This window comes from Amblyraja radiata, unplaced genomic scaffold (assembly GCF_010909765.2).
Source record: "Amblyraja radiata isolate CabotCenter1 unplaced genomic scaffold, sAmbRad1.1.pri S89, whole genome shotgun sequence".
In the NCBI taxonomy this organism is placed as follows: Eukaryota; Metazoa; Chordata; class Chondrichthyes; order Rajiformes; family Rajidae; genus Amblyraja; species Amblyraja radiata.
Window position 1 is genome coordinate 8193563 of NW_022630172.1, and position 72089 is coordinate 8265651.

The 72089-nt window shown below is 45.3% G+C and overlaps 3 protein-coding genes and 1 long non-coding RNA gene across 4 annotated transcripts in view; 2 read left to right on the forward strand and 2 right to left on the reverse strand.

Moving 5' to 3' along the window:
- Window positions 1–29730: 29730 nt before the first annotated feature.
- Window positions 29731–35387, forward strand: LOC116969628. Its single transcript, XR_004410866.1, has 3 exons — window positions 29731–29855; window positions 34408–34507; window positions 35351–35387. It is a non-coding gene; the product is annotated as an uncharacterized LOC116969628 (long non-coding RNA).
- Window positions 35388–35496: 109 nt separating this feature from the next.
- Window positions 35497–43120, forward strand: LOC116969606. The gene is made up of 4 exons (XM_033016436.1): window positions 35497–35680; window positions 37372–37641; window positions 42433–42624; window positions 42703–43120. The coding sequence occupies exons 1-4, from the start codon at window positions 35497–35499 to the stop codon at window positions 42969–42971; spliced, it is 915 nt and encodes a 304-aa protein (XP_032872327.1). The 3' UTR covers window positions 42972–43120.
- Window positions 43121–61994: 18874 nt separating this feature from the next.
- LOC116969623 (scavenger receptor cysteine-rich type 1 protein M130-like) lies at window positions 61995–64079 on the reverse strand. Its single transcript, XM_033016449.1, has 2 exons — window positions 63772–64079; window positions 61995–62454 (listed from the first exon to the last, which is right to left on the reverse strand). The coding sequence occupies exons 1-2, from the start codon at window positions 63884–63886 to the stop codon at window positions 62114–62116; spliced, it is 456 nt and encodes a 151-aa protein (XP_032872340.1). The 5' UTR covers window positions 63887–64079; the 3' UTR covers window positions 61995–62113.
- A 1278-nt stretch (window positions 64080–65357) lies between these two features.
- Window positions 65358–72089, reverse strand: part of LOC116969596 (galectin-3-binding protein A-like) — an 11682-nt gene continuing 4950 nt past the window's right edge. The window contains exons 2-3 of the mRNA XM_033016425.1: window positions 70196–70231; window positions 65358–65791 (exon numbers count right to left, since the gene is read on the reverse strand). Of these exons, the coding sequence (XP_032872316.1) occupies window positions 65451–65791; window positions 70196–70231 (377 nt within the window). The 3' untranslated portion in view covers window positions 65358–65450. The remainder of the gene's footprint in view (window positions 65792–70195; window positions 70232–72089) is intronic.

Below are 72089 nucleotides of genomic sequence, written 5' to 3' on the forward strand. Positions count from 1 at the left end.
GAGTTGGATGATCAGCCATGATCATATTGAATGGCGGTGCGGCTCGAAGGGCCGAATGGCCTACTCCTGCACCTAATTTCTATGTTTCTATGTTTCTATGTTTCTATGTTTCTATGTTTCTATGTACTCGCTAGAATTTCGAAGATTGAGGGGGGGTCTTATAGAAACTTACAAAATTCTTAAGGGGTTGGACAGGCTAGATGCAGGAAGATTGTTCCCGATGTTGGGGAAGTCCAGAACAAGGGGTCACATTTTAAGGATAAGGGGGAAATCATTTAGGACCGAGATGAGGAAAACTTTTTCACACAGAGAGTGGTGAATCTGTGGAATTATCTGCCGCAGAAGGTAGTTGAGGCCAGTTCATTGGCTATATTTAAGAGGGAGTTAGGTGTGGCCCTTGTGGCTAAAGCGATCAGGGGGTATGGAGAGAAGGCAGGTACAGGATACTGAGTTGGATGATCAGCCATGACAGGCAGCGACAGCGGCCGGGCCTCTGGCATAAAGACCGGTCCTGTTGCTCAGAAGGGTAAGGCAAAGAAGAGGAGGGCAATTGTAATAGGGGACTCTATAGTCAGGGGGTCGGATAGGCGATTCGGTGGACGCAGACAAGAGACCCGGATGGTAGTTTGCCTCCCTGGTGCCAGGGTCAGGGATGTGTCTGAACGGATCCAAGAAATCCTGAAATGGGAGGGAGAGGAGCCTGAAGTTGTGGTACATATAGGTACCAACGACATAGGTAAAAAAGAGAAGAGGTCCTGAAAGAAGAATTTAGGGAGTTAGGTAGAGAGTTAAGGAGGACTGCAAAGGTAATAATCTCAGGATTACTGCCTGTGCCACGCGACAATGAGAGTAGGAATGGAGCGAGGTGGAGAATAAATGAGTGGATGAGGGACTGGTGCAGTGGGTATGGATTCAAGTTTCTGGATCATTGGGACCTCTTTTGGGGAAGGTGCGACCTGTACCGAAAGGACGGGTTGCACTTGAACTCGAGGGGGACCAATATCCTGGCGGGGAGATTTGCAAAGTCTACTGGGGAGACTTTAAACTAGTATGGTTGGAGGGAGGCACTCAAATTGGGAAAGCTAGCAGTCAGTGTGTGAGGCAGGAGGCAGAGAATGGTAGCACTCTGACCCAAAATGTAGGGGAGAGAGAAGAAAAAGACAATAAACAGAGAATATGAGAGGGTGGGTTTCTTAAATGTGCATATTTTAATGCTAGGAGCATTGTAAGAAAGGTGGATGAACTTAGTGCCTGGATTGACACCTGGAAGTATGATGTTGTGGCGATCAGTGAAACATGGTTGCAGGAGGGCTGTGATTGGAAACTAAATATTCCAGGATTTCGTTGCTTCAGGTGTGATAGAATTGGAGGGGCAAGAGGTGGAGGTGTTGCATTGCTTATCAGGGAAGGTATTACAGCAGTGCTTTGGCAGGATAGATTAGAGGGCTCGTCTAGGGAGGCTATTTGGGTGGAACTGAGAAATGGGAAAGGGGTAGCAACACTTATAGGGGTGTATTATAGACCGCCAAATGGGGAGCGAGAATTGGAAGAGCAAATATGTAAGGAGATTGCAGATATTAGTAGTAAGCACAAAGTAGTGATTGTGGGAGATTTCAATTTTCCACACATAGACTGGGAAACACATTCTGTAAATGGGCTGGATGGGTTGGAGTTTGTAAAATGTGTGCAGGATAGTTTTTTGCAGCAATACATAGAAGCACCTACTAGAGAAGGGGCGGTGCTGGACCTCCTGTTGGGAAATGAGACGGGTCAGGTGGCAGAGGTATGCGTTGGGGAACAGTTCGGGACCAGTGATCACAATACCATTAGTTTCAATATCATTATGGAGAGGGTCAGAACTGGACCTAGGGTTGAGATTTTTGATTGGACAAAGGCTAACTTTGAGGAGATGCGAAATGATTTAAAAGGAGTTAATTGGGACATTTTGTTTTATAGGAAAGATGTGGAAAAGAAATGGAGTATAATTAAAGGTGAAATTTTAAGAGTACAGAATCTTTATGTCCCTGTTCGGTTAAATACTAAAAATCGGAAAGAGCCATGGTTTTCAAGGGAAATTGGACACGGTTCGGAAAAAGGGGGAGATCTACAATAATTATAGGCAGCATGGAGTAAATGAGGTGCTTGAGGAGTATAAATAATGTAAAAAGAATCGTAAGAAAGAAATTAGAAAAGCTAAAAGAAGATATGAGGTTGCTTTGGCAAGTAAGGTGAAAGTAAACCCAAAGGGTTTCTACAGCTATATTAATAGCAAAAGGAAAACGAGGGATAAAATTGGTCCATTAGAGAGTCAGAGTGGACAGCTATCTGCAGAGCCAAAAGAGATGGGGGAGATATTGAACAATTTCTTTTCTTCGGCATTCACCAAGGAGAAGGATATTGAATTATGTGAGGTAAGGGAAACAAGTAGAGTAGCTATGGAAACTATGAGATTCAAAGAAGAGGAAGTACTGACACTTTTGAGAAATATAAAAGTGGATAAGTCTCCAGGTCCGGACAGGATATTCCCTAGGGCATTGAGGGAAGTTAGTGTAGAAATAGCAGGGGCTATGACAGAAATATTTCAAATGTCATTAGAAACGGGAATAGTGCCGGAGGATTGGCGTACTGCGCATGTTGTTCCATTGTTCAAAAAGGGGTCAAAGAGTAAACCTAGCAATTATAGACCTGTTAGTTTGACGTCAGTGGTGGGCAAATTAATGGAAAGGATACTTAGAGATAATATATATAAGCATCTGGATAAACAGTGTCTGATTAGGAACAGTCAACATGGATTTGTGCCTGGAAGGTCATGTTTGACTAATCTTCTTGATTTTTTTGAAGAGGTTACTCGGGAAATTGTTGAGGGTAAAGCAGTGGATGTTGTATATATGGACTTCAGTAAGGCCTTTGACAAGGTTCCTCATGGAAGGTTGGTTAAGAAGGTTCAATGGTTGGGTATTAATGGTGGAGTAGCTAGATGGATTCAACAGTGGCTGAATGGGAGATGCCAGAGAGTAATGGTGGATGGTTGTTTGTCAGGTTGAAGGCCAGTGTCTAGTGGGTTGCCACAGGGATCTGTGTTGGGTCCACTGTTGTTTGTCATGTGCATCAATGATCTGGATGATGGTGTGGTAAATTGGATTAGTAAGTATGCAGATGACACTAAGATAGGTGGGGTTGTGGATAATGAAGTAGATTTTCAAAGTCTACAGAGAGATTTATGCCAGTTGGAAGAGTGGTCTGAAAGATGGCAGATGGAGTTTAATGCTGATAAGTGTGAGCTGCTACATCTTGGCAGGACAAATCAAAATAGGACGTACATGGTAAATGGTAGGGAATTGAAGAATGCAGGTGAACAGAGGGATCTGGGAATAACTGTGCACAGTTCCCTGAAAGTGGAATCTCATGTAGATAGGGTGGTAAAGAAAGCTTTTAGTGTGCTGGCCTTTATAAATCAGAGCATTGAGTATAGAAGTTGGGATGTAATGTTAAAATTGTACAAGGCATTGGTGAGGCCAATTCTGGAGTATGGGGTACAATTTTGGTCGCCTAATTATAGGAAGGATGTCAACAAAATAGAGAGAGTACAGAGGAGATTTACTAGAATGTTGCCTGGGTTTCAGCAACTAAGTTACAGAGAGAGGTTGAACAAGTTAGGGCTTTATTCTTTGGAGCGCAGAAGGTTCAGGGGGGACTTGATAGAGGTCTTTAAAATGATGAGAGGGATAGACAAAGTTGACGTGGATAAGCTTTTCCCACTGAGAGTAGGGAAGATTCAAACAAGGGGACATGCCTTGAGAATTAAGGGACAGAAGTTTAGGGGTAACATGAGGGGGAACTTCTTTACTCAGAGAGTGGTGGCTGTGTGGAATGAGCTTCCAGTGAAGGTGGTGGAGGCAGGTTCGTTTGTATCATTTAAAAATAAATTGGATAGTTATATGGACGGGAAAGGAATGGAGGGTTATGGTCTGAGCGCAGGTATATGGGACTAGGGGAGAATACGTGTTCGGCACGGACTAGAACGGTCGAGATGGCCTGTTTCCGTGCTGTAATTGTTATATTGTTATATGATCATATTGAATGGCGGTGCAGGTTTGAAGGGCCGAATGGCCTACTCCTGCACCTATTTTCAATGTTTCTATGACCTGCAGGTTTTCAAGGTTAATTGGCTTCGGAAAATTTGTAAATTGTCCCTAGTGCGTAGGGTAGTGCTAGCGTACGGGGTGATCACTGGTCGGTGTGGTCTCGGTGGGCCGAAGGGCCTGTTTCCGCTCTATATCGCTAAAGTTTAAATCAGCTTGTCTTAACTCAACTCATTCCCTTCCTCACCAAACCCTTTGTTAAAGATAAAGATTGATAACCTGAGGCATAAAACATATAACAGTACAACACAGGAACCGCCCCTTCGGCCCACAATGCCTGTGCTAAACGTGACACCACTGCCAACTCTTATCTGTCTGCACATTATCATTATCCCTCCATTCCTTGCCTATCCAAAAACCTGTTAAATGCCACTGTTGTATCTGCCTCAACCACCCCTGGCAACACACTCAAGGTGCACTCTAACCTCTTATAACTTGCTCCACACATCTTTAAACTTTGCCCCTCTCTCGTTAAAGCTATGCCCTCTAGTATTCCATCTCTGTCCTGGGGAAAAGGGGCGGGCGCGGTGGCGCAGCGGTAGAATTCCTGGCTTAACTGCTTGATCCTGAATACGGGTGCTGTCAGTACAGATTTGTACATTTTCTCCTTGACCCGCATGGGTTTTTTCCGAGATCTTCAGTTTTCTCCCACAATCCAAAGACATGTAGGTTTCAGATTCAGAATCAATCTTTATTGTCATTGTGCAGTGTACAGTACAGAGACAGCGAAATACAATTAGCATCTCACCCAGAAGAGCGAACATAGAATAATGGAACAGCAAGATATATATATACGTACATACAATTTTTGCGTAGTGCAATTTTTCTGGGGGAAGGAGTGTCCGGGATGGGTGACTGGCAATCAGCAAGGTGCAGGTTTAAGTTGAGTGACAGCCGCAGGGAAGAAGTTGTTCCTGAACCTGCTGATCCGGCAACGGAGAGACCTGCAGCGCCTCCCGGATGGGAGGAGGGTAAACAGTCTGTGGTTGGGGTGAGAGCAGTCCTTGACGATGCTGCGCGCCCTTCGCAGACATTGCTTGCTTTGGACATACTCAATGGAGGGGAGTGAGGAACCGGTGAAGCGTTGGGCGGTTTTCACCACCCTCCGCAGTGCTTTCCGGTCGGTGACAGTTGCCATACCATACTGTGATACAGTTGGTAAGGATGCTCTCGATGGTGCAGCGGTAGAGGTTTACCAGAATCTGAGGAGACAGATGGACCTTCTTTAGTCTCCTCAGGAAGAAGAGACGCTGGTGAGCCTTCTTAACCAGAGTTGAGATATTGTGGGTCCAAGAGAGGTCATCAGAGATGTTGACCCCCAGAAACCTGAAGCTGGGAACACGTTCCACCTCCGTCCCGTTGATGTGGATGGGGGTGTACGTGCCACCCCTAGACCTTCTGTAGTCCACAATGAGCTCCTTGGTCTTCTTGTAATTACAGGCCAGGTTGTTGTCAGCGCACCATGCTGCAAGGAGCTGGACCTCCTCCCTATAGGCCGACTCATCGTTGTCGCTGATGAGGCCAATCACCGTTGTATCATCTGCATACTTGATGATGGTGTTAGTACCATGTACAGGTTTGCAGTCGTAGGTGAAGAGGGAGTAGAGGAGAGGGCTCAGCACACAGCCCTGTGGAACGCCGGTGTTCAGGGTGAGGGTTGAAGAGGTATGGTTGTCTGACCTAACAGACTGGGGTCTGTTGGTTAGAAAGTCCAGTATCCAGTTGCAGAGGGAGGCGTCGATGCCCAGGTCGCTGAGTTTGGTGATCAGTTTTGAGGGGATAATGGTGTTAAATGCTGAGGTGAACAGCAATCTCACGTAGGTGTCTCTGTTGTCGAGGTGGGAGAGGGCGGATTGAAGTGCCGTTGAGATGGCATCCTCCGTACTCCTGTTCTTGCGGCAAACTAATAGGGGTCCAGTGTGGGAGGTAGGCAGCCTTTGAGGTGTGCCAGGACCAGCCTCTCGAAGCACTTGGTGATGATGGGAGTAAGTGCAACTTGGCGGAAGTCGTTGAGGCTTGCCGCAGTGGAGTGTTTTGGCACCGGCACGATGGAGGTGCTTTTAAGGCACGTGGGGACAACTGCTTGGGCATGTGACAGGTTGAAGATGTCAGTCTAGAGAGTAGGTTAATTTGGTATGAATGTAAATTGTTCCTAGGGTGCGCGGGGTAGTTTAATGCACCGGTATCGCTGGTTGACGTGGACGCGGTGGGCTGAAGGGCCTTATTCTGTGCTGTATCTCTAAACTAAACTTAAAAAGGTTCTGACTGTCTGGTTAAAGATATGAACACATGGGTTCACTGGTCTGTGGGCTATAGAAAGAATCTTGCGCTTTGCTGACTTTCACAAGGAATGTTAAACTGAGACCAACGAGGTAACGGCAATAGTTTGTTTTAGAGAGATGGCGTGAAAACTGGCCTTTCCGCCTACCGAGTCCACGCCAAACAACGATCACCTGTACACTAGTCCTATATCCTTCACACTAGGGGCAATTTACAGATGTCAATTAACCTACCCACCAGCACATCTCTAGAATGTGGGAGGAAACCAGAACACCCGAAGGAAACCCACGTGGGACACAGGGAGAACGTACAAACTACAAGCACATGTAGTCAGGATCGAACCCGGGTCTCTGGCACTGTAAGGCATCAACTCTTAGTCTATCGCTGCGCCACCATGCTGATCAATTCACTTGATGCTAAGGAAGTTGTATGTCAGCCCTCTGCAGACGTTAAAACCCAATGAGATGTTCCTTCTCCATTTGGCACATTAAGTCCTCTCCGTCATTCAATCATATCTGGATTGGCATTGCTTAGAATATCAGAACATCCCTCTGCCACAGCCACTGATTTCTCAGGGACTACATAGGGAAAATGTACTCCAGTAATCCCTCTGTGTGCTTTATATCTGTCTGTTAAGGTGTTCAGATTTGTCAAATAATGAATTGCATTCCAACAATGGAGTCTTTAGGTTTATAGAATTAAGCGTGAAACTGATAAAGCAGAAGTATTTTCGTGCCAGGAAAAAACTACACACACTTTGACTATAGACAACTCTCATTTGGCAAATGTCAAAATTATTCTGCTGCTTTTAAGTATTTTTCCCCAGTGTGGCTCAGCAGTAGAGTTGCTGCCTCACAGCGCCGGAGACCCAGGTGCTGTCTGCACAGAGTTTGTATGTTCTCCTCGTGACCCGCGTGGGGTTTCTACGGGTGCTCCGGTTTCCTCCCACACTCAAAAGACGTGCAGGTTTGTAGGTTAATTGGCTTTGGTAAAAAGACCCCAGTGTGTAGGATAGTGCGGGTGTAGAGGTGAATACTGGTCGGCGTGGGCTCGGTGGGCCAAAGGGCCTGTTGCCACACTGTATCTCAAAATGAAAACACTTGAGATTTAATATTTTTTGTGCTGGAGTAACTCAGCCGGTTGAGCAGCATCTCTGGAGAACATGAGTGGGTGACGTTTTGGTTCAGGACCCGTTTTCAGGACCAGACGTCAACGAGTGCTGGACTCACCATGACGTAGAAACATAGAAAATAGGTGCAGGAGTAGGCCATTCGGCCCTTTGAGCCAGCACGCCTTTCAGTAGGATTTTGGCTAATCATCCAAAAGTAGCACAGCCAGCGGCGTTATCTTTGATCCAATAGTTCCTCATTCTTCTAAAAGTCGACAATTTTCCGATTTCCTTCCCTGAGTGTGGTTTCCATTCCCAGACAACAACAGCGCCTTTCTCAGCATTGTCCGGTTCGTTTAACACAATGTCATCTCCATTATCCAAGAAATACATTCAATTTCTGTTTTCTGTTGCGAATACTAACAATGAAGAATTAACATTTAAAACACATTTTCCCCACCCACCCCATATCCGTAATCATTAATTTTGATCCGAATTTAATTCCAGACAGTTGTGATCTTCCTTGGAAACCCCAGCGAGGAAGTCACGGTTTGTGAAGAGATGTATGTGTGGAATAACCTGGCCTGATTGATGCAGGGATATTTCATCACATGAGAGAAGTGAGAGAGTGGGTGGGAGAGAGGTAGGAAGACGGAGGTGGGGATAGGGGGTTGTGTTGGGGTTAGTGGAGGAACTACACCTGATTTTGAAGGGACTTTGTGGGAGCGTGAAGTGAAGACATTGCGTCTGGTTCTCGGGCTGCGACTGGATCGATAAGTCGAGGGCGGTTCCACACACATGGACTGTGGTGAGGAGATGTTGGGGAGGATAGTGTGGACAATCGTGTCAAAGGCTGCGGAGGCTGAGCGGGATGAGGAGGGAGAGTTTAATTCTGGAACAAGTTCACAGGAGGCCATTTCAGACTTTGATAAGGACCGTGTCGGTGCAGGAGAAGGAGAGAGAGTTGATGGGATGGGCTCATAAATGGAGGCCCAGCAAGGATGGTGTGGATTTGTGAGGCGGCAACACATTCAGGGATGTGGAATGGAGGTCGAGCAAGGATGGTGTGGATTTGTGAAGCAGCAACACATTCAGGGATGTCCAGCAAGGATGGCGTGTGTTTGTGAAGCAGCAACACATTCAGGGATGTGGAATGGAGGTCCAGCAAGGATGGCGTGGGTTTGTGAAGCAGCAACACATACAGGGATGTGGAGAGGAAAGAGAGATTGGCAATTGAGTGCGGGTTTACACGGACAATGATAATTAATGCAAGGCGATTGTGACCGGTGAAGAGGAAGTACTTACGCTGCGTGGAAACTGGTCGAAGCAGGAAAACAAAGAAACCCAACATCAAACCAGCTGGCAAACTGTTGCAGAGAAACCTCGGCCTCATTTTGTACATTTTCTGTTTGGAAACAAGGTGCAGTATTAGACTAAGGATCAGTAAATTGGTAGTTGGCAAATGTTGTATTGAGTACAGCCAGTTTCAAACTCCTGACCCTGGGGCATTTTAGAATTGGCCGCACACAATTACACGGGGAAAATACATTCACTTGGTGGACTCTACAGATGGAATACTGTCACTTCAATAATCTGGGATTTCACCACCATATTCAACCGCTATTGTCCCAAATCATTCATCTGTACTCCGCCTCTTTAATGTTTGACTCAATTACCTCCGACCACTGGTAAAATGTTGTCAACTAAATCAGACCTCGCTAGTGAGTTAATGAACAGAGAAGACAACACAATGGCAAGGGACATTCAATATTCTCAAACGGTCCCAGGACGTTGCCGGCGAAACGGGAACAAAAGTGTTCAATTTAGATTGACTAGGAAACGGAGACGAGGAAACACTTTTTCTCACAGAGAGTTGTGAGTGTGGAATTCTCTGCCTCAGAGGGCGGTGGAGGCAGGTTATCTGGATGCTTTCAAGAGAGAGCTGGATAGGGCTCTTAAAGATAGCGGAGTCAGGGGATATGGGGAGAAGGCAGGTACGGGAAACAGATTGGGGATGATCAGCCATGATCACATTGAATGGCGGCGCTGGCTGGAAGGGCCGAATGGCTTCGACTCCAGAACCTGTTGTCTATTGTCTATTGACACCAGTAGGAAAATGGCATATGCTGGTAATTTAGCTGTGGGAAATAAAGGAGACAAAACGAAATTAATAAAGTTTGTATGCCCTTGTCAAATCTAAAGTGGAACAAACTGATTGAATGAGTGATAAATCAAAGTTTACAGGACATCCAACATTGTTCAGTTTGTGGATACCTGTTAAACTACTCTTTGACATGAAATGAGACTGCAGTTAAGTCACCTACCTTGTGTCTCACACAGTTTCTTTGGAAGGGCAAACACCCTTCCTCTTTCTATCCAGCTCAGGATTCACACACCATTTGTGTTGATAATGTTTGCGTCAGATTAAAAATCATCTTTTTTGGAGGTCCAGAACCTGGCAGCCTGGTGTACCAACAATAACCTCGTCCTCAACTCCAAGCAGACGAAGGAAATCATCGTTGACTTCAGGAAGACCAGAGGTGGCAGACATATCCCCATCCACATAAACGGGACTGAGGTGGAGCGCGTATCCAACTACAAATTCATCGGGGTACACCACTCAGAGTATCTGTCCTGGTCCCTCAATACCACCAAATTGATCAAAAATGCGCAACAGCGCTTTTACTTTCTGAGGAGCCTTAAGAAAGTGCACCTGTCCCCCCAGATCCTGTCCAATTTTTACCGCTGTACCATCGAAAGCATCCTGCCCATCTGCTTCACGGTATGGTACAGCAGTTGCACCACAGCTGACAGGAAGGCACTGCAACGGGTGGTGAAAACCGCTCAGCACATCATCGGTGCCCCGCTCCCTGCCATGGATGCCCTCCACCGAAAATGGTGTCTGAGACGGGCCGGGAAAATCATGAAGGACCCCTCTCACCCTAACCTTGGACAATTTGCCCTCCTCCCATCAGAGAGGCGGTACATGAGCCTCAGGTCTCGCACAAGCAGGCGGAGGAACAGCTTTTTCAATAACACCATTACACTGCTGAACTCAGAGTCCCGTCGCTAGCTATCTTTAGACTCTCCCATTTGTATACAGTTATTTGCCTATGTATCAGTTTTAATTCATCCACAATCCACACATTGTTAACCAGTATTTTTATTTATTTTTATTGTATGCTTATTTTGTATTTTTATTTTTACTTCTACTATCTTGCACTTTGACCAGACGCTAAACTGCATTTCGTTGTAACTATACTCGTATTTGTGCAATGACAATAAAGGTGAATTGAATTGAATCTTGTAAAAGCTAATTTGGGCAAAACAAATCGGGAATTTCCCGAGGTCACAAATACATTGGATAAGTTTAGACGTGGAACCTCCTTATATTAAATGCTATTAGTGGGTGGCAAATGTCTAAGATAATGGCAAACGAGGGAATCTGCTGTTTTGTAACAATTATAGACCTGTTAGTTTGACGTCAGTGGTGGGCAAATTAATGGAAAGGATACTTAGAGATAATATATATAAGCATCTGGATAAACAGGACCTGATTAGGAACAGTCAACATGGATTTGTGCCTGGAAGGTCATGTTTGACTAATCTTCTTGAATTTTTTGAAGAGGTTACTCGAGAAATTGATGAGGGTAAAGCAGTGGATGTTGTATATATGGACTTCAGTAAGGCCTTTGACAAGGTTCCTCACGGAAGGTTGGTTAAGAAGGTTCAATGGTTGGGTATTAATGGTGGAGTAGCAAGATGGATTCAACAGTGGCTGAATGGGAGATGCCAGAGAGTAATGGTGGATGGTTGTTTGTCAGGTTGGAGGCCAGTGGCTGTGTGGAATGAGCTTCCAGTGAAGGTGGTGGAGGCAGGTTCGTTTTTATTATTTAAAAATAAATTGGATAGTGATATGGACGGGAAAGGAATGGAGGGTTATGGTCTGAGCGCAGGTATATGGGACTAGGGGAGAATACGTGTTCGGCACGGACTAGAAGGGTCGAGATGGCCTGTTTCCGTGCTGTAATTGTTATATAGTTAAATGGTTATATGGGAACATGGTCAATATTCACGCCTTGCAGCTATGTTAGAGCTTTAGCTCAAGTTCAAGTTCAAGTGAGTTTATTGTCATGTGTCCCTGATAGGACAATGCAATTCTTCCTTTGCTTCAGCACAACAGAATATAGGCATTGGCTACAAAACAGATCAGTGTGTCCATATACCATTATATGTCCGAATACCATTATAGCAGTTTAAATCTATATCCAAATGTATCAGATCACGGTGGGTTTAGGGGGTTACAAATGAGGTGCATTTGAGAATCAGGATCATACATTATTTTCAAACTTAGTACAATATTGAATGCAAATTTCTCCCGAGCTTTTAATTTCACTCAAGGAGGAACATGCAGCCAATATTTTCATTTGCATCCAAATAGTTCCTGCATCTTGCAGTTTTCTCCAAGTTCAACATCACAGAGTGCGCCAAGACCTTCACAGCCTCCGAGAACAACCCACATAACCATCCTGCATTTCTGCAAAAACAAACGTCACCATTTGAAGTGGTGACGAGTGGGCAACAGAATGGCGAGGACGTTGAACACCCTCAATCAGTCCCAGAGGATTGCCGGAGAAATGGGAAAAATAAAATCCACATGAGCATGGATACATTAGATTGACCAGAAAGCCCAAATGGGTAAAATGGCAGATGCTGATAATTTAATTTCATTAAGTGGAAACATTGGAGACAGAAATACATTGATAAAGTTTCATGTTGGAAGGAACTGTAGATGCTGCTTTACACCGAATATAGACACAAAGGTAACTGGGCGGGAGTAACTGGGCGGGGCAGGCAGCATCTCTGGAGAGAAGGAATGGGTGACATTTCGGGTCAAAGAAGTCTGGGTCTGAAGAAGGGTCTCGACCCGAAACATCACCCATTCTTTCTCTCCAGATGCTGCCTGTCCCGCTGAATTACTCCAGCATTTTGTGTCTCTCTTCATTATTCATTACGTTTCTATGTCCTTGTAAAACCTAAAGCAGAACAGACTGGTACAGTCTAATAAATGGTTGTAGGTGTGGAATATCACACGTTAGAAATTTAAAAACTTACATAGAATATATTACTCAAAAATTAAAATAAGTAAACTTTTTCCAAATGTCTCCCCCATCTGTGATAAATGTCTATCCCATGAAGCAACTATAGCACATTCCTTTTTTTACAAAATTATTTATAATAAAACTGAAAACGAACGCAGAATTTATTATTTTTGGAACAATGGAAAGCAGCCCTGAGCTAACTGCGTCCCAAAAGAGCCGACTTAATTACGGTTTAATAATGGGAAAAAAACTCATACTTAAATTCTGGAAAAACGCCCCAACACCAACAATAAATATGTGGATTTCAAATATGTTCTAAACGTTACAACTGGAAGATATGAGATTCCTTCTATCAGGCAAACCAGACCATTTCCAAAATATTTGGTCTCCATTTATCGACTTACTACAAGTATAAGGTGCAACAGTTTAAGGTGCAACAAGTAAAAGGTGCAACAAGTATAAGGTGCAACAAGGAGGGTGTTAGATGTGGCCCTTGTGGCTAAAGGGATCAGGGAGTATGGAGAGAAGGCAGGTACAGGATACCGAGTTGGATGATCAGCCATGATCATATTGAATGGCGGTGCAGGCTCAAAGGGCCGAATGGCCTACTCCTGCACATATCTTCTATGTTTCTATGTTTCTATGTGACAGAATTCTGAAAATAAATGGTTTCAGGACCTGGTGAGGGGGGAGGAAAAATACAAAGTTGGTTTATCCCTTTTAGCTCTTTTTAAAAAAACTTTTGATATATCTTCTGTTTTCTTTTTCTCTTTTTCTTTTTCGAACTTTTCATGTCTAAGGGTCTCTTTTGATCACTCTTTCACACATTTACTATCCTGTTTAACTCTCTTTACTTTTCTTCTTTTCAAAGTTTAAAATATAAAGTGGTACAGGAAATTTTTGGCTTATATTATTGTAATGTACACTACTAATAAATAAAATTATATTAAAAAAATGAATAAATTAAAAAAAGAAAGTATTGAACACGGAGTTCCGTTTCTATATCCCATTTAAACCACACCTTTACCTGGTGAACCTGTAGTAAGGTCGCCTACCTTGTGGGAAGAGGCTGATGGTGAACGAGTCCAGAGACTGGGCAGCAAAGCTCCAAGCACGGTGACACACTGACTTCCCCAGTCTCACACTGTGTCTTATGACACTACAGAACCTTCCTCTTCCTCTTCTGCTCAGGGTTTAGACATCACTTCTGTTGAAAGTGTTTGTGTCCGTGTAAAACACATCTTGTCAAACCTTATTCGGCAAAGGAAAATGGGAATTTACTGAGCTCAAACATGCATTGGATGCGTTGATACATGGAACCTCATCTTTCTAAATGGGAAGGGGGAAAAGGGGAAGTACAACGGGATCTGGGGGTCCTTGTTCATCAGTCTATGAAAGTAAGCAAGCAGGCAGTGAAGAAAGCCAATATAAGAAGATGAGTTGAGTCTAGGAGCAAAGAGGTCCTTATGCAGTTGTACAGAGCCCTGGTGAGACCATACCTGGATTATTGTGGGCAGTTTTAGTCCCCTAATTTGAGGAAGGATATTCTTGCTATTGAGGGAGCCCAGCATAGGTTCACCAGGTTAATTCCCGGGATGGCGGGACTGCCATATGCTGAGAGAATGGAGCGGCTGGGCTTGTATACTCTGAAGTTTAGAAGGATGAGAGGGCATCTCATTGAAACATATAAGATTGTTAAGAGTATGTACACGCTAGAGGCAGGAAACATGTTGCCGATGTTGGGGGAGTCCAGAACCAGGGGCCATAGTTTAAGAATAAGGAGTAAGAACAGAGACCAGGAAACACTTTTTCTCACAGAAAGTTGTGAGCCTGTGGAATGCTCTGCCTCTGAGTCAGGGGATATGGGGAGAAGGCAGGAACGGAGTACTAATTGGGGATGATCAGCTATGATCACATTGAATGGCGGCGCTGGCTGGAAGGGCCGAATGGCCTCTATTCCTGCACCTATTGTCTATTGTCTAAAGGTTATTGGAGGATAACAAATGTCAAGGGATTTGAGGAATGAGAGTATCTATTGTTGTGTAATGATGAGTATGTGTCAATCTTCTTATTGAGTTTAGTTTTGAGACACAGCATGGAAACTTGCCCTTCAGCCCTCTGTCCATGCCGACCACTGATCACCCGTTCACACTCGTTCTGTTCTCTCACTTTCCCATCCGCTCCCTACACACTACAGGCAATTTATGGAGGTCCAGTTACCTACATCCCCACTCATTCTTGGCCACAGGGGGTGTGCTATCTCCACCCAGAGAGCACCCGAGGCCAGGATGGAACCCTGATCTCCGGCACTGTGAGGCAGCAGCTCTAACATCTGTGTCACTGTGATTTGGATGGTTTGGCTGTTTAAAACTATGTGAGTTTTGGGTTGAGGAGAACACAAACCAGTAGATGTGATAATAAAATGCTGAATTTACTCAGTTATTCCAATATTGAGTGTAATTATCTCCTGAGTTTCACACAAGGTAAACGCACCAGTCACCAGTCATCATCATCCAATTTTTTTCTGCAACTTTCAGTTTTCTCCAAATCAAACCGCACAGTTTGCACCAAGACCTTCACAACCTCTGGGAATAAATCACGTTCCTTCCAGTTCAATTCAGTTTAGTCCAGTGCTAACAAGCCTGGAGAAAGACAAGTATAATCAATTCTATTCACAACTGAAGTTAGAATTGTTTCCAGTAACACATATTCAAGCAGATGACTGTGTGATGTTTGAAATGTCTATGATAATGGCAAATGACAGAATCTGTTGTTTTGTAATAAATGGAACGGTCGATATTCTTGCCTGTTCATGCTGTAGTTGGTCCGATAATTCAAACTAGTATTCATTGCATCAGATCATGGCGGAGGTTGGACTTAGGAGGTCACCAATCAGCTGCATATGATCATCGCTACTACAATTTGTCAAAGTAAGTCCAATATTGAGAGCAGATTTCTCCTCAGTTCTGAATTTCACTCAAGGTAGACCCTCAAGCAAACATCTTCACAATCACTAGTTTCCCCTCTGTCATTTGGTGTTCTCCAAGCACAACCTCACAGAGTTGCACCAAGATCTTCACAGCCTAGAAATATAGACACGAGAGATTCATTGTGTTTCAGGTGTACACTGGCCCTAACCCCGAACTCTATCCCCATTACATTGATGACTGCATCGATGCTAGAAAATATATCCACAATATGCAAACACAATCGATACCCAGAATTGTTTGGTCATGTTAGTGCAGTGGCACAAATTGACCCAGTTATTCACCATCATAACTTGGAAATACATTGCTGGTCCTTCGTTATTTGTGGGGCCTACTCCTATTATTTACATCATTTACTAAACACATCCATCAGTGATGGAATAAGGATGGTCACATCCTCATGGGTTAAAACTGGAAGCCTAAGCACTGAGGCCCACATCCAAAAACATAGATTTATCAGCAAAACATCTGGAGGGAATCACAACGTGCAGCTCATCATCAGCTCAGGAGTTAGTGTCGTCCTCATTGTGACAAGAAATCTAATCAGGCTCCTTCCTTAATCCGGGTTAACAACTCATCTCCCCATATTGTGTGAATTCTGCAGAGAAATACGATTCATTTTTATTGCTGCTCAGCCTCTGTTTTAGATATTTTTCCCCAATTCCTGAATCTTTCTCTTCGTAATTCATCTCATCTCCCCCTCCATCCCGCACTGTCCGTCACTCTCACATTCTAAACATAGAAACATAGACTATAGGTGCAGGAGTAGAGGCCATTCGGCCCTTCGAGCCTGCACCATTCACCATTCAATATGATCATGGCTGATCATCCAACTCAGTATTCTGTACCTGCCTTCTCTCCATACCCCCTGATCCCTTTAGACAAAAGGGCCACATCTAACTCCCTCTTAAATATAGCCAATTAACTGTGGCTTCAACTACCTTCTGTGGCAGATAATTACACACATTCACCACCCTTTGTGTAAAATATGTTTTTCTCATCTCGGTCCTAAAAGACTTCCCCCTTATCCTTAAACTGTGTGTGGCCACTTGTTCTGGACTTCCCCAACATCGTAACAATCTTCCTGCATCTAGACTGTCCAAACCCTTAAGAATTTTGTAAGTTTCTATAAGATCCCCCCTCAATCTTGTAAATTCTAGCGAGTACAAGTCGAGCCTATCCAGTCTTTCTTCATATGAAAGTCTTGCCATCCCAGGAATCAGTCTGGTGAACCTTCTCTGTACTCTCTCAACTCCCTCCAGGGCCTAACACAGATCCTTCCTCTTTTACGCTGACGTTATCTCTCTTTACTCTTTACATTTAAAAGTAATTCCGTATAATTCTATTTATGTAATTTTTTTTAATACATGAGAACAGAACATGGGGCATGTGTGATGAGGATGCATTTATTATAAGGATAGTAACTAACTATTGCATTGTTGGTGTCTTGAACAAAAAGCGTAATTTTTAAATTTATTGTTGCTACTTCCCACTGATTAAAAAATAAAATAGTGGTGCTTCTCTCTAGTAAATGTTGCTCTTTATTCATTAAAACCTATTTCAATCTCCAACCTGGTTTCGTGTTTCCGGGTTCCAAAACAGTGTTTGGATATTTAAAATAATTTATGCGATAAGACAATGTATTTTTGAATGTAAGTGAAATCATGGCAAACAAATCTATTGTAGATGATGGTGATGTACCGTGTAGAATAGATAAGGGAGAAGATGTGGAGACACAAGAGTTTGTAGATTCTGGAAACAGGAGCAAAGAGCAAACTGCTGGAGGGAATCTGTGGATCAGGAATCATCTGTGAAAGTAAATGGACAAATGACCATTCGCAACTGAAGAAGGGTCACGATACACAGGGTCATCTGTACATTTACCTCGACAGATGCTGCCTGACCCACTGAGTCCCGCCAGCAGATTGTTTGTGTTTGTTTCAGGGAGAACAAGTCGAGGAGGTCCAGCACCTGACAACCTGGTGTGCCAATAATAACCTCGTCCTCAACTCCAAGAAGACGAAGGAACTTATTGTCGACTTCAGGAAGGTCAGAGGGGGCAGACATACCCCAATCCACATAAACGGGACTGAGGTGGAGCGCGTCTCCAGCTACAAATTCCTCGGGGTACACATCTCGGAGGATTTGTCCTGGTCCCTCAACACCTCCAAGCTGATCAAAAAGGCACAGCAGCGCCTTTACTTTTTGAGGAGGCTCAAGAAAGCCCACCTGTCCCCCCAGATCCTGACCAACTTCTACAGGTGTACCATCGAGAGCATCCTGACCGCCTGCTTCACGGTATGGTACAGCAGCTGCACTGTTGCGGACAGGAAGGCACTACAACGGGCGGTGAAAACCGCGCAGCACATCATCGGTGCCCCGCTCCCTGCCATGGATGCCCTCCACCGAAAACGGTGTCTGAAACGAGCTGGGAAGATCATTAAAGACCCCTCCCACCCCAACCATGGACTGTTTGCCCTCCTGCCATCAGGGAGGCGGTACAGGAGCCTCAGGTCTCGTACCAGTAGGATGAGGAACAGCTTCTACAATCATACCGTCGCATTGCTGAACTCGGAGTCCCGCCGATAGATTCCTCCGGTCCCTCCGTCCCCATTGTTTAATTATTCTGTATTTTTTATTATTCTGTATCCTCTTCTTTTTTAAATTTCTATATTGCACTACTACTACGGACTGACGCAAAACTGCATTTCGTTGTACCCATACTCAGTATTTGTGCAATGACATTAAAGTTGAATTGAATACTGAATTGAATACTGAATGTGTCCAATTTTCAGAAGGTCTTTGATTTTTAAATATGTGGATTAGGCAATGTTAAACAGGCATGAATAGTAAGATTAAACGAGAACTTACCAGTTCGAAGTTTGATCGTTATTTTATGAGGAGTACGTTGAGGGAATACGTGAAGAACCCCGCAAGGACGCATGCGTGTGATTCTTCAAAGCAGCGGTGTGAAATCACAGATAACTGTAATGACTGAACATAGTAAGATTAAATAAGTAAATACCAGTTGACTATATGATCATGGGTGGGAGCGGAGGGCACGTATTCCCGCAACGTACTCCTCATAAAATAACGATCACACTTCGAACTGGTAAATTCTCGTTTAATCTTACTATTTTACTTCGGAGTCACGTGAGTGACGACGTGAAGATTTCAAAGCTCTGTGATTTCATGCCGTTGAAACGAGTCCATGCATCACATCGGCCTTAATTGACTGTGGGAGGAATTGTGTTAACATGTTTAGACATGAAACCAACATTGAAATCCATGATAAATTGTTAACAAATTATAGCCCCAATTTATGGGGTGAAATTATACTTCAGAACTTAAAATTGGCTCTGAAAAGTTCCAGTTTAACTACTGGTTTGTGGTAGAATAGTTGGAACATTTTCCCCTGATCCATCATGCTGTCTAGAGGATTTGGTTAATTGGTACATCCAACTCCATAGCTGTCGATGTAGTTGCCGCCCTGGTGGAATAAGATTTGAATATGTTAGTATCCACCCCAGCTGCTGTTAAAACCTGATTCAGCCATCTGGAAATAGTTTAAACCGACACTTTTTTGTAGGTTTGTGTGTGGCTGATTAGTAGTGCCATCTCATAGCCTCAGATGTTTTTGGTGTTCTCCATATAGAACAATAATTGTCTTATTATACAGAGACGATATCTGTAGGGTAATCCCTAAATTCTATTTTGAGGCCTGATGATCCCGGTCTGTTCTGTTTGACTAATTCGTAATATGAAACGTTATATTCCTGTTGAAGAAGTCATATAGTCCAGCCTTAACTTAGGTACGACTGTACCCTTAGTGCCATGACCAAAGCCATCTATGTTTCTATGTTTCTATGTTTCTATCAGCATGACTGTTTTGTGCGTTAGTCTTTGCAGGGACAGAGCTGTTGCTGGAGACCAATTCCTTAGCAACGTTAGGGCAATACTCATATCCCATTTAGAGAGTACCTGCTTCTTGGGGGATTGATATTAAAAATTCCCCTCATAAGTTTGGTTACCAGGGGTGAGTCCCAACAGAATGACGCTCTGATCCTCGCCATAGATATGTTGAAAGGGCACTTCTGGCGCCGTTAATGGCACTGTAACTGAGCCCCTCATCATAATGGAGGCCTGCCAGGAATTCGAGAACAGACGTTATGTTCATCAAACTGTAGGTGATGTTGTTTCTGTGACAATATTTCTCCCAATTCCTGATGTATACCAGATATAGTTTTTGGTGTACTGTCTGTGGCCCTCTGAGATAATGTTCAATGTTCGGTCCGCCAGTCCCAGTTGCAGTAGAGGTTTCTTTAGACTCTACAAATTGATAGGTTTGTTGTTTTTGACATGGATGGGTTCTCCTGTTACGGGATGAACCAATAATCTGGTTGTTTCAGGATGGTGATGCATGGTTAAAACCCATGTTGAGTATCACAGGGAACCATGGTTAAGTAGGCCAATCGGCACTACCAATTAACAGACGCGGAGTCTTGTTATAGTTTTCTTAATACCCGACTGATGATGCAGAAAAGGAGAGAATGCATAGATAAACAATTGCCCCCTCAATGCAGTGAAAAGCATCTGTCCCTGCTGTCCCAGGGTCTGGTTCCCAAGAAACACAATTTGGTAACTGGTGATTAATTCTTATTTTATTGAATTTGTGTGACCTGATGTCTGTCACTGAATTTTGGATTACCTGGTAGGTAAGTAGCTGATATTCCAATATTTCTCTGGATACACCATTATCAAATTGTATTAGTCAGATTGTCACTCTGTAGTCTAACATGCTGGTGATTTATCCCAGAGCAGTATGACTTTAGGCCATAGAACGCACCCCACATTTCCAGGTAGTTTATGCCTAGTGTCTGTGATAATGATTCCTCCTGTGCCGTTCATCTACCTCCACAGATGGAGATGGAAATTGGTAGTACCCCAACCAAGCGCACTGGCATCAGTTTGTAGCACCACTAAGGGTTTGCTGATAACGGTTGGACCAATGCCAAATGTTATCCCTCCACCATTTTAATTCCATAAGCTTTGATTGGTGGCTTATTGGTCTGTCGAAATGACCAGTATTAACTTTGAGTGTTTGTATTTTTGCCCTTTGTAGATTTTTTGTAATACAAAGGTCCAAATTGTGTGGTTGGATAGGCAGACACTATATGCCAATTATACTTGCTACCAATCTGATAGACGATTCACTGATGTCAGTGGGGTTGTTGCAGGCCTCAGTTAAGACTGTAGCCTTGTCCTTTGGTAAAGTCACCGACATGTGAGCTGTCAATAGTGAACCCCAAATAATCCATTATGTTGGTAGGCGTTAGTTTAGATTTAACTGGATGGATGATAACCCCAGTTTTCACTCAATTGTATGGTGGCTGTTACAGCTAGTTAGGCCAACTCCAAAGTTATGCCCACAATTAGTATGATCATATGATTATGTATTTGGTAGAGCTCTATACTACCAGAGCTGCCCCATCCATTTGAATTTTTTTAAATAACGTTTGTGATCAGTCCGTGTAGGCACTGAATAGTAAGCATCTTTTAGATCGATGCCAGCCATGGAGTAGCCTTTGGAAATCAGTCCTTTAGCAGTTACCAGAACCCATTTTGTACTGAATATATAGTACAATGTATTCAATTTGGTCAATTCGATGATGATGCGACTGGCATCATCTATTTTGTTTTGGTAAAGATATAAGACACAAATTCCAGCCAATCGTGTTCGGTTTACCCATTACCCATTTTGCACAATTCAATGGTATATCCCTGGATACTGCTTAGGATATAAGTGTCTGTAGTTAATATACACCATGTGTCCAAATGCGTGTAATCTCCCACCAATGTGTGTATTATCCACTCTTCCAATAATTTGTAAGGGACCAGACCCACCTACCTCCATTGTTACCAATGGAAGTTTGCTTCTTCTGTGTGGTCTTCGTCGAGGTTGAGGCGCCGGTGTCTGGGTTTGTTTTTGGGATGGGGGTTTGCGCATCATCCAGAAAGGCCTGTCTGGGCTATGGTCTAAAATACCGCTGTCCTGTATGCCTGGCCTTTGAGCTTTCACCAGCTTCTCTTGTTCTGCTGGTGGGTGCATAAGGGTGCTGTCTTTGGCTGTAGGAGATCCTTAATGTTGTCGCCTTTATGAGCCCCAGGGCTTTCCTAAGTCCTGCTCCGACATGTTTCCAGATGCTATTTCCACGACTGGAACATTCAGGGATGCGCAGTTTCCTGTTCCCAAGTATTTTTGCAGTGGTGTCCATCGTGGTCTGGCTGTATGTATTTGGACACCATGACCAGTAGATGTTGCCTTCCTGCACCCCTGCGCACTTGTAGTTTTGTTCGTCAACCCCCTCTTCAGTGTCAGCCCAGAATTGACCCCCCAGTACTCCCCTCTGACGAGGGAGATGCACTGTGCAGCCCTACAAGAGGTGCTGCTGTGGGTTTTACATAGTGCCCACAGTGACTAGACTCCATCTCCCGGAGCCTGTCATGTTGGAGCTCTGCTCCATAAGCCGCTCCAACCGACTCCAGCGCTCTCGGTCGCTGGCCGCTCGCGGCTGCTCAAAGTCGGACTCATCAGTCAACGACTCTTTTGGTTTTCTTCTTGCCTTCCCGCCCAGACGTAGTGTTTAATCTGGCCGGTGCGGTGGGCGAAGTCGGGCACAGCTGTTCCCTTACGGGTGATTCCTGTGCCGCCGGCCGCTGCTGGCGTCCGCAACTCCGCGGTCTTCCCCCGCCAGCTTTGTCGCAGCTCTGGTTGACTGCTTTGCCTTGTGAAAGTTTCCCCCACCTGTAGAACAGTATGGGAACAATAAAGACCGCAGTATCATTTACCTGCAGGTCCAGGCTTAAAACTTGCTGTTAAGGGGGAACGTCCTTCCACCCCTCCTCCAGCCGTTTTGACTTGTCAAAGCCAACGGCTCCGTTCTGTATTGTCTTCCGCCCAGCCATGGTGTTTAATCTGGCCGGTGCGGGCGCGAAGTCGGACACAGCTGTTCCCTTACGGGTGATTCCTGTGCCGCTTGCCGTTGTTTGCACAGCTCTCCATGTTTCCCCACCTGTGAAACAGTATGGGGAGAATAAAGACCGCAGTTTCACTTACCTGCAGGTCCAGGTTTAAACTGTCGCTAGGAGGTAACGTCGTTCCACCCCGCCTCCTGCCGTTTCGACTTGTGAAAGTCGACGGCCCCATTCTTAATAGTCTCCCGCCCGGCCGTGGTGTTCTGGCCGGCGCGGGACCAAAAGTCGGCACAGCTGATCCCTTACGGGGCTTGTGCCTTCAGCTGCTGCTGGCTCCCGCAACTTCGCGGTCCTCCCCAGCCAGCTTCACTCGCAGCACTTGTGGACACTATTTTGTCCAGCTCCCCCCCCCCCCCCCTGTGTAAAAACAGCGCGGGGACAAACACTACCTGCAGATCGCGGTTTCAAACTTACCGCTGCGGGGGAATGCTCCACCCCGCCTGTCGTTTCGCAAGCGTGAAAGCGATAACACGCGCATGCGGCCTGGCGGGGTTCTTCACGTAGTCACTCACGTGACTCCGAAGTAAAATTGAAAATTATTTGGCAGACAGGAAACAGAGAGGAGACTATGTTAGGGTGGCAGGTGGTGATGAATGATTCAGCAACAAGACAGTTCTTGAGTCTGTTATTTTCAATGTCCATCAATGGTATTGACAAGGAAACAAATTTAATGTTTCTAAGTTTGATGACATGAAACTGAGAGTAAATAGGAGAAGCAAAGAGGATGCAAAGAGGTTTCCAGGTGATGTCAGTCAGTTGAGTTACTTGCCAAATATACACAGATGCAGCAGAGAGTCATAGAGCTGTAGAGCATGGAAATAGACACATCAACCCAACACACACATGCTGATCAATATGTCCAACTGACCCCATCACAATAGGCTGTCCCTGGCCCATGTCTCTCCAAACATGTCTTTGTGCTCTCCTTACCGGAGAAAGGGTTTTTCAGCCACACATGTAATGCAGCCAAGGCTGACCAGACTGATTCCTGGAATGGCAGGACTAATGTGTAAGGAGAGGAGGAGCTGACTGAGCCAGTAGTCACTGGAGTCTGGAAGACATAAACATGACCTCTCTAAATTAAACATCATTCAAAGCAGAGCTAGACAGACTCGATACATAAAGATATTTCCAGTGACTGTAGGATACGGAAGAAGGGGTTTGGACTCAAGATAAGGGGTGAGACATTTAGGGCTGAGACATTTCTTCATTGTGAATATGGTGAGCCATTGAAATTCACTCCACAGAGAATGGTAGATGGCAGGTCACTGAATCTTGTTAAGTAGGGGATAGATTTATTTGACATAAAATGCATCTACATTTATCGGGAGAGAATTGGAATATGACAATGTTTTGAATGATTGAACAGGCTCAAAGTGACAAATAATTCACCCCTGATTCTCTTTTGCATGTTTCAATAGGTTGTGGGATAGTTTGATGTTGTCTTTGTCCTTCACAATTCTGATGTTTATTTACACATTGTGAAATTTAGTCAGATAAAAAACAGGAAGTGAAACAACCCACAGGTCAGAATAGACGAATCATTGTGGTTAAATTGCAACAGATCTTCCTGCAGCTTTGACCATTGCTCTGAATGATTCAGGATATGATGCAAAATTCAGAGCAATGGTCAAGGCTGCAGGAAGCTCTGTTGCAATTTAACCACAATGATTCGTCTATTCTCAGCTCTGGGTTGTTTCACTTCCTGTTTTTTATCTGACTAAATTTCACAATGTGCAAATAAACATCAGAAGTGTGAAGGACTAAGACAACATCAAACTATCCCAAAACCTATTGAAACATGCAAAAGAGAATCAGGGGTGAATTATTTGTCACTTTGAGCCTGTTAAATCATTCAAAACATTCTCATATGCCAATTCTCTCCCGATAAGTGTTGATGCATTTTATGTCAAATAAATCTATCCCCTACTGAACAAGATTCAGTGACCTGCCATCTACCATTTTCTCTGGAGTGAATTTCAATGGCTCACCATATTCACAATGAAGAAATGTCTCAGCCCTAAATGTTTCACCTCTTATCTTGAGTCCAAAACCCCTTGTTCCAGATCCTACAGTCACTGGAAATATCTTTGTGTATCGAGTCTGTCTAGCTCTGCTTTGAATGTTATTTAATTTAGAGAGGTCATGCTTAAGTCTTCCAGACTCCAGTGACTACTGGCTCAGTCAGCTCCTCCTCTCCTTACACATTAGACCTGCCATTCCAGGAATGAGTCTGGTCAGCCTTGGCTGCATTACATGTGTGGCTGAAAAACCCTTTCTCCGGTAAGGAGAGCACAAAGACATGTTTGGAGAGACATAGGCCATGCGTAGCCAATTGTGATGGGGTCAGTTGGACATCTTGGTCAGCATGTGTGTGTTGGGTTGATGTGTCTATCTCCATGCTCTACAGCTCTATAGCTGCGACGTTGAACTTACATCTCGCCGAGATCACCAGTGTGCGGAGATCCGTCTGGCGTGGTCTGTTGGCTTGGAAGCCGCAGGCTCCGGTGGGAAAGCGGCCGTTCCTGGCACCCCAAGCCGCTGGGGGTTCTCCCGACGCCGGAGTACCATCACCCGGCGAGAACATCGGGCGCCGTGGCGGCGACTGTGGAGGCCTCAATAGGCCCGACTATGGGTGGACAAGAGGATGGGGACTGGACTTTGTGCCTTCCCCCACAGTGGGAATCACTGTGGGGGGATGTTTTGGTGTTGAATTTCTTTATGAATACTGTGTTGTATTTTTATTAGTGTGCTGCAAGGACATCAGAATTTCCCCTGAATAAGGGGATTAATAAAGTAATCAATCAATCTATGACTCTCTGCTGCATCTGTTTATATTTGGCAAGTAACTCAACTGACTGACATCACCTGGAAACCCCTTTGCATCCTCTTTCCTTCTCCTATTTACTCTCAATTTCGTGTCATCAAACTTAGAAACATTAAATTTGTTTCCTTGTCAATACCATTGATGAACATTGAAAATAACAGACTCAAGAACTGGCTTGATGCTGGATCATTCATCACCACCTGCCACCATAACAAAGTCTCCTCTCTGTTTCCTGTCTGCCAAATAATTTTCAATTCATGCCTGTTTAATATTGCCTAATCCACATATTTAAAAATTCAAAGACGTTCTGAAAATTGGACACATCGACTTGTTCTCCCTGAAACAAACAAGAACAATCTACTGGATGGACTCAATGGGACAGGCAGCGTCTGTCGAGGTAAATGTACAGATGACCCTGTGTATCGTGACCCTTCTTCAGTTGCGAATGGTCATTTGTCCAATTACTTCCACAGATGATTCCTGATCCACAAATTCCCTCCAGCAGTTTTCTCTTTGCTGGTGTTTCCAGAATCTACAAACTCTTGTGTCTCCACATCTTCTCCCTTATCTATTCTACACGGTACATCACCATCATCTACAATAGATTTGTTTACCATGATTTCACTTACATACATTCAAAAATACATTGTCTTATCGCATAAATTATTTTAAATATCCAAACACTGTTTTGGAACCCGGAAACACCAAACCAGGTTGGAGATTGAAATACGTTTTAATGAATAAAGAGCAACATTTACTAAATAGAAACACTGTTATTTTATTTTTAATCAGTGGGAAGAAGCAACAATAGTTTTAAATATTACGCTTTTTGGTCAAGACACCAACAATACAATAGTTAGTTATTATCCTTATAATAAATGCATCCTCAACACACATGCCCCATGTTCTGTTCTCATGTATTTAAAAAAATTACATAAATAGAATTATACGGAATTACTTTTAAATGTAAAGGGTAAAGAGAGATAACGTCAGCGTAAAAGAGGAAGGACCTGTGTTAGGCCCTGGAGGGAGTTGAGGGAGTACAGAGAAGGTTCACCAGACTGATTCCTGGGATGTCAGGACTTTCATATGAAGAAAGACTGGATAGACTTGGCTTGTACTCGCTAGAATTTAGAAGATTGAGGGGGGATCTTATAGAAACTTACAAAATTCTTAAGGGGTTGGAGAGGCTAAATGCAGGAAGATTGTTCCCGATGTTCGGGCAGTCCAGGACAAGGGGTCAAAGTTTAAGGATAAGGGGGAAGTCTTTTAGGACCGAGATGAGAAGACATTTTTTTACACAGAGAGTGGTGAATCTGTGGAATTCTCTGCCATAGAAGGTAGTTGAGGCCAGTTCATTGGCTATATTTAAGAGGGAGTTAGATGTGGCCCTTGTGGCTAAAGGGATCAGGGAGTATGGAGAGAAGGCAGGTACAGGATACTGAGTTGGATGATCAGCCATGATCATGTTGAATGGCGAATGGTGCAGGCTCGAAGGGCCGAATGGCCTGTACTCCTGCACCTATTGTCTATGTTTCTATGTTTTGAATGTGAGAGTGACGGACAGTGTGGGGTGGACGGGGAGATGAGATGAATTACGAAGAGAAAGATTCAGGAACTGGGGAAAAATATCTAAAACAGAGGCTGAGCAGCAATAAAAATGAATTGTATTTCTCTGCAGAATTCACACAATATGGGGAAATGAGTTGTTGACCCGGATTAAGGAAGGAGCCTGGTTAGATTTCTTGTCACAATGAGGACGACACTAACTCCTGAGCTGATGATGAGCTGCACGTTGTGATTCCCTCCGGATGTTTTGCTGATAAATCTATGTTTTTGGATGTGGGCCTCAGTGTTTAGGCTTCCAGTTTTAACCCATGAGGATGTGGCCATCCTTATTCCACCACTGATGGATGTGTTTAGTAAATGGTGTAAATGATAGGAGTAGGCCCCACAAATAACGAAGGATCAGCAATGTATTTCCAAGTTATGATGGTGACTAACTGGGTCAATTTGTGCCACTCCACTAACATGACCAAACAATTCTGGGTATGGAGTGTGTTTGCATATTGTGGATATATTTTCTAGCATCGATGCAGTCATCAATGTAATGGGAATAGAGTTCGGGGATAGGGCCAGTGTACACCTGGAACACAATGTATCTCTCGTGTCTATAACTCTAGGCTGTGAAGATCTTGGTGCAACTCTGTGAGGTTGGGCTTGGAGAACACCAAATGACAGAGGGAAAAACTAGTGATTGTGAAGATGTTAGCTGGAGGTTCTACCTTGAGTGAAATTCAGAACTGAGGAGAAATTTGCTCTCAATATTGGACTTACTTTGTAAAATTGTACTAGTTTGATGATCATATGCAGCTGATTGGTGACCTCCTAAGTCCAACCTCCACCATGATCTGATGCAATGAATATTAGCTTGATCTATCGGACCAACTACAGCATGAACAGGCAAGAATAGTCACCGTTCCATTCATTACAAAACAACAGATTCTGTCATTTGTCATTATCACAGATATTTCAAACATCACACAGTCATCTGCTTGAATATGTGTTACTGGAAACTATTCTAACTTCAGTTGTGAATAGCATTAATTATACTTGTCTTTCTCCAGGCTGGTTAGCAATCTGCAAAAGCTTTTCTCTTTACCTCACGAACGTCACACTGAACTAAATTGAATTGAACTGGAAGGGACGTGATTTATTCCCAGAGGTTGTGAAGGTCTTGGTGCAAACTGTGCCGTTTGATTTGGAGAAAACAGAAAGTTGCAGAAGAAATTGGATGATGATGAGACTGGTGACTGGTGCGTTTACCTTGTGTGAAACTCAGGAGATAATTACACTCAATATTGGAATAACTGAGTAAATTCAGCATTTTATTATCACATCTACTGGTTTGTGTTCTCCTCAACCCAAAACTCACATCGTTTTAAACAGCCAAACCACCCAAATCACAGTGACACAGGTGTTAGAGCTGCTGCCTCACAGTGCCGGAGATCAGGGTTCCATCCTGACCTGCCTCGGGTGCTCTCTGGGTGGAGATAGCACGCTCCCTGTGGCCACGAATGAGTGGGGATGTAGGGTAACTGGACCTCCATAAATTGCCTGTAGTGTGTAGGGAGCGGATGGGAAAGTGAGAGAACAGAACGAGTGTGAACGGGTGATCAGTGGTCAGCATGGACAGAGGGCTGAAGGGCAAGTTTCCATGCTGTGTCTCAAAACTAAACTCAATCAGAAAATCACTACAGATACAAGAAGATTGACACATACTCATCATTACACAACAATAGATACTCTCATTCCCCAATGCCCTTGACATTTGTTATCCTCCAATATCCTTTAGACAATAGACAACAGGTGCAGGAGTATAGGCCATTCGGCCCTTCGAGCCTGCACCGCCATTCAATGTGATCATGGCTGATCATCCCCAATCAGTACCCCGTTCCTGCCTTCTCCCCATATCCCTGACTCCGCTATCTTTAAGAGCCCTATCTAGCTCTCTCTTGAAAGCATCCAGAGAACCTGCCTCCACCGCCCACTGAGGCAGAGAATTCCACAGACTCACCACTCTCTGTGAGAAAAGGTGTTTCCTGGACTCTGTTCTAAATGGCTTACTCCTTATTCTTAAACTGTGGCCCCTGGTTCTGGACTCCCCCAACATCGGAAACATATTTCCTGCCTCTAGCGTGTACATACCCTTAACAATCTTATATGTTTCAATGGGATGCCCTCTCATCCTAAACTCCAGAGTGTACAAGCCCAGCCGCTCCATTCTCTCATCATATAACAGTCCCGCCATCCCGGGAATTAACCTGGTGAACCTACGCTGGGCTCCCTCAACAGCAAGAATGTCCTTCCTCAACTTAGGGGACCAAAACTGCACACAATACTCCAGGTGTGGTCTCACCAGGGCCCTGTACAACTGCAGAAGGACCTCTTTGCTCCTATATTCGATTCCTCTTGTTATAAAGCCAACATGCCATTGGCTTTCTTCACTGCGTGCTGTACCTGCATGCTTACTTTCATAGACTGATGAACAAGGACCCCCAGATCCCGTTGTACTTCCCCTTTTCCCCCTTCCCATTTAGAAAGATGTGGTTCCATGTATCAACGCATCCAATGCATGTTTGAGCTCAGTAAATTCCCATTTTCCTTTGCCGAATAAGGTTTGACGAGATGTGTTTTACACTGACACAAATACTTTCAACAGAAGTGATGTCTAAACCCTGAGCTGAAGAGGAAGAGGAAGGTCCTGTAGTTTCATAAGACGCAGCGTGAGACTGGGGAAGTCAGTGTGTCACCGTGCTTGGACCTTTGCTGCCCGGTCTCTGGACTCGTTCACCATCAGTCTCTTCCCACAAGGTAGGCGACCTTACTACAGGTTCACTTCAGGTAAAGGTGTGGTTGAACTGGAATCTAGAAATGGAACTCCGTGTTCAATACTTTCTTTTTTGTATTTATTTATTTTTTAAATATAATTTTATTTATTAGTAGTGTACATTACAATATAAGCCAAAAATAACATAATACATTTCCTGTACCACTTTATATTTTAAACTTTGAAAAGAAGAAAAGTAAAGAGAGTTAAATAGGATAGTAAGTGTGTGAAAGAGTGATCAAAAGAGACCCTTAGACATGAAAAGTTCGAAAAAGAGTTAAGAAGCAAGCCATAGAAAAAGAAAAAGAGAAAAAAATAACAGAAGATATAGTATAAAAGTAGAAAAAAGAGCTAAAAGGGATAAACCAACTTTATATTTTTCCTCCCCCTTCACCAGGTCCTGAAACCATTTAATTTCAGAATTCTGTTGCACCTTGTACTTGTAGTAAGTCGATAAATGGAGACCAAAACTTTTGGAAATGGTCTGGTTTGCCTGCTAGAAGGAATCTCATATCTTCCAGGTGTAACGTTTCGAACATATTTGAAATCCACATATTTATTGTTGGTGTTGTGGCGTTTTTCCAGAATTTAAGTATGAGTTTTCCCCCCATTATTAAACAGTAATTAAGTCGGCTCTTTTGGGACACAGTTAGCTCAGGGCTGATTCCATTGTTCCAAAAATAATCAATTCTGAGTTCGGTTTCAGTTTTATTTTAAATAATTTTGTAAAAATTTCAAAGATTTCATTCCAAAATGTTTGGACTTTTCTACAAAAAACAAAGGTACAGTTGCTTCTTGGGATAGACATTTATCACAGATTGGGGAGACATTTGGAAAAAGTTTACTTATTTTAATTTTTGAGTAATATAGTCTACTAGACTAAGTGGGACCCGTTGGGTCCCGGCCTCACACGGGAGGGCTGGACACCCAACACAATATTCCACCTCTGCAGCAATTCCAATATTGCTGGCCAGTGGGAAGGGGGCTTTCTGTTGCGCTAGTATGAGTGTTGTGGGCCGAAGGTACTGATTTCCAGAGGGCTAGTATGGAGTTTGTGGGCCGAATGGATTTTTGGGCTGGCAGCTCAGTCACTGAGGGCTGGCAGTACAATCACTCGGACCTGGCACGCTGGCGGCTGAGAAACTGCCAGAAATTCTGCCCAAAACAGGTGACAGACAGTAAGATAGAGAAGGGGGAGAGGGTGGACTTAATGGATTATTGGGCTGGCAGTTCACTAAATCACGTCTCGTGGGCTGGCAGTGCAGTAACTCACGCCTCGTACGCTGGCAGTTCACTCAGTCATCCCACCTACCTTGAGCCCCCCCCCCCACTCTTCAACTTGCCATTCCCCTCCCACCCACACATTCAGTGCATCTCCAAACAACATCCCCCCCCCCCATGCACTCTTAGTGGCTCTCCCACAGAGCAGCCATTCCTGCCTATTAGGTTCTATTGTGATGAAGAACACACAGCATTAAAAGTGCAAAAAGGTTTTATTAAAGTTTAAAATGTGAATGACTCCTAAAATATTAGAACAATTTAAATTTTAATGATGAGATTTATTAAGTTTTTACTTGTTGTGTCTTGTTGCGTCTTGTTGTGTTCTGCTGCTCACTGCCTCTTGATGACTATTTCCTGTTGATAAAAAGAGACAATTTTAATACAGAGAAAGTCAGCGGTCAAATTTTAAGAAGGAAAATCTGAGAATATCTCAGAAGTCATCATTCAACGAAGCTCGCTATTAATGACAACATTCTTGGGCGATGTTCCATCCTTCAGGAAACCTTTGACATTTCCCTTCATATTTCTGTTGAGCTAGTATGTTGGGCCAAAGGTACTGGTTTCCAGAGGGCTAGTATGGAGTTTGTGGGCGGAATGGATTTTTGGGCTGGCAGCTCAATCACTGAGGGCTGGCAGCTCAGTCACTGAGACCTGTACTGGCAGGGGGGCACCAAAATGCTTGGTGTTGCTGAAGACATCTGGAAGAGTTCTGTCCACAACTTCAAAGCATTCTCTCATAATCATTGGACATTCATCCCAAACAATGACTTTCACTTGCCTCGTGAAATGTGCCGTCTTAGAGTTCTTCTCCATGTTGCACAATGTATCCTCGGCCACTTGGATGGGTATTTTGAATCGAGAATGTGTAGTTATTCCACCAGGCAGAAATGTAGCTGCTATCCTAGAGGATACTACAGCAATAGCCACATCACCTTGACCTCTAACATTTCCTGACATGATATTGAAAAAGCAGCCCAAAGACAATTTCAGTTGTTAATGAACACTGAAGATTTTGTGCAAAACATTTTTTTGAAGTAGAGGCTGTCAGGGTGGGGTGGGGGGTGGTAAACATTGTGCAGCCAAGGGAGGGGCACAGCTTCAGATGGGGGTTCTCGTGAGCTGATGAGAAATGGGGGGGGGGGGGGGGCTCATGCAGGGGATGAGGGCGGCTTCAGTAGGGGGTGCATCCTATAACCAGGCGGAAGTGAGGCATGTCAGTGGAGGAGAGGGGGCAGTGAGCGATTTACTCATGACCTGTGGACTCACTCACTGCCTTGGGATTGACTCATGCCCTTTAGATTGACTGACTCTCACGGCTTGTGGACTGACTGATGCCCGACTTCTGGAGTCACGTCCGACTTTTGTAAACTGAAAACGGTAACATCTACATTGAGGAACAGTTCCTTCCTGACAGCCATCACGCTATTAAACTTAACAAATAAGCTCTGAACTACGAAATACTATATTATTTCACACACACACACATATATATTCACACGTACTCATACACATATATTCATACACACACACACACACATTCACTCACACACATATTCAGACACACACACGTACACACACACATATTCACACACACACACACACACACACATTCAGACACACACACGTACACACACATCTTCACACACACACGCACATATTTACACACACACACACACACACATTCTCACACATACACACATATTCACACTCACACACACTCTCATACACATATTCACAAACAGACTCATTCACGCACACACAAACTCAATGACACTCACATTCACACAAAGACCCCCACACACACACACACACACATAGACTCATATTCACATGCTCATACACACACACACACACTCATACACACGGACTCCCTCACTCACACACATATATACAGACTCATCCCCCACCTCAAGACACTGCCCTATGGGTGGTAAATGTCGTGCAGCCAAGAGCAGCTTCAGGCGGGGATTGTCGTGAGCTGATGAGAAGGGGGTGGGGTGTCCTCATGCAGGGGATGTGGACGGCTTCAGTAGGGGGTGCATCCTATAGCCAGGCTGAGGGCAGCGTCTTGAGGTGTCAGTGGAGGAGAGGGGCAGTGAGCGATTTACTCATGACCTGTGGACTCACTGCCTTGGGATTAACTCATGGCCTTTGGACTGACTCTCACAGCTTGTGGACTGACTGATGCCTGACTTCTGGAGTCACGTCCGACTTCTGTACTGAAACCTAACATCTACATTGAGGAACAGCTTCTTCCTGACAGACATCACACTACTAAACTTAACAAATAAGCTCTGAACTACGAAATATTATATTATTTCACACACACATATATTCACATGCACTCACACACATATGCACACACACTCATATTCACACACACACATATAATCACGCACACACACACACACATATAATCGCACACACACATATTCACTCACACACATATTCACACACATACACACACACGTAAATATTCACACACACACACAGAGGGAGGTTTCACGGCAGTCGGGTCACGACCCATGAACCGTACGGTTCCGACGCTGCACCAAATGGATTACACGCGATGTACTGCAGGTAGGCACTTACCATTGTTTCCAACTCCATCTTCCAGGGAGATGCTAACCGCATTTCATTGACTCTGTACTGTACACTGACAACGACAATTAAAGTTGAATCTGAATCTGAATCTGAACGTAGCGGATCCGTTAAAACCCGCCGAAAATGTCTATTTTTGCGCTGCAAATAATTATGGAAATCGGGATGAGCATGTGAGACATTCACCTACTTCAGAATTCCAAAAGTGAGGAGAAATGACGTTCGATATAAGTGAGAACTGAAGGGACAACAGACAAGAGTGCTTAGCGAACATTGGCCGTTTGCTCACTACATTTCATCAACACTGAGGCATTATTTGTGTTTTTTCTTGATTCCTTTGGCATATAAAAAGTTTCAGAAGTGATAAATCTGGCTGTATTTTTTTCAATAAATCGCCCATGGTTCTCAAGTGGGTTTTTACGTACAAAATGAAAACGCATCTGAAGAAAAATGTACACACACATACCCAGACATCCCAGATTACTGAAGTGACAATATTCCAGCAGCAGAATCCACCTAGTGAATGTAATTGTGTGCGGCCAATTCTAAAATGCCCCAGGGTCAGGAGTTTCAAACTGGCTGTACTCAATACAACATTTGCCAACTACCAATTTACTGATCCTTAGTCTAAAACTGCGCCTTGTTTCAAAACAGAGAATGTACAAAATGAGGCCGAGGTTTCTCTGCAACAGTTTGCCAGCTGGTTTGATGTTGGGTTTCTTGGTTTTCCTGCTTCGACCAGTTTCCACACAGAGTAAGTACTTTCTCTTCACCGGTCACAATCACCTTGCATTAATTATCATTGTCCGTGTAAACCCGCACTCTATTGTCAATCTCACTTTCCTCTCGACATCCCTGAATGTGTTGCTGCTTCACAAACCCACGCCATCCTTGCTGGACCTCCATTCCACATCCCTGAATGTGTTGCTGCTTCACAAACCCACGCCATCCTTGCTGGACCTCCATTCCACATCCCTCTATGTGTTGCTGTTTCACAAATCCGCCCCATCCTTGCTGGACCTCCATTTATGAGCCCATCCCATCAACTCCCTCTCCTTCTCCTGCACCGACACGGTCCTTATCAAAGTCAAAAATGGCCTCCTGTGAACTTGTAGCAGAGTTAAACTCTCCCTCCTCATCCCGCTCAGCCTCTGCAGCCTTTGACACGGTTGTCCACACCATCCTCCCCAAATATCTCCTCACCACAGTCCATGTGGGTGGAACTTCCCTTGACTTTTCGATCCAGTCGCAGCCCGAGAACCAGACGCAATGTCTTCACTTCACGCTCCCACAAAGTCCCTTCAAAACCAGGTGTAGTTCCTCCACTAACCCCAACACAACCCCCTATCCCCACCTCCCTCCCCCTCCCCCACTCACTCACTCACTCGCTCATGTGATGAAATATCCCTGCATCAATCAGGCCAGGTTATTCCACACACACATCTCTTCACAAACCGTGACTTCCTCGCTGGGGTTTCCAAGGAAGATCACAACTGTCTGGAATTAAATGCAGTTCAAAATTAATTATTACAGATATGGGGTGGGTGGGGAAAATGTGTTTTAAATGTTAATTCTTCATTGTTAGTATTCGCAACAGAAAACAGAAATCGAATGTATTTCTTGGATAATGGAGATGTCATTGTGTTAAACGGACCGGACAATGCTGAGAAAGACGCTGTTGTTGTCTGGGAATGGAAACCACACTCAGGGAAGGAAATCGGAAAATTGTCGACTTTTAGAAGAATGAGGAACTTTTGGATCAAAGATAACGCCGCTGGCAACTTGTACCCGGAGATGAAAGTGAATTCCTATACCCTTGATCTAACAATTGATAAACCCACATTTAAATTGGCGGGAATTTTCACTTTGACTCAAACAGAACCGAGAAAGCAAATCCTGAAACAATATGAAATATTTGGGATGAAAGGTGAGTGGGTGCGATAAGGATCAATAATGTTGAATTAATCTCTGTAAATATTGTCACCTCTAATGAATGATGAGAGATGGCGGGAATTATGAGACTTCTTCCACCCGGTGAAAAGTCAAACAACTGGGGAAGTGATTTTGTTCATTGATTCTGTAATGATCAGCAGGGATGGGTGATAATAGTTTGATGACTTCACTGGGAACTGCAAATCAATGAATCTAGCCACAGCGAATACCATGGTCTTCTTGCCGGCACACGGTAAGGTGATCGCGGCAAGCAAGGTGGTATGGAACCAATGTGTCCGTGTAGTGGTCCCGGGGTAACACTGCTATTTAATGTTACCCTGTGACCAGGTGGATGGAAGTCCATTCATCACCTGTGGAACATGAGCTCTGCCATAGAGTTCACCTCTTGAGACCAATCAGATACACCTAGGAGTGGAAATAGATGCATTTTCAACAGGTTGTGAATATTTGAAACAGAGCATGTGTAAATACAACAATGCCTGTATGTTGCCGGTTTCAACTGCAGTCCCACGGTGAACAGCCGGCATTTAACACAATCATCCCCTCCAAGCTGGTTACCAAACTCACAGAACTGGGTCTCTGCGCATCCCTCTGCAATTGGATCCTCGACTTCCTTATTCACAGACTGTTCGTATTAGTGGAAATGTGTCAGCCTCAATAACAATCAGCACGGGAGCACCTCAAGGCTGCGTGCTCAGCCCCCTGCTGTACTCACTCTATACTCATGACTGCGTAGCCGGTCATAGTGCGAGCTCCATCATCAAGTTCGCTGACGACACCACTGTTGTCGGACGTATCACTGATGGGGATGAGTCACAGTATAGAAGAGAGATCGAGCAACTGTCCATATGGTGCCAGCACAATAACCTGGCCCTCAACACCAGCAAAACCAAGGAACTGATTGTGGACTTTGGAAAGGGTAGGATGGGGACCCACAGCCCCGTTTATATCATCGGGTCGATGGTGAAAAGGGTCAAGAGCTTCAAATTTCAGGACGTGCATCTTTCCAAAGATCTCTCCTGGTCCCAGAACACTGATGCAACTATAAAGAAAGCTCATCAGCTCCTCTACTTCCTGAGAAGATTACGGAGAGTCGGTTTGTCAAGGAGGACTCTCTCTAACATCTATATGTGCACAGTAGAGAGCATGCTGACCGGTTGCATCGTGGCTTGGTTCGGCAACTTGAGCGCCCTGGAGCAGAAAAGGCTGCAAAAAGTAGTAAACACTGCCCAGTCCATCATCTGCTCTGACCTCTCTTCCATCGAGGGGATCTATCACAGTCGCTGCCTCAAACAGGCTGGCAGCATCATCAAAGACCCACACCATCCTGGCCACACACGCATCTCTCCGCTACCATCAGGTAGAAGGTACAGGAGCCTGAAATCTGCAACACCAGTTTCAGGAACAGCTACTTCCCCACAGCCATCAGACTATTAAACACAACTTCAAACAAACTCTAAACTATAACAGCCTATTGTACTTTATCTGTTTATTTATGTGTGTATATATAAATATTCTATGGTATATGGACACACTGATCTGTTCTGTATTGATGCCTACAATATTCTGTTGTGCTGCAGCAAGCAAGAATGTCATTGTCCTATCTGGGACTTGACTTGTACAAACCACTACTCACTCTGAATCTCATTGATATGTTTTTCACAGTTGAAGCAAGTCCACAGAGGCCTCTGCTGGGCAGTGACATTACACTCAGCTGCACCATCTCCAGACTCTCAGATACAGTCAGTCTTCAGTGGAGACCCATGGACTCATCCCAGCAGAACAGGAGCAACACTGATCACATCCGCCTGGATAACACGGTCTATCTGATGGTTCAACACGTTACAGTGGACGATGGGAAGCTGTATGTGTGTGAAGTGCGGGAAAACGGAACCATTCTTCACACAAGTAACGGAGATTTTACTGTAGAGAACGGTGAGTGTGCACACCTCCCATTGGATATAGAAACATAGAAAACAGGTGCAGGAGGAGGCCATTCGGCCCTTCGAGCCAGCACCGCCATTCAATGTGATCATGGCTGATCGTCCCCAATCAATAACCCTTGCCTTCCTTCTCCCCACATCCCTTGACTCCACAGGAACTGATCCTGAATCTATTGAACATTGTAAAATGATCACCAATGCGTCCACTATTTCTAGAGCCACATCCCTGAGGACCCTGGGATGTAGACCATCAGGCCCAGGGGATTTATCATCCTTCAGTCCCATTAGCCTACCCAATACTATTTCTCGCCTAATGAAAATGTATTTCAATTCCTCCACCCCCTTAGATCCTCTGTCCTCCAGTACACCTGGGAGATTGTCTGTGTCTTCCTTAGTGAAGACAGATCCGAAGTACCTATTCATCTCTTCTGCCATTTCCGTGTTGCCCATAATCGGTATAGGTAGAGCTGCGAAACACTAAGGGGCAGAAAACGCTGGTGTGTGTTGTGTACAGGCCACCTAACAGTAGTAGTGAAGTTGGAGATGGTATCAAACAGGAAATTAGAAATGCGTGCGACAAAGGCAAAACAGTTATAATGGGTGACTTCAATCTACATATAGATTGGGTGAATCAAATTGGCAGGGGTGCTGAGGAAGAGGATTTCTTGAAATGTATGCGGGATAGTTATCTAAATCAACATGTAGAGGAACCAACGAGAGAGCAGGCTATTTTAGACTGGGTATTGAGTAATGAGGAAGGGTTAGTTAGCAGTCTTGTTGTACGTGCCCCCTTGGGCAAGAGTGACCATAATATGGTTGAGTTCTTCATTAGGATGGAGAGTGACATTGTTAATTCAGAAACAATGGTTCTGAACTTAAAGAAAGGTAACTTTGAGGGTATGAGACGTGAATTGGACAAGATTGACTGGCAATTAATTCTAAAAGGGTTGACGGTGAATATGCAATGGAAGACATTTAAAGACTGCATGGATGAACTACAAAAATTGTTCATCCCAGTTTTTCAAAAGAATAAATCAGGGAAGGTAGTGCATCCGTGGATAACAAGGGAAATCAGGGATAGTATCAAAGCGAAGGATGATGCGTACAAATTAGCCAGAAAAAGCAGCATACCGGAGGACTGGGAGAAATTCAGAGACCAGCAGAGGAGGACAAGGGCTTAATTAGGAAAGGAAAAATAGATTATGAAAGAAAACTGGCAGGGAACATAAAAACTGACTGCAAAAGTTTTTATAGATATGTGAAAATATAGAGATTAGTTAAAACAAACGTAGGTCCCTTGCAGTCAGAAACAGGTGAGTTGATCATGGGGAACAAGGATATGGCGGACCAATTGAATAACTACGTTGGTTCCGTCTTCACTAAGGAAGACATAAATAATCTGCCGGAAATAGCAGGGGACCGCGGGTCAAAGGAGTTGGAGGAATTGAGTGAAATCCAGGTTAGCCGGGAAGTGGTGTTGGGTAAATTGAATGGATTAAAGGCCGATAAATCCCCAGGGCCAGATAGACTGCATCCCAGAGTACTTAAGGAAGTAGCTCCAGAAATAGTGGATGCATTAGTAATAATCTTTCAAAACTCTTTAGATTCTGGAGTAGTTCCTGAGGATTGGCGGGTAGCAAACGTAACCCCACTTTTTAAGAAGGGAGGGAGAGAGAAAACGGGGAATTACAGACCAGTTAGTCTAACATCGGTAATGGGGAAACTGCTAGAGTCAGTTATTAAAAATGGGATAGTAGCACATTTGGAAAGTGGTGAAATCATTGGACAAAGTCAGCATGGATTTACAAAAGGTAAATCATGCCTGACGAATCTTATAGAATTTTTCGAGAATGTAACTAGTAGAGTGGATAGGGGAGAACCAGTGGATGTGGTGTATCTGGACTTCCAGAAGGCTTTCGACAATGTCCCACATAAGAGATTAGTATACAAATTTAAAGCACACGGCATTGAGGATTCAGTATTGATGTGGATAGAGAACTGGCTGGCAAACAGGAAGCAAAGAGTAGGAGTAAACGGGTCCTTTTCACAATGACAGGCAGTGACTAGTGGGGTACCGCAAGGCTCAGTGCTGGGACCCCAGCTATTTACAATATATATTAATGATCTGGATGAGGGAATTGAATGCAATATCTCCAAGTTTGCGGATGACACGAAGCTGGGGGGCAGTGTTAGCTGTGAGGAGGATGCTAGGAGGCTGCAAGGTGACTTGGATAGGCTGGGTGAGTGGGCAAATGTTTGGCAGATGCAGTATAATGTGGATAAATGTGAGGTTATCCAATTTGGTGACAAAAACAGGAAAGCAGACTATTATCCAAATGGTGGCCGATTAGCAAAAGGGGAGATGCAGCGAGACCTGGGTGTCATCGTACACCAGTCGTTGAAAGTAGGCATGCAGGTGCAGCAGGCAGTGAAGAAAGCGAATGGTATGTTAGCTTTCATAGCAAAAGGATTTGAGTATAGGAGCAGGGAGGTTCTACTGCAGTTGTACAGGGTCTTGGTGAGACCACACCTGGAGTATTGCGTACAGTTTTGGTCTCCAAATCTGAGGAAGGACATTATTGCCATAGAGGGAGTACAGAGAAGGTTCACCAGACTGATTCCTAGGATGTCAGGACTGTCTTATGAAGAAAGACTGGATAGACTTGGTTTATACTCTCTAGAGAGGGGATCTTATAGAAACTTACAAAATTCTTAAGGGGTTGGACAGGCTAGATGCAGGAAGATTGCTCCCGATGTTGGGGAAGTCCAGGACAAGGGGTCACAGCTTAAGGATAAGGGGGAAATCCTTTAAAACCGAGATGAGAAGAACTTTTTTCACACAGAAGGTGGTGATTCTCTGGAACTCTCTGCCACAGAGGGTAGTCGAGGCCAGTTCATTGGCTATATTTAAGAGGGAGTTAGATGTGGCCCTTGTGGCTAAAGGGATCAGGGGGTATGGAGAGAAGGCAGGTACGGGATACTGAGTTGGATGTCAGCCATGATCGTATTGAATGGCGGTGCAGGCTCGAAGGGCCGAATGGCCTACTCCTGCACCTAATTTCTATGTTTCTATGTATCTATAATAATTTCACCCGTGTCAGCCTTCAAGGGACCCACATTTAACTTTGCTACTCTTTTTCCCCTAAAGAAGCTTTTACTGTCCTACTTTATATTCCTGGCCAGCTTCCCTTCGTACTTCATCTTTTCAGCCTGTATTGCCCGTTTTGTTTCCTTCTGTTGTCCCATGAAAGTTTCCCAATCCTCTGGCTTCCGGCTACTCTTTGCTGTGTTATACATCTTTACTTTTAGTTTTATTCTATCCCTAACTTCTCTTGTCAGCCACGGTTGCCTCCTACTCCCCTTACAATCTTTCTTCCTTTTTGGATTGAAATGATCCTGCATCTTCCGGATTATGCCCAGAAATTCCTGCCATTGCTGTTCCACCCTCATTCCTGCTAGGATCCCTTTCCAGTCTACCTTGGCCAGCTCCTCTCTCATGCCTTCATAGTCCCCTTTGTTCAACTGCATCACTGCCCTTTCTGATTTAACCTTCTCCTTCTCAAATTGAGAAGTAGACACTTGTATCACGGTGCTTCTTGTAATATTATATGTGCGCTCCGTGAAGAACTGTGGCAGTGACCAACTGCTCTCCAGTATAAAATGCTGCAATGATCAGGGAGAAGTTTCCAGAAAGTCTCTGTGTGGAGCAGCTGCCTGCTTGTCTCTACGTGACAGACACACAGCACAGGAGGGCGATGTCTGTCTGTAACCATTGTTCAGTAAAGTATTTTGTCAGTTTATCTTGCCATCAATGCTCCAGTATCTGAGACTGAGATACTGATACAGGACTCACGTCAAAGTGTCAGATAGAAAGTGTAGTCACCAGCACTTGCTGCTCACACACACACTGGGGGTCCCGACGCACACATCAACACTGAACAACAATCCATCCCCTCTCCCCACACTGACCCTTCTCTCCATGTCTGGTGTTGCTTGAAGTGTTTCCAGCTGCTGCAGACTCGGGCTTGGGATCAGCATTCAGCTGGGAGCAGGACCCGGGAACAGGGAAGGACAGGGAATCAATGGGGGTGAATGGGAGAGGGATGGTGGGATTAATGGTAATGTGCCGATCCACTTGAAGTGCCAACGTGTCCGGGTCAGTCCCCGTGCAGGCATCCTCTGGGCTGCTTCTGTCCACAGCCTGAACCTGAACCCGAACCTGAACCTGAACCAGAACCCGAACCCAAACCCGAACCGGAACCTGAACCTGAACCTGACCCACCTCCTGCAGACTGACAGAGACATTCACCACCCACACCGCTCTCGGGAGTCTCCGGGAGGTTTCATTCCATCCCGGGACATTCCCGGACAGTCCGGGTGTGGGGGCCAACCTCATTTGAAATGTAGAGTGGAATATCCAAACTTCACTGCAACTTACTGCCGTACAGCACATTGTATTTTATAATGATCTGATGAGTTTAGTGCAGCATTCATGAAAGATGTTACATTTGAAACTTGATCAGTTGAACAAAATACCACGAATGTTTATAAGAATACGGTTGAGAATCTGTGTATGACACAGTAACTGTAATACTGAAAGGAGTTATCCTCTGTCTCTCTGATACAGATTTACATAATGGCGGATACATACTTTACCGCTCCAGCACCGGTCACAGTGAACTTCACCTGGTTTGTTCTGGGAGTTATGGTGATAGCTATTCCCGTGCTGAGTGGACCTGGTCACCTCGTCACCTTCAACCGCTGAAAGTAATAACATCTGCAGCACGTTCTCAGCCCATCATCATCAATGTCAATGGGAACAACTTCGTGAATCGACTGGTGACCTCAGGGAAACTCTACGATGGCAAGGATTTCAGTGTGAGGATTGTCCCCGTTGTGTTTCAAGATGCCGGACTTTACGCCTGTGATCTGGAGGGAAATCGATTTCCCACCATTGATCTAATCACAGTGAAAGGTAGGAGTCAGAATATTGCCACTGAGTTTACTGATGAACTTATTGTTTAAAATGTAAACAACCTGCTTGTTTCCACAGTCACAGCTGAACCGTCTGATGCAGTGACTGAGGGAGACAACGTTACCCTGATCTGCTCTGTGTCTCATGACACTGGGTCAATGAGACTGGTTTGGATCAATGGCGATGGCAAACGTGTTGGAGAAAAGACACTGACTGAGGAAGAGACATCACTGAGTCTGGTTATTCAGAAAGCTGAGAGAGGCAGAGGGAACTGGAGATGTGTTTTGTTTGATCAAGACCTGCCCCGGCTTTTTGTCCCGAACTATCAGGAGCCCTGTGGTAAGTGATAAGGGTTTGTTCTTCATACTTAGAGTCACGATTGAGTTTTGATGTCCTGACATTTGATAGGGGAATATAGTTGTACCTTGACTGTAGTAAATACTTGACATTAAAGGCATTTCCAAACAAAATTCTAACTGCAGATTTCACAAGGACCAATAACAACCTTCAACCACTGCTGGAATATTAATTATACTTCTTCCTGTATCTTCTTCGTCTTGCGTGTGGCGTGCACAGCCTAAAGTTGTTGGACAACTTGTTCTATTTGATCTTCCGTTTGTACACGTCGAGTTGATTGCATTAGTTGAAACAGGGCGGACCACGTGAAGGTTGCAAACTTCCACCCCTTTTTCCTGTATAATCCTAAATAAAACAATTTCTCTCAAAGTCTCCATATTTCCATCAATGCCCAATGCTACAGATCAAAGTGTCACTTCACTGGAGCCTGCCAATTGCTGGCATAATGTTATATCAGTGAATAAAGCAACAACAAATATGAAGTATTTTGTGTTTACATGTTACAGAAACACAGATCTTTCAAACCCATACATGGGGGTAACATTGAAGCAAGATTACACCTTTATAAAACGGACATCTCTTTAAATAAACCCAAGTGAATGAGCCATGCCTCTCACACCTCACTGGGTAATGGATAGAACAGGTTTGTAGGGATATGGACCAAGCGTGGGGGAGGTGGGACTAGTGTAACTGGGACATGTAAGTTGGGCTGAAAGATTTGTTTCCACACTGCATCACTCTATGACTCTATTAGCGCCTCAGGCAATACGGCCCAGAGTAAGAATTCAGATCCTGTAGAGTCTCAGCTGTGAAACTGTATCCACGCCCTCTTGTGTAGACACCTGGTTGACATCAGTTTAGATAATGAATCAACCTATTTTGTGTATATTCAAACCCAAAACATATTCACAATGTTCCAAAAGTAGTGAAGCAGAAACTATCAACCAGAAGTACTCAGATGTTATGGACACGAAATAAAAGGTACCCTAGACTTAGACGTGGCACAAATATTTCTCACTGTGTCCCAGTGTCTAATTCAGAATGTTGTCACATCACAGACAGGAGTATTTAATTATGAAACACTGTGGAGAAAGGAAATTAAAATGTCAATTTGGTCCTTCACAGGATCATTAGACATTTCGTCCTCCACAGACATTAGGATCATCGTAGTTCTGGGCTACTTGGTGATTAAACTGGTCGTTGCTCTTGGACTAATTTGCTGCTCGTGGAGGATGAACAGGGTGAGAATTTCATGACCTTTTCAATATATCAGAAACCAATGGCGGGCTGTCTCTGGCATTGAGGAAATGGCTGTTCACAGAACATATTAGAGTGATGACAATCTGTATGTTAGTGTTTTGTATCGAACAGTGCAGCACAGAAATATTGTGTGGACGTGGCATCGAAGGACGAGAATCTGAAGCAAAGAAGTCGAAGACAAATAACCGAATGGAAACAAAGCTGAAACGCCAAATAATCGAATGGAAACAAAGCCGCAACGCCAAATAACCGAATGGAAACGAAGCTGAAACGCCAAATAACTGAATGGGCGGGAGGCTGAAACGCCAACTTACCGAATGGAAACAAAGCTGAAACGCCAACTCACCGAATGACCGCTCTGCCGAAAAGTCAAATAATGGCTTATGTGTGAAAATGACCCCCACCCTCCCGTCTCCACCGGCCAGTGATGTGATGGACGCGGGCGTCTGGAACAATTGCTGACAAGTCCCAACCCCCGCCGACGTCATGTCCATTATTTGACTTTTCAGCAGAGCGGCCATTCGGTTCGTTGCCGTTTTGGTTTTGTTTCCATTCGGTTATTTGGCGTCGACTTCTTTTCTTCAGCTTCTCGTCCTTCAATGCCACATCCGGGTACCACAGAATTAGGCCCCTTTTGGCCCATAATGTCGATGTTGGTCATGAAGCTAATTTAAACTAATCCTTTTGCCTACTCATGATCTAAATCTCTCCATTCCCTGCATATTAATGAGCCTATCTAAAAACCTCTTAAACTAATTTATTTTACCTACTCATAGAAATATAGAAAATAGGTGCAGGAGTAGGCCATTCGGCCCTTCGAGCCTGCATCGCCATTCGATATGATCATGGCTGATCATACAACTCAGTATCCCATCCATGCCTTCTCTCCATACCCTTGATCCCTTTAGCCACAAGGGACACATCTAACTCCTTCTTAAATATAGCCAATGAACTGGCCTCAACTACCTTCTGTGGCAGAGAATTCCACAGATTCACCACTCTCTGTGTAAAAAATGATTTTCTCATATCGGTCCTAAAAGACTTCCCTCTTATCCTTAAACTGTGACCCCTAGTTCTGGACTTCCCCAACATCGGGAACAATCTTCCTGCATCCAGCCTGTCCAACCCCTTAAGAATGTTGTAAGTTTCTATAAGATCCCCCCCCCCCCAATCTTCTGAATTCCAGCGTGTACAAGCCGAGTCTATCCAGTCTTTCTTCATATGAAAGTCCTGTCATCCCAGGAATCAGTCTGGTGAACCTTCTCTGTACTCCCTCTATCACAAGGATGTCTTTCCTGAGATTAGGAGACCAAAACTGTACGCAATACTCCAGGTGTAGTCTCACCAAGACCCTGTACAACTGCAGTAGAACCTCCCTGCTCCTATATTCAAATCCTTTTGCTAGGAAATCATGATCCAAACCTCTCCATCCCCTGCTTATTAATGTACCTATCTAAATAATGTGCCTATCTAACTATCTAAAAACCTACTCATGATCCAAACCTCTCATTCCCTGCATATTAATGAGCCTATCTAACTATCTAAAAACCTCTTAAATGCCACTCTCAGAGCTGTTTCTACCACAACCCTTCATAAAACTTCATAGATGTTGCATTTTTTCCCCACTCAAATGCAGACGACATCCTGGTAAATCACTTCTGCATCTTCTCCAAAGCCTTCACATCCTTCCTTCAATGGGGCTACAGAACTCCTCGTTTTCCTAATGAGTGTTTATGTTTACATGAAATGGCCATGTAAATGTTCCCAACTTTGTCTCCAAACTCCCTCTTACCTATCACTTCCAGACAATTATTTATCATTGCAGGATAAACTCCTTATTTAAAACATATTTGTTGCTCTTGTTTGATACAGCTGCAGCAATCCACGGGAAGTTACAGCAAATGTCACAAACAATTCAAACGAAGCTGTCGCATTGCAGACCCTGAACTCTGACCCCGATCTGAGGGATCAGAATGAATGACCCAGCGCAGAAGAGGCCGTTCAGCCCATCAGGCTCATGTCCAAGGAAATCTGTATTCCTACAAAAATATTGAGACCGAACAGATACTTTGGAAATAGATTTGTGGGTTTATTGTGCATTTGCTTTGTGCTTGTTTGGTTGTCATCTCTCCGAACTGTCGTAAGTCTGTCTTGTACGCAGACCCCAAATTAAGGAGACTCCACCCTCCCAATCAAGTCCTGGAGTCTGTCCCAACCCCATCTCTTTTTTCCAGCTTTCTCCCCCAACTCCATCAGTCCAAAGAAGGGTCCAGACCCGACACGTCACCTGTCCATTCCCCTCCAAAGTGCCGGTAGAACTCAGCAGGTCTGCCATCCGTGGTGGGAAACGGATGGAGAAGTGTTCCTATTACAAGCTCTCCTTGGCCCTGTCAAGAATGCAGTGTCCATTCTTGGGATGAGATGCAAGGTCCGAGCTGACCAGTCATCGACAGCCCCCCTTCCCTTCCCTCGTGGGCCATCTCTTTGTCATTCCTCTGTCTTCCTCTCGCTGGATGGCAAGCAGAACCATCTTGGCTTAACAGTAGATGCTTTTGCATCTTCTGGCTGGATAGCTGTGCAAGTGTGGGCCTTCTTCATGAGGATGTCTTTGGATCATGGAAGTTCAAAGGGACTTTTATGTAGTGTATCGGCAGTGAGTGAGCGGAGACTGCGGAGGGTTCAACAGTCCCGACCACGGGTGAACAAAAGGGGAAGATGATTGAACTTTATTACCTTCCATTGCAGTGAGGAATGTAGATTCCGCTGTGGTGGATGTTGATGTTAGATTGTATTTTATGTGGCTGTGTGTCTTGTTGCTTTTTACTCAGTGTGGCTGTGTGGTAACTCAAATATTACTGGACCTTAATTGGTGCATGTGACAATAAATTCCAACTTGAACTAGATCAGCTTTTGTCTATTTATTAAAACAAGGATAATGCTGACTGATCGTGCACAATTGTGACGGTTTGATTTCAAAGACAGGACAGGAGCATTCCCTGAGGGATTCGGGTGGTTGGGGAAGGTTGTGTCTGTGTTTTTCCTCTCAGTTGTTGTCCGGGGAGGAAGGAGGCGGCACTCGGTCCGTCTGGGCTAGGATGCACGGGAGGTGGCACTCGGCCCGTCGGGGCTAGGATGCACTGAAGGAAGGAGACGGCACTCGGCCCATCGGGGCTAGGATGCGCGGGAGGAAGGATACGGCATTCGGCCCGTCGGGGCTAGGATGCACGGGAGGCTGGAGGAGACACTCGGCCCGTCGGGGCTAGGATGCACGGGAGGATGGAGACGGCACTCAGCCCGTCGGGGCTAGGATGCGCGGGAGGAATGGAGACGGTACTCAGCCCGTCGGGGCTAGGATGCACGGGAGGAAGGCTGAGCTTGGATTGAGGCTTGGAAGGCTGAGCTCGCCTCCCCTGCCCCGGGTTCCCACATCAGGCCCACCACGGAGGGGGAAGCGTGCAAACGTCACACGGACAGCGTCGGTGGTCGCCCTGCCCAGACACAGGCCCTTCGGCCACTCTCGTCCGTGCTACCCCGGACTTTCTGCAACACAATCTTGCACTGTTCTGTACTGGATATTGCATTTATTACAGCATTTGTCATCACTGTATGTACACTGTTTGCACTGGATATTGCGTTTGTCATCACTGTATGTACACTGTTTGCTCTGGCGGCTGCGTGTGAACGTGAGATTTCATCGCCTCCCGATCGATGTACAGAACAACAAACTAATGAATCATCTGGAACACAGTTCTCCTGGGTTGCTGCAGGCTGAAGCATCAAACTACTACCCTGTTGAGCCCCGTCAGTCAGTCCCACAGCACAGAAACACACAGCTATGCCTATCGAGGCTAGTCCCACATGCCCACGTCTGGCCCCTCACCCTCTCTGCCTTTCCCATTCACGCCTTTAGAAAGGAGATGAGGAGGATTTCTTTAGCCGGAGGGTGGTGAATCTCTGAAATTCATTGTCACAGAAGGCGGTGGAGGCCAAGTCACCGGGTATTGTTTAGATTTTAGAGATACTGCGCGGAAACAGGCCCTTCGGCCCATCGAGTCATGGTCGACCAATGATCACCCCGTATACTAGCTCCATCCTACACAGATTAGGGACAATTTTACAGAAGCCAATTAACCTACAAACCAGCAGGTCTTTGGAGCACCCGGAGAAAATACAATTAACCTACAAACCACGCAGGTCACGGGCAGAACGTGCAAACTCCGTACAGACAGCACCCGTATTCAGGATGGAAACCGGGTCACTGGCGCTGTGAGGCAGCAACTCTACCGCTCCACCACTATCTATCACATCATTTATTGCTCACACCAGCAGAGTTGTGTACAAATGGTTCACATTAATAATGTCAATCTGAGGGGCAACCTTTCCACACAGAGTGTGGTGGGTGTATGGAATGAGCTGCCAGAGGAGGTAGTTGAGGCAGGGACTATCTCAACGTTTAAGAGACACTTGGATAGGACAGGTTTGGAGGGACATGGGCCAAACGCGGGCAGGTGGGATTAATGTAGATGGGGCATGTTGGTCGGGTGGGACTAGTGTAGATGGGGCATGTTGGTCGGGGTGGGACTAGTGTAGATGGGGCATGTTGCTCGGGGTGCGACTAGTGTAGACGGGGCATGTTGGTCGGGGTGGGACTAGTGTAGATGGGGCATGTTGGTCGGGGTGGGACTAGTGTAGATGGGGCATGTTGGTCGGGGCGGGACTAGTGTAGATGGGGCATGTATGTCGGGGTGGGACTAGTGTAGATGGGGCATGTTGGTCGGGATGGGACTAGTGTAGTTGGGGCATGTTGGTCGGGGTGGGACTAGTGTAGATGGGGCATGTTGGTCGGGGTGGGACTAGTGTAGATGGGGCATGTTGGTCGGGGTGGGATTAATGTAGATGGGGCATGTGGTCGGGGTGGGACTACTGTAGACGGGGCATGTTGGTCGGGGTGGGACTAGTGTAGACGGGGCATGTTGGTCGGGGTGGGACTAGTGTAGATGGGGCATGTTGGTCGGGGTGGGACTAGTGTAGATGGGGCATGTTGGTCGGGGTGGGACTAGTGTAGATGGGGCATGTTGGTCGGGGTGGGACTAGTGTAGATGGGGCATGTTGGTCGGGGTGGGACTAGTGTAGATGGGGCATGTTGGTCGGGGTGGGACTAGTGTAGATGGGGCATGTTGGTCGGGGTGGGACTAGTGTAGACGGGGCACGTTGGTCGGGGTGGGACTAGTGTAGACGGGGCACGTTGGTCGGGGTGGGACTAGTGTAGATGGGGCATGTTGGTCGGGGTGGGACTAGTGTAGATGGGGCATGTTGGTCGGGGTGGGACTAGTGTAGATGGGGCTTGTTGGTCGGGGTGGGACTAGTGTAGATGGGGCATGTTGGTCGGGGTGGGACTAGTGTAGATGGGGCATGTTGGTCAATTATTGTCCCACAGACAACTATTGCCCCAGGTGGATATCATGATGTGTGCAACAAACATTGATTGGCCACTGGTGGGCGAAGGGTTAATGTGGTCATTGGCTTGATTGAAGCTGATTAGAACATTGTCAGCTGCTGTGTACAAAATGCGGAGTTGTGGAGTGTCTGAGTGCAGTGGTCCTGGGCTGTGGATGGGAGCAGTGGTCAGTGTAGAGACAGGGAGTCTCCCCTTGTGTCTGATGTGGATCTATATCTCCAGGGCATGAGGTCGGTGAGAACACTATCGCTTTCTACTGAATTGTGTTGCATCTTTGATTAATTCTGCTGACTTTTACTTTCAATTGTTGCCATTTGAAGTGTCCAGGATTTTTAACGATGATTTTTCTCTGGTGCAACTGGAATTGTGTTGTTTCTTTGCTGTATCTCCAAACTAAAAGGATGTTTCCACTAGTGGGAGAGTCTCGCACCAGAGGGCATAGTGTCAGAATAAAAGGATGTATCTTTGAAATCTTATTTGTGGGATTCCCTGCCACAGAGGCCAGTGGAGGCCAAATCACTGGATGGATTGAAGAGAAAGTTAGATAGAGCTCTAGGGGCTAGTGGAGTCAAGGGATATGGGGGGGGGGGGGGGGCAGACACGGGTTATTGATTGGGGATGATCAGCCATGATCGTAATGGATGGTGGTGCTGGCTCGAAGGGCTCGAATGGCCTCCTCCTGCACCTATTTTCTATGTTTACTAAAGTGGTGATACCCTAACCTTATCACAACCGAAATTGAATCTGGCTGATGTAAATGTAGAAACAAAGACCTGTAGATGCTGCGTTATACCAAAGATAGACACATTGCTGGAGTAACTCAGTGGGTCAGGCAGCATCTCTGGGGAAACAAGAGATTTTGGGATGGGACAAAAGGGTTCTTACCCAAAATATCACCTTTTTTCCAGAGATGGTGCCTGACCTGCTGAGTTTCTCCAGCACTCTTATCATGGTCTCCCCATCCCACTACTCGTAACAAGGACAGAGTCCCCATGTCCCCCATTGCAGGCAGTGAAGAAAGCTTTATAACAAGAAGAATCGAATAGAGGAGCAAAGAGGTCCTTCTGCAGTTGTACAGGGCCCTGGTGAGACCACACCTGGAGTATTGTGTACAGTTCTGGTCACCTAATTTGAGGAAGGACATTCTTGCTATTGAGGGAGCCCAGCGTAGGTTCACCAGGTTAATTCCTGGGATGGCGGGACTGCCATATGCTGAGAGAATGGAGCGGCTGGGCTTGTACACTCTGGAGTTTAGAAGGATGAGAGGGTATCTCATTGAAACATATAAGATTGTTAAGGGTTTGGACACACTAGAGTCAGGAAACATGTTCCCGATGTTGGGCGAGTCCAGAACCAGGGGCCACAGTTTAAGAACGGAGACGAGGAAACACTTTTTCTCACAGAGAGTTGTGAGTGTAGAATTCTCTGCCTCAGAGGGCGGTGGAGGCCGGTTCTCTGGATACTTTCAAGAGAGAGCTAGATAGGGCTCTTAAAGATAGCGGAGTCAGCGGATATGGGGAGAAAGCAGGAACGGGGAACTGATTGGGGATGATCAGCCGTGATCACATTGAATGGTGGTGCTGGCTCGAAGGGCCGAATGGCCTCTACTCCTGCACCTGTTGCCTATTTTCCTCACCTTCCACCGTCACATACGACAGATAATCCTCCAACATTTCGCCACCTCCAACGGGATCCCAACATTGGCCACATCCTCCCATTCTCCAATTCCAGTGTTTTCTCCCTCCTTCCCAGCTCTCCCACAGCCGACTGTCTCTGCCTCTTCCCTCCTCTATCCCGCACCCCCCCATCCCAACATCAGTCTGAAGAAGGGTCTCCACCTGAAACGTCACCTATTCCTTCTCTCCATAGAGGCTGCCTCACCCGCTGAGTTACTCCAGCATTTTTGTCCACCTTTGATTCTTCCAGCATCTGCAGTTCTTTCTTAATCCACACGGTGGGAGTGTTGACCACAAACTGGATGGGCCTGCAGTGCGGGGGATCACCACACGGTGGGAGTGTTGACCACAAACTGGATGGGCCTGCAGTGCGGGGGATCACCACACGGTGGGAGTGTTGACCACAAACTGGAGCGACCTGTTGTGTGAATTCACTGCACATTGGGAGTTGCTGTCTACAAATTAGATAGAAACATAGACAATAGGTGCAGGAGTAGGCCATTCGGCCCTTCGATCCTGCACCATTCGCCATTCAATATGATCATGGCTGATCTTCCAACTCAGTATCCTGCACCTGCCTTCTCTCCATACCCCCTGATCCCTTTAGCCACAAGGGCCACATCTAACTCCCTCTTAAATATAGCCAATGAACTGTGTGGCCTCAACTACCTTCTGTGGCAGAGAATTCCACAGATTCACCACTCTCTGTGTGGGAAAAAAAATGTTTTTCTCATCTCGGTCCTAAAAGATTTCCCCCTTATCCTTAAAACTTGATGATGGAGTTCACACCGCGACTGGCTACGCAGTCATGAGTATAGAGTGAGTACAGCACGGAGCTGAGCACTCATTAGTATAGAGTGAGTACAGCAGGGGGATGAGCACTCATTAGTATAGAGTGAGTACAGCAGGGGGCTGAGCCCCCTTGTTCTGGACTTCCCCAACATCGGGAACAATCTTCCTGCACCTAGCCTGTCCAACCCCTTAAGAATTTTGTAAGTTTCTATAAGATCCCCCCTCAATCTTCTAAATTTTAGCGAGTACAAGCCGAGTCTAGCCAGTCTTTCTTCATATGAAAGTCCTGACATCCCAGGAATCAGTCTGGTGAACCTTCTCTGTACTCCCTCTATGGCCAGAATGTCTTTCCTCAGATTAGGAGACCAAAACTGTACGCAATACTCCAGGTGTGGTCTCACCAAGACCCTGTACGGGCGGATGTGGGTGGTTTCGGGCGGGTGAGGGTGGTTTCGGGTGGGTGTGGGTGGTTTAGGGGCCGGTGAGGGTGGTTTCGGGCGGGTGAGGGTGGTTTCGGGCGGGTGAGGGTGGTTTCGGGCGGGTGAGGGTGGTTTCGGGCGGGTGAGGGTGGTTGCGGGCGGGTGTGGGTGGTTTCGGGTGGTTTAGGGGCGGGTGAGGGTGGTTTCGGGCGGATGAGGGTGGTTTCGGGCGGGTGAGGGTGGTTTCGGGCGGGTGAGGGTGGTTTCGGGCGGGTGAGGGTGGTTTTGGGTGGGTGTGGGTGGTTTAGGCGCAGGTGAGGGTGGTTTCGGGCGGGTGAGGGTGGTTTCGGGCGGGTGTTGGTGGGTGAGGGTGGTTTCGGGGCGGGTGAGGGTGGTTTAGGGGCGGGTGAGGGTGGGTGAGGGTGGTTTCGGGCGGGTGAGGGTGGTTTCGGGTGGGTGAGGGTGGTTTCGGGCGAGTGAGGGTGGTTTCGGACGGGTGTGGGTGGATGAGGATGGTTTAGGGGCGGGTGAGGGTGGTTTAGGGGCGGGTGAGGGTGGCTTAGGGGCGGGTGTGGGTGGTTTGGGGCCGGTGAGGGTTGTTTCGGGCGGGTGAGGGTGGTTTCGGTGGGTGAGGGTGGTTTTGGGTGGGTGTGGGTAAATAAATCACAAACCATACGTAAGTAAGTAAGTAAATTTTATTTATATAGCACGTTTAAATCAACTTGCGTTGAAATCAAAGTGCTTTACATAAAATAAATAATTAAGTTTCCGTACATCCATAGAAAAAATTAAAAATAAGAAAAAATGACAACACATTATAGAATTCAACATGAACGTCCCCTCACAACAGAATCAACGTTTTCCACTTTGGGGAAAGGCATCAAAAAGTTAAGTCCTCGTCCTCTGTGAATCACCCGAGGTCGGGGCTGATTTGTGGCTTCCACAGCCAGGCCGATGTTTTCAGGGACTCTTGCCGGGAAGCTGGAACTCCGCCGTCTGGTGAACACTCCTCAGCGGCTTGGAAATGTCTGGAGCGGCCGCTCCCTCCCTGGACACCGCGGCATCTGAAGTCGACAGGCCGCGCTGGCTGGAGCTCCGTCTCTGGCGATCTCGGCAACAGATCCCAGGCACCGCGGTGTTTTAAATCCAGCGCCGCCCACCCGCGGCTGGAAGCTCCGCAGACCGCAGTTCCTCGGATGTTGGAGTCAGCGGCCACAGCACTCCAGAGCTCACCGCACGGCGACCCGGTAAGGCATCGCCCACTCCATGATGGTGTCCCAGCGTTGTGCCGCCACCGAAGCTGTTGTCCCAGCCGGTCCCGACAGGAAACTCCGCTCCAGTCCGATGGTAGGCCGTGGGTTTTGAATTACATTTTACTCAGATGCAAGCCAAGAAATGAATGAATGAAAACTTTATTGTCATTCAGATATACACCTAGACACAGTGCACCTTGAACGAAATTTCGTTGCATTTGACTCTCCAAATCAGGTAAATAGTAAAAGTAAAAGTGGTAGGTGCGTCCACAATAATGCCTCATGAGCATGGTTCTGTAAAATAAATATATATAAAAAGTTTTTAAAAAGTGTCGATATTTAAAAAGTTCTAGCCTCGGTTTTGTTGATTGTTCAGTAATCTTATGGCCTGGGGGATGAAGCTGTTGCAGAACCTGGTTGTCCCGCTCTTCATGCTGCGGTACCTCCCCCCAGAGTTAAGCAGTATAAAGTCCAAATTGTGGGTGTGTGGGGGCTCTGGTAATGCCCTTAGCTCTAATCAGACAGCGCTTGTACCCCATGTCCATGACGGAAGGAAGAGAAGTCCCAATGTTTTTTTCCGCTGTCCTCACCACTCTCTGAAGGCACTTCCAGTCCGCAGTTCTACAGCTGCCGCACCACGTAGAGATGCAGCTGATCATGACCGACTCAATTGTGCTTCTGTAGAAAGTGGCGAGGATGGGAGGGTGGATGTGTAAACTTCTCAACCTGCGGAGGAAGTACAACCGCTGCTGTGCCCGTTTTGCCAGAGATGTAATGTTTGTGGACCAGTTTAAGGTGTCCGTTATATGCACCCCCAGGAACTTGATCCTTTTCACCTGCTCCACTGCTGATTTGTTAATGCAAAGTGGAGTGTGACTGGGCTGAATTTTCCTTCTGAAATCGACGACAATCTCCTTGGTTTTGTTCACATTTAGGAGAAGGTTGTTGCTGCTGCACCAGCTCACCAGCTGTTCCACCTCCTCTCTATATGCCTGGTCGTCGTTGTTGCGGATGAGGCCCACTACTGTTGTGTCATCCGCGTATTTGATGATATGGTTAGTAGTGGACCTGGCGACACAGTCATGTGTCATCAATGTAAAGAGCAGCGGACTCAGGACACAGCCCTGAGGGGAGCCGGTGCTCAGTGTGATGACCGAGGAGGTGTTCTTCCCCACCCGCACAGACTGGGGTCTTTCAGAAAGGAAATCCAGGATCCAGTTGCATAGTATAGTATTGAAACCTAGGGGTGCCAGTTTGCTCACCAGATGCTGGGGGATTATCGTTTTAAATGCTGAGCTGAAATGGCATCATTGTTAGTTGTTAATTGGACATAATCAACCTCAGCAAATTGACAATATCCTATTGAAAGACAGTGGGTGTTTAAGCTGTCAGGCCATTTTATTATTTGCCAAAATATACATCTCCATAGCATAATGATAGAAAACTTTTCTACACATCACTCATAAGTCTGGAGATTTTTTTAATGACACATTTAGCTTCAGAAGCATTTACTTTTTGCATGTACAAACCCACTTCAGAAACATGGGCGATTTAAAAATTTTACAGCCAGATTTATCACTTCGGAAACTTGTTAGATACCAAAGGAACCAAGAAAAAACACAAATAATGCCTCGCTGTTGATGAAATGCAGTGAGCAAAGACGATAATTCCCAATATTTTAAATCTCGATATCTGCACGGCCAATGTTCGCCAAGCACTTTAGCTGTTGTTGTTCCTTCAGCTCTCGCTTCTCTTTACTTTCATTTCGCTTCACTTTTGGAATTCTGAAGAAGGATAGATGTCACTCACGGTTACCCCGACTTCCACAATTATCTACAGCACAAAAATTCGCCATTTTGGCAGTTGTTAACAGGTAGGAAAGTTATGCGTTTCATTTATTAACAACATATACTGGAAGCTGCGATGTCCTCCAGATGGATTGAGCGACTCCGTGCGTCATGCCCTTTGACCCGGTGACCTTGTGTGCAACCCCCCTATACACACACACACACACACACACTCAGACACACACTCTCAGACACACACACACTCTCAGCCACACACACACTCTGACACACACTCTCACTCACGCACGCACTCTCACACACGCACACACTCATGCACACTCTAACTCACGCACACACTCACGCACGCACTCTCAGACACACACACACACGCACACACACACACACACACACACACACACACACAGACTCACACACACACACAGACTCACTTACTCACACACACACAGACTCAATCACTCACACACACACAGACTCAATCACACACACACAGACTCACTCGCACAGACTCACACAGTCACACACTCACAGTCACACACACACAGTCACTCACACACTGACACACACACACACACACAACCAATACTAAAATGCCAAGTAACTTCAGAAAGTGGTAAAAGGGGATGGTGACACAATCACCACATGGTCAGATCATTGCAGAACACCACCTGAACAGCATCATACAGCAGACTCCTCATGGCAACGGAGGTAGACAGGACAATGCACATTGCATAAATAATGCTTCAATTGACTACAACAAGTCTGAAATCAATTTCTCAACAACATAAGCACAAACAGATACTTTTCTTATCCAAAATATATTGTTTTTTTCTCCTTGTAACAAAGATAACATTGTCATTGATAATTTGAGGGAATCTGTGCTGCATTAAGGATGTCTTCATGCACTTTACCTGTAGGCTTGTGCCTTCTTTGATACCACACCACTGCCAGTACAATGACGAGGAGAAGAGCCAGGCCTCCGATAATTACAACAGATCTGATAATGAAAGTGTAATTCCCTGTCAAAATAATAAACACAGAGTTCACATTTGTAGAATAAATGCGCATCATTCAAAAGCTCCCACAAAGACCAGGCATTAACCACACTGACTAATTTAGATCACGTCTTGAGTTTAACTTGTGATCCAGATAAACTGAGACACAAAGGTACTGCAGGTGATAGTTTACCAATAAACGACACAAGGTGTTGGAGAAACTCAGCAGGTTAGGCAGGTGACATTTCGGGTCACATCCCTTTAGTCTGAAGTATGGTCCCAACCCAAAACCTCACCTATTCATGTTCTCCAGCGATTCCGGCTGACCCGTTGAGTTACTCCAGCACATTGTGTATTTTTTCCCCAGATTAATTGACCTTACTTAAAAACATAGACACATAGAAAATAGGTGCAGGAGTAGAGGCCATTCGGCCCTTCGAGCCTGCACCATTCGCCATTCGATATGATCATGGCTGATCATCCAACTCGGTCTCCTGTACCTGCCTTCTCTCCATACCCCCTGATCCCTTTAGCCACAAGGGCCACATCTAACTCCCTCTTAAATATAGCCAATGAACTGTGGCCTCAACTACCTTCTGTGGCAGAGAATTCCAGAGATTCACCACTCTCTGTGTGAAAAATATTTTCCTCATCTCGGTCCTAAAAGATTTCCCCCTTATCCTTAAACTATGACCCGTTGTTCTGGACTTCCCCAACATCGGGAACAATCTTCCTGCATCTAGCCTGTCCAACCCCATAAGAATTTTGTAAGTTTCTATAAGATCCCTCCTCAATCTTCTAAATTCTAGCGAGTACAAGCCGAGTACAAAGATCAGAGAGCCACAAATTGCCTCAGTAGCCATCAGTTAGAGACTGTAAACATTCACACAAGTTTCTATTTCTTGGTTACAATCTGCTGACATTTCTCAGGCAGGAGATGGGAGCTGATGGTTGGCTGATAAAGTAGCTGATTTAGCTGTGATACTTCCCATTGTACAGTGGACAAATGTCTATCATAGTCTAAGCCTGGAACAATGGTTGAATGAGCACTGCTGACAACAGAGTGGACATTGGCCTTGTGCTTCAATCCTCTCTAACCAGGAGCACAAGAACTGTAAATGTCAGAAATATTCAGCCGTTTGAGCAGTATCTGTGAAGAGGGAAATAAGTGAGTTCATGTTTTGTCAGATTCAAAGAAAGGATCTTTGACAATAGACAATAGACAATAGGTGCAGGAGTTGGCCATTCAGCCCCTCGAGCCAACACTCAACATTTATTAACAAGACAAAGTCCACATACAAACAAGATATACAAATCACACAGCAGCTGTCAGCATCACATCAGATCATCCTCGAATTCTGTCAGAGAAGCATCACATTTACAGGCACCCACGCAAGCTCATCATATTTAATCCAACTTAATATATAATCACCCGTTATGTTAAACCTTCACTTGTATGTCACTAGAATAACTTATTTTGTCATTGATGGCCACTATGTATGTACTTATACACAGTCACACACATGTCTGTATATATGGTTCCAAATACACTTATAGAATCCCAATCGAACTCCTCCCCTCCACTGGGGCTATGGAGAAATTGTGTCCTTAATCAGTCTTGGCAGTTGTAGTAATACCGGTGTCCACATAATGTTGAAAGCATCCGTCCTCAACTGTAGTTTAGCTGTTATACTTTCCATCATATATACACTTTTCAATCTTTCCCTCCCTCCACCCACTGTTGAACATTTGGTGGCTTTACATTTCTCCATAACTCTGTAATCGTCTTCTTTGCAATCAACAGCAACACCCCAAGCAAGCATGTGTGACACGCTAGAATTTAGAAGATTGAGGGGGGATCTTATAGAAACTTACAACATTCTTAAGGGGTTGGACAGGCTAACTGCAGGAAGATTGTTCCCGATGTTGGGGAAGTCCAGAACAAGGGGTCACAGTTTAAGGATAAGAGGGAAATCTTTTAGGACCGAGATGAGAAAATCATTTTTTACACAGAGAGTGGTGAATCTGTGGAATTCTCTGCCACAGAAGGTAGTTGAGGCCACAGTTCATTGGCTATATTTAAGCGGGAGTTAGATGTGGCCATTGTGGCTAAAGGTGATCAGGGGGTATGGAGAGAAGGCAGGTACAGGATACTGAGTTGGATGATCAGTCCAGTTATGCGGAAGTCTTCAGGTCTGAAGAATGGTCTTGAAACGAAACGTCACCCATTCTCTTCAGTTATGCTGCATGTCCCAATGTGTTACTCCAGCTTTTTGTGTCCAAGTTCGGTTAAAACAGTGTATCTGGTGTTTTGTGCGTGGGAGCTTGTGTGCGTTCCGCAAGCAACCCGATGGTAATGATAAAAGGTGCTTATTGTTGTCAAGGTGGGGGGGGGGGGGGGGGATTGTGCGGAGATAAAAATGGTTCGTTGTCATGCACCCTTGTCATTCGTGTGAATGTGTGTGCGCCCCCTCTATGTTTTAAATGCGATTTATGCCCTGTCTGTCCCCGCGGCCGGGGAGGGGGTGAATCACCCGGTGTGGGTTTCAGGGTCCGGGGGTCGGGGGGTCGGGGCGTGGGACAGACGGCCCGGGGCATAGTAAATGCGGAACGCACACAAGCTCCCACGCTCAAAACACCAGCATCTGTAAACTGTTTTAACCAAAGAGTAACTCCGCGGCACACGCAGCATCTCTGGATCGTATGAATGGGTGATATTTCGTGTCCAGACCATTCTTCAGAACTGAAGCCTGGGTCAGAAGAGTTTCGACCATAAGCGCTACTCATTCCTTCTCTCCAGCGATACTGCCTGTCCCGCTGAGTCATTCCAGCATGTTGTGTCTATCTTTGCTGTTAGTGCCAGTTTCCCAAATTCCATAACCGCTCTACATAAGTGGGTGAGAGAGGGAAGGGGGGGGGGGGGGGAGAGAGAAGTGAGAGAGAGGGGGGAGAAAGAGAAGGGATGGAGTGAAGGGAGAGAGAGGGGGGAGTGGAGTGAGGGGGGAGACGGGTGAGAGAGAGAAGAGGGAAGAGACAGATAAGGAGAGAGAAGGGAGAGAGGGGGAGAGGAGGGGGAGATAGGAAGAGAGAGAAGGGAAATTAGAGGGGGAAGAGAGAAGGGCAGAGAGAATAGAAGGGAGGGAGCGAAGGGAGCGAGCGAAGGGAGAGAGAGGGGGCAGGGAGAGAAAAGGGGAGAGAAAAGGGGTAGAGAGAGAGAGAGGGGAGAGAAAGATAAGGGTAGAGGGAGAGGGGGAGAGAGGAGGCGGAAAGAGAGGAGGAAAGAGAGAAGAGAGAGACGTGGGATTCTGGACCAATTGCAGACAGATCCCGCCCCCCGTTAACGTTGTGAGATTCAAAAATCACAAATGCTCTTGAGACAAATTCAGACAAAGAAGTGTTTTTATTAATTTCATATTCTGCAGAATAGGTGCCTCTCCTCTGATGTCCTCTAAGGCACACCGAGGCTCGGCATGTCTTCTATCTTTATACATTTCTTTTCATTATTATCACATTCTCATCTCTCCCCATTGAGCTTCTTCCAATCATAACATAAAGCCCAGATTCCCACGAGAACGTCGTGGAACGCCCACCCAACGTCAAAGGCACCTCCCATATCATGCATCGCATGTGCATTTAAATTAGGCATCTTGTCATAGTGGGTGTGAGTACATATTCATAGAATCTTATCACGCAAGCGCAGTACAGAATGCCCCTCCCCCAGTTATCGTTATGTTCTTGTCTGACTGTGGTTATCTTCTGACTCTCATCCTTGAAATGTCACCATCTGTACTTGCTGCTATTATCTAGAATTTCTCTCTGTTCTTTATATTGTTACTTTCTATTCTACCAGCAGTCTGGCTTCTGCTGACACCTTATTTCTTTCTAAGTTATATTTCTATCCCTAGTCTAAATCAACCATCCCTATTAACCCTTCTCTCACAACGTCATGCCCGTTATTTCACTTTTCTGTTGAGCGGCATTCGTTCCGTTGGCTTGTAGGCGACGCCGTCTTTCGGATTAGTTGGTGTTTCGTCAATGTAGCCATTCGGTCAGTTTGCTTTTAGGCGACGCAGCCTTTTCGTTAGTTGGCTTTTAGGCGTCCCGGCCTTTCGGTTAGTTTGCATTTAGCCGTCTCACCCTTCGTTTCCATTCGGCTATTTGGCGTTTCGGTTTCGTTTCCATTCGGTTATTTGACTTCCACTTCTTTGCTTTGGATTCTTGTCCGTTGACCCCACGTCCGGGTATCCTATGACTATGCCTCTGTGTCTCAATGCCTCTATGACTCAAACACTATGGCTCTCTAACACTAAGGCTCAATGTCTATGCGATATGGCTATACGGCACAATTTCCATAGCTCTATGACGATGACCATTATGATTCTATGACTGTGCTTCCACGGCAACAAGACTCTAACTATGACTATGTATCTATGCCTTTGACTATGACTATAGCTTTATGGCTGTCTCTATGACTGTATGACTCTTTATCTCTATTTCTCTACCACTATGACTATCCCTATGTCTCGATGTCTCCATGTCTCCCTGCCCCTATGTATCTGTGACTCCATGAGTCTATGATTATGAGTATGTCTCTATGTTTCTATATCTCTATGTCTCTGTATCTCTGTGTCGCCATGACGCTGTGACTGTTATCTGTCTCTGTGTCTCTGTGTCTCTGTGATTGTACTGTGGTTATGTGACCCTTTGACTCTGTGTCTCTGTGTCTCTATGTCTCTGTGACTCTCTGACTGTGACTCTTTGACTCTGTGACAGTGAATGTGACGTTGTCCCGTATCTCTTTGTCTCTGTGTCTCTATCACTATGACTATAACTCTGTTTCTATGAATCTGTGTATCTGTGTCTCTATATCTCTATGTCTCTATGTATCTATGTATCTGGTCTCTGGTCTCTATGCCTCTATGACTATGACTGTATGTCTCTGTCTCTATGTCTCTGTGTCTCTGGTCTATGTGCCTCTATGTCTCTATGACTATGACTGTAAGTCTATGTCTATATGTCCCTATGTCTCTGTGCCTCTGTGCCTCTGTGTCTCCGTGTCTCCGTGTCTCTGTTTCTCTGTGTCTCTATGTCTATATGTCTCTATGTATCTGTGTCTCTGTGTCTCTATGTCTCTCTGAATATAATTATGTAACTCTATGATTATGACTATGGCTATGGCTGTATGACCATGACTTTGTGTCTCTCTGTCTATGACTATGGCTATTACTATGTCTCTATTGCTCCATAGCTCTATGCCTCTATGTCTCTATGTCCCTATGTCTCTTTGACTCAAAGTCTCTATGACTCTCTGACACTAAGTATCTGTGGCTATGGCTATACGTCTCTATCTCCATAGATCTGTGACTATGACCCTTATGACTTTACGACGGTGTTGCTACGGCGCTGTGGCTCTCTAACTATTCTTGCACAATTACTCTACGACTATGACTCCATGGCTCCATTGTTATGCGCCTCTATGGCGCCATGACTATTAGCTCCATACCTCCATCACAGGTAACGCCAACATCTTCGGCGTGCGTGCAATCGTGATCCTCCCATCCTGAGAAGGAACAGGCCGACAAGAACATTTCGGAACCTTTGCAGGCAACCTGGTCCATCCAGATCTTCCCACTGCCTGCCCCAAAACTGCCACCCTTTAGTGCAGCGTTGGCCGACGGGCATCCAACTTGTCGGCAAACGACATTCGCATCTTTGATATCCCAATCATCGTCACAAACCGTTCCCCAAATATCATTGTAGACGATTTCTACTCTTCCAGAGCATTTACTTCCGTCCACCAATCTCACGTCCACATCTGGAATTAAATGTATGGATAACTCCTTGAGGATTGCCTTTAGTTTGAGTGTTGTTTTACCAATTTTACAGAATAAAAGTACGTTCCTTTTAAAAAAGACGAGGGGGAATTCCTTTGTTCAGAAAGGTATGAATCTGTAGAATTCCTTACCACAGTTGACTGTGGAGGCCTGTTCAGTGGATAGTTTTAAAGCGGAGAATAATAGATTCTTGATTTGTAAGGGTTTCAGGGATCCCAGGAAATGGTTAAGTGGGTTAAAATATGTTGAACATTTGAAGGCACTAGACCTGTATTAGCTGGAGTTTAGAAGGATGAATGGGAACCTCATTGAAACTTACCGAATAGTGAAAGGCCTGGATAGAGCGAATGTGGAGAGGATGTTTTCACCGGTGGGAGTCTATGACCAGAAGCCATAGACTCAGAATAAAAAGATGTATCTTAAGAAAGGAGATGAGAAGGAATGTATTTTGTCAGAGAGAGTTGAATCTGTGGAATTCATTGCCACAGAAGGCTGTGGATGTCAAGAAAATGGATATATTTAAGGCAGCGTTTGACAGATTTTTGATTAGTATGGGTGTCAGAGGTTATGAGGCGATGGCAGGGGAATGGGGTTGAAATATATTTATAGTACAGCCATGATGGGCCAAATCGCTTAATTATGCTATGAGAACTGATGTTCGTGATCCAAGGAATACATGACTGTACGGCTATGAATATGATATATGACTTGGAGCATATGATTATTGCTTTGTGACTGTGGCTCTGTGACTGTGGCTCTGTGACTGTGGCTCTCTGACTGTGGCTCTGTGATTGGTGCTCTGCGTGGCTCTCCGACTGTGGTTCTGTGACTGGGGCTCTGACTGTGGCTCTCTGACTGTGGCTCTGTTTCTCTGTGTCTCTATTTCTATATGTCTATATGTCTCTGTGTCTCTGTGTCTCTATGTCTCTCTGAATATAATTCTGTAACTCTATGATTATGACTATGGCTATGGCTGTATGACCATGACTTTGTGTCTCTCTGTCTATGACTATAGTTATTACTATGTTTCTATTGCTCCATAGCTCTATGCCTCTATGTCTCTATGTCCCTATGTCTCTTTGACTCAAAGTCTCTATGACTCTCTGACCTTAAGTCTCTGTGGCTATGGCTATACGTCTCTATCTCCATAAATCTGTGACTATGAACCTTATGACTTTACGACGGTGTTGCTACGGCGCTGTGGCTCTCTAACTATTCTTGCACAATTACTCTACGACTATGACTCCATGGCTCCATTGTTATGCGCCTCTATGGCGCCATGACTATTAGCTCCATACCTCCATCACAGGTAACGCCAACATCTTCGGCGTGCGTGCAATCGTGAACCTCCCATCCTGAGAAGGAACAGGCCGACAAGAACATTTCGGAACCATTGCAGGCAACCTGGTCCATCCAGATCTTCCCACTGCCTGCCACAAAACTGCCATCCTCTTGTGTAGCGTTGGCCGACGGGCATCCAACTTGTCGGCAAACGACATTCGCATCTTTGATATCCCAATCATCGTCACAAACCGTTCCCCAAATATCATTATGGAGGATTTCCACTCTTCCAGAGCATTTACTTGCGTCCACCAATCTCACGTCCACATCTGGAATTAAATGTATGGATAACTCCTTGAGGATTGCTTTTAGTTTGAGTGTAGTTTTACCAATTTTACAGAATAAAAGTACGTTCCTTTAAAAAAAGGAGACGAGGGGGAATTCCTTTGTTCAGAAAGGTATGAATCTGTAGAATTGCTTACCACCGTTGACTGTGGAGGCCAGTTCAGTGGATAGTTTTAAAGCGGAGTTTGATAGATTCTTGATTTGTAAGGGTTTCAGGGATCCCCAGGAAATGGTTAAGTGGGTTAAAATATGTTTAACATTTGAAGGTACTAGACCTGTATTAGCTGGAGTTTAGAAGGATGAGTGGGTACCTCATTGAAACTTACCAACTAGTGAAAGGCCTGGATAGAGCGAATGTGGAGAGGATGTTTTCACCGGTGGGAGAGTCTATGACCAGAAGCCATACTCAGAATAAAAATATGTATCTTAAGAAAGGAGATGAGAAGGAATGTATTTTGTCAGAGAGAGGTGAATCTGTGGAATTCATTGCCGCAGAAGGCTGTGGATGTCAAGATAATGGATATATATAAGGCAGCGTTTGACAGATTATTTGATTAGTAAGGGTGTCAGTGGTTATGAGGCGATGGCAGGGGAACGGGGTTGAAATATAATTATTGTACAGCCATGATGGGCCAAATCGCTTAATTATGCTATGAGAACTGATGTTCGTGATCCAAGGAATACATGACAGTACGGATATGAATATGATATATGACTTGAAACATATGATTATTGCTTTGTGACTGTGGCTCTGTGACTGTGGCTCTGCGAATGTGGCTGTGACTGTGGCTCTGTGACTGTGGCTCTGTGACTGTGGCTCTGTGACTGTGGCTCAGTGACTGTGGCTCTGTGACTGGGGCTCTGTGACTGGGGCTCTGTGGCTGTGGCTGTCTGACGGTGGCTCTCTGACTGTGGCTCTCTGACTGTGGCTCTGTTTCTCTGTGTCTCTATGTCTATATGTCTATATGTCTATATGTCTCTATGTATCTGTGTCTCTGTGTCTCTATATCTCTGAATATAGTTCTGTAACTCTATGATTATGACTATGGCTATGGCTGTATGACCATGACTTTGTGTCTCTCTGTCTATGACTATAGTTATTACTATGTCTCTATTGCTCCATAGCTCTATGCCTCTATGTCTCTATGTCCCTATGTCTCTTTGACTCAAAGTCTCTATGACTCTCTGACACTAAGTCTCTGTGACTATGGCTATACGTCTCTATCTCCATAAATCTGTGACTATGAACCTTATGACTTTACGACGGTGTTGCTACGGCGCTGTGGCTCTCTAACTATTCTTGCACAATTACTCTACGACTATGACTCCATGGCTCCATTGTTATGCGCCTCTATGGCGCCATGACTATTAGCTCCATACCTCCATCATAGGTAACGCCAACATCTTCGGCGTGCGTGCAATCGTGATCCTCCCATCCTGAGAAGGAACAGGCCGACAAGAACATTTCGGAACCATTGCAGGCAACCTGGTCCATCCAGATCTTCCCACTGCCTGCCACAAAACTGCCATCCTCTTGTGTAGCGTTGGCCGACGGGCATCCAACTTGTCGGCAAACGACATTCGCATCTTTGATATCCCAATCATCGTCACAAACCGTTCCCCAAATATCATTGTGGAGGATTTCCACTCTTCCAGAGCATTTACTTCCGTCCACCAATCTCACGTCCACAACTGGAATTAAATGTATTGATAACTCCTTGAGGATTGCTTTTAGTTTGAGTGTAGTTTTACCAATTTTACAGAATAAAAGTACGTTCCTTTAAAAAAAGGAGACGAGGGGGAATTCCTTTGTTCAGAAAGGTATGAATCTGTAGAATTCCTTACCACAGTTGACTGTGGAGGCCAGTTCAGTGTAGAGTTTTAAAGCGGTGATTGATAGATTCTTGATTTGTAAGGGTTTCAGGGATCCCAGGAAATGGTTAAGTGGGTTAAAATATGTTGAACATTTGAAGGCACTAGACCTGTATTAGCTGGAGTTTAGAAGGATGAGTGGGTACCTCATTGAAACTTACCGAATAGTGAAAGCCCTTGATGGGGCGAATGTGGAGAGGATGTTTTCACCGGTGGGAGAGTCTATGACCAGAAGCCATATACTCAGAATAAAAAGATGTATCTTAAGAAAGGAGATGAGAAGGAATGTATTTTGTCAGAGAGAGGTGAATCTGTGGAATTCATTGCCACAGAAGGCTGTGGATGTCAAGAAAATGGATATATTTAAGGCAGCGTTTGACAGACATTTGATTAGTAAGGGTGTCAGAGGTTATGAGGCGATGGCAGGGGAATGGGGTTGAAATATAATTATAGTACAGCCATGAAGATGCCAAATCGCTTAATTATGCTATGAGAACTGATGTTCGTGATCCAAGGAATACATGACTGTACGGCTATGAATATGATATACGACTTGGAACATATGATTATTGCTTTGTGACTGTGGCTCTGTGACTGTGGCTCTGTGACTGGGGCTCTGCGTGGCTCTCTGACTATGGCTCTCTGACTGTGGCTCTGTGACTGTGACTGTGACCACATGGTGATGTGACTGTGGCTCTAAAACTACGGCTCTGTGACTGTGGCATTGTGACTGTGGCTCTGTGACTCTGGCTCTGTGACTGTGACTTTATGACAGACTATGGCTGACTATGACAGACTCTATGAGTGACTGTGACTGTGACTCTGTGAATGTGACTCTGTGAATGTTAGTTTAACTCTGTGACTGTGACTCTGTGACTGTGGCTGTGACTGTGACTATGACTATGACTGTAAATGTGACTGTCTCTGTGACTGTGACTCTGGGAATGTGACTCTGTCTCTGTGACTGTGACTCTGTGACTGTTACTATGGCTGTGACTGTGACTGTGATTCTGTGACTGTAGCTCAGTGGCTGTGTCTCTGTGACTAAGGCTTTGTGACTATGGTTCTGTGACTATAACTATAGATCTACGGGCTACGTGACTGGCTATGTGGCTGTGAGTCTTTGACTGTTACTCTGTGACTGTGACTTTATAACTGACTATGTGGCTGACTATGACTAACTATGACTGACTTTGACTGTGACACTCTGCATGTAACTCTGTGACTGTGACACTGTAACTCTGTGACTGTAATACTGTGATTGTGACTATGATTGTAACTCTTCGACTTTGACAATGGCTCTGTAACCGTGGATCTGTGATTTTGGCTGTAACTGTGGCACTGTGACTGTGGCTCTGTGACTGTGCCTCTGTGACAATGGCTCTGTGACTGACTCGGTGAATGTGGTTGTGACTGTGACTCTGTGACTGTGACTATGACTGTGACACTGTGAATGTGATTCTATGTGTACCTGTGACTATGGGTCTGAGACCATGACTATGACTGACTCTATGGCTGATTATGAATGATTATGTGACTGTAACTCTGTGAATGTGTCTCTGTGACGGTGTATCTGTGACTGACTCTGTGACTGACTCTGTGACTGTGATTGTGATGGTGAATCTGACGGTGACTGCGACTGTAACTCTGTGACTGTGGCTGTGAATCTGTGTCTGTGACTCTGTGACTGTGAATCTGTGACTGACTCTGTGACTGTGAATCTGTCACAGTGACTCTGTGATTGTGACTGCAACTCTGTGATTGTGACTGCAACTCTGCGACTGACTCTGTGACTGTGACTGTAACTGTGACTGTGACTGTGACTCTGTGACTGACCGTGACATTGAATCTGACTGTGACTGTGGCTATGTGACTGCAACTCTGTGACTGACTGTGACTATGGCGCTGTGAATATGGCTCTGTGAATATGTCTCTGTGACTACCTCTGTGACTACGGCTTTGTGACTATGGCTCTGAGCCTGTGGCTTTGTGACTATGATTCTGTGACTGTGGCTCTGTGACTGCGGCTCGTTTACTATGGCTCTGTGACTGTGGCTGTGTGACTGGCTCTGGGACTGGCTCTGTGACTGTGGTTTTGTGACTGTGGCTCTGTGACTGTGACTATGATTCGGTGACTACAGCTCAGTGACTATGGCTCTGTGAATATGGCTCTGTGACTACCTCGGTGGCTAAGGCTCGGAGCCTGTGGCTCTGTGACTGTGGATCTGTGACTGTGGTTTTGTGACTGTGGCTCTGTGACTGTGGCTCTGTGACCGTGGCTCTGTTACCGTGGCTCTGTGACTGTGGCTCTGTGACTGTGGCTCTGTGACTGTGACTCTGTGACTGTGACTCTGTGACTGTGACTCTGTGACTGTGACTCTGTGACTGTGACTCTGTGACTGTGACTCTGTGACTGTGTATCGGTGACTGTGAGCCTGTGACTGTGACTTTGTGACTGTGACTGTGACTTTGTGATTGTGACATTGTGACTATGACTACGACTGTGTCTCTGTGACTGTGACTCTGTGACTGTGACTTTCTGACTGTGACTTTGTGCATGGGACATATTCACGGTCAAAGAATCCCATGTGATTTAACCTTCCAGAGCAGCCGACCTTGTGGTCGCATGCTTAGCGGAACATTTACCTTTTTGGTCATATCTTCTGAAACCTCAATCAGAGACATGACCTCGCATGTACAAAACCATGCTGACTTCCCCAGATCAGCTCTTGTCCATGTAAATGCATGTAAATGCATGTAAATGCATGTAAATTATATGCCTCAGAATACTCTCCAGTAAATGTCCCAGCAGAAAGGAAAAACATTATCACAACCGATCCAGTGTACATAAGCAGGATAACGTTTAGAACAGTTTAGTTTATTACTGCCGCTGTAACAAGTCACAGTGAAAAGCTTTTGTTGCGTGGTAACCAGTCAGTGGAAAGATAATACATGATTGCAATCCAGTCATTCACTGTGTACAGAAACACGATAAAAGGAATAACGTGAATAACGTTTAGTGCAAGTCCAGGATGTATCCAATGAGGTAGAAAGTAGTTGAGGACAGTTCTATAGTAGTTGATAGGATGGTTCAGTTGCCTGATAATAGCTGGGAAGAAACTGTCCCTGAATCTGGAGGTGTGCGTTTTCACATGTCCATCCCATTTTGCCCGATGGGAGACTGGAGAAGAGGGAGTGGTGTTCAGGAATTTGTTGCCAGGACTCGAGGGTGAGGGTGGGACAGGCTAGGACCGTTTTTCCTTGGAGCACAGGATGATCAGGGGTGATCTTATAGAGGTGTACATCATCAATAGAGGAAGAAACAGCGTTTGATGGCACTGGCCTGTGCTCGCTGGAGTTTAGAATAATGAGGGAGGGGAGTGCTCATTGAAACTTACTGAACAGTGAAAGACCAGGAAGTGGAGAGGATGTTTCCACTTTAGCGAGAGTCCACGAACAGAGGCCATTGCCTCAGAATATAACGACATTCCTTTTCAAATATGAGGAGCAATTTATTTAGTTGGAGTGCGGTGAATCTGTAGAATTGATTGCCACAGAAGGCTGCGGAGGCCGTCAATGGATATTTTTAATGCGGCGATTAACAGATGATCAGTACGGTTATCAGGGGTTAAGGCGAGAAGGCAGGAACATGGCGTTGAAAGGGAAAGATAGATCAGCCATGAATGAATGGCGGAGTTGATTTGATCGGTCGAATGGCATAAGTTTGCTCCTGCTGCTTATGATTTTATGAACGTATCATGGACTGGGTTACGTCCACAACTCTGTGCGATTTTTAAACATATGAACACTACTCCACGGTTTATTTGTGTGTTTTCCTATTTGAACAGATGCATAGCTCCAGTTTCATGGATTTTCTTCCCAGCTGTTATCAGGTAACGGAATCATCCTACCAGAGTGTAGTTCTGAACTAATGTCTACTGTATTGGTGATCCTCAGCCTATGTTTTATCAACATTTCTGGCTTTACATCGCACTCAATGTTATTCCCTTATTGTGTATCTATACACTCTAAATGCCTTGATTGTAATCATGTATTTCTTTTCACGCAACACATACTGTTCACTGTACCTGTGACAATAAACTGGAACTGTAAAAGGGCAACTGGAGTCTAGGAAAGAGCCAGATTGAGGGTACAGGTAAAGCACAACATTCTCCCCCAAACAGTAACCGTCGTGTGAAGATACAGAAAGTGATGCATCCATACCTTGTGAGTAAGCTCTGTGATTGTGACCGATAAGCACTGAAAGGCGAAACACATTGTGAGACAACGTGAGAGTATCCCGGAGCGGCGGCCCGTAGAGAGAGGATAGATAGTCCGAAACCACCGGAGGCCGGGACTCGCCCGGTAGGCCTGCCACTGCTACAGACCGGGGAATCGCCCGGTAGGCCCGACACCACTGGAGACCGGGACCCGTCCGGTAGGCCCGACACCGCTACAGACCGGCCTCGCCCCTTAGGCCCGACATCACCACAGACCGATGACTCGCCCGCCACGGACAGACGGCCCTTGCCAAGAAGTGGAACCCGTCTGGAAGGCTCGGCTGGCCCGCTGCGGATTTAGGAACAGCGGGGCCGCAAATGCAGGGAAATTCTGCCGACCGCCTGCAGTAGGGAGTGCAGTGTCTCGACGGGGGAGTGGTCCGCTGGAGGCCCTACAACAGCCTGGGGCTCGGTTGGACTGAGCACCGCACCGAGAGGCCAACCACGTGGAACGGACAGTGGTGGAGCAGCGGCGGAATCACCACGGCTACCCTGCAACGCCGCTAGGCCAACAAATCTCCATGGTCAGATCAAAATCCCTGCACTTACAACACTGGGGTTGAACATGGTACCAGACTCTGTATGCTCTGTATGACAGTGTCGGTCTATATCTCTTATTTCCCTTTCCCCTGGCTCACAATCTGAATAAGGATCTCAAACAGAAACCGTACCTATTCCTTTTCTCCAGAGATGGTCTCTGACCCGCCGAGTTACTGTCGTTTATTTTGTCTATCTGCTGAACGTTTACTGTTGCAGTGTACGACTACAAGACATTTGCACAGTATCTGATATGCGTATTTAATGTGTATCATGAGCTTACTTGTATAGTGATACTTGTTACTGGTCAGTATATAAAAATGAATTTCATTGTACCTCGGTACATGTGACATGTAATACCAATATGAATATAGTTGAAAGCAAATTATTTAATGAATTCTGAGCTGAAAATAATTCTGTCAAAATAAAACCAAAATGTTGATTGAGTCAGAGAATATTTAGAGTTTAGAATTGAGAAATACAGTGTGAAAACAGGCCTTCAGCCCACAGAGTCCACGCCGAAAATCGATCACACATTCACGCTAGTGTCATTTAGAGATACGATGTGAAAACAGGTCTTCAGCCCACAGGGTCTACGCCGACAATCGATCACCCTTTCACGCTAGTTTCATTTAGATTTACAGCGTGGAATCAGGACCTTCGTCCCACTGAGTCTACGCCGACCAGCAATCACCAATCCGAAACAATTTAGTTGAGAGATATAATGTGGAAACAGGCTCTGCGGCCCACCAAGTTTGCACTGACCATCAATCATTTCTTCACACTGGACACAAAAAGCTGCAGTAACTTAGCGGGACAGGCAGCATTTCTGGAGAGATGGAATGGGTAACGTTGAGACCCTTCTTCGGACTCGTTAGACATAAGTGAAGCGAGAGATATAGACGATTATGTAGATAGATAAAAAGCAATTAATGTATGATATGCTAAAAGTAAGAATGATAAAGAAAACTGGCCATTGTTAGCTGTTTGTTGAATGAAAACAATAAGCCTGTGTGACTTGGGTGGAGGGAGGGAATGGGCATGCCGGGGTTACTTGAAGTTAGAGGAATCAATATTCATACCACTGGGATGTAAGCTCCCCAAGCAAAATATGAGATGCTGTTCCTTTAATTTGAGTTTAGCCTCACTCTGGCAATGGAGGAGACCTAGGACAGAAAGGTCTGTGTGGGAATGGGAAGGGGGATTAAAGTGTTTGGTAACTGGGAGATCATGTATGTCTAGGCAGACGGAGCGAAGGTGTTCAGCAAAACGATCCCTTAGCCTACTTTTGGTATTGCAGA

Excerpts from the sequence above, each read along its gene's own strand:
- LOC116969606 (XM_033016436.1), top strand. The coding sequence starts at position 35,497 with ATGAGGAACTTTTGGATCAAAGATAACGCCGCTGGCAACTTGTACCCG. Across the intron at positions 35,681-37,371 it reads TGAAATATTTGGGATGAAAG|TTGAAGCAAGTCCACAGAGG; the intron begins GTGAGTGGGTGC and ends TGTTTTTCACAG. Across the intron at positions 37,642-42,432 it reads AGATTTTACTGTAGAGAACG|CACGTTCTCAGCCCATCATC; the intron begins GTGAGTGTGCAC and ends TAACATCTGCAG.
- LOC116969623 (XM_033016449.1), bottom strand. The coding sequence starts at position 63,886 with ATGGACCAGGTTGCCTGCAATGGTTCCGAAATGTTCTTGTCGGCCTGT. Across the intron at positions 62,455-63,771 it reads TGGCGTTACCTGTGATGGAG|ATGTGGACGTGAGATTGGTG; the intron begins GTATGGAGCTAA and ends ATTTAATTCCAG.